The sequence below is a fragment of the Blennius ocellaris genome, assembly GCF_963422515.1.
Source record: "Blennius ocellaris genome assembly, chromosome: 4".
In the NCBI taxonomy this organism is placed as follows: domain Eukaryota; kingdom Metazoa; phylum Chordata; class Actinopteri; order Blenniiformes; family Blenniidae; genus Blennius; species Blennius ocellaris.
Genome location: NC_137653.1, coordinates 10813895 through 10864994, shown reverse-complemented (window position 1 = coordinate 10864994; position 51100 = coordinate 10813895). Strand labels below are relative to the sequence as shown.

General features: G+C 39.0%; 1 protein-coding gene across 2 annotated transcripts; it reads left to right on the top strand.

Annotated features, from left to right (window-relative positions):
* Positions 1 to 262: 262 nt before the first annotated feature.
* Positions 263 to 50826, top strand: col2a1b (collagen, type II, alpha 1b). Of its 2 annotated transcripts, XM_080495190.1 has the most exons (54): positions 263 to 595; positions 3937 to 4146; positions 5356 to 5372; positions 5813 to 5845; positions 6947 to 6979; positions 7474 to 7527; positions 9065 to 9166; positions 9797 to 9874; positions 11707 to 11751; positions 13570 to 13623; positions 15200 to 15253; positions 16274 to 16327; positions 17618 to 17671; positions 17756 to 17809; positions 18024 to 18068; positions 18153 to 18206; positions 18569 to 18613; positions 18783 to 18836; positions 21035 to 21133; positions 21240 to 21284; positions 21549 to 21647; positions 21758 to 21811; positions 22036 to 22143; positions 22454 to 22507; positions 23799 to 23897; positions 25665 to 25718; positions 26894 to 26992; positions 27486 to 27539; positions 28203 to 28256; positions 28698 to 28751; positions 30905 to 30958; positions 31718 to 31762; positions 31842 to 31940; positions 34041 to 34148; positions 34272 to 34325; positions 34655 to 34708; positions 34918 to 34971; positions 35214 to 35267; positions 37078 to 37185; positions 37537 to 37590; positions 37688 to 37741; positions 38632 to 38793; positions 40127 to 40234; positions 41616 to 41723; positions 41986 to 42039; positions 42854 to 42961; positions 43673 to 43726; positions 43880 to 43987; positions 44728 to 44781; positions 44899 to 45006; positions 46489 to 46777; positions 47037 to 47224; positions 47944 to 48186; positions 48772 to 50826. In XM_080495190.1, exons 1-54 carry the CDS (start codon positions 505 to 507, stop codon positions 48916 to 48918), a joined length of 4473 nt encoding a protein of 1490 aa, XP_080351316.1. In that variant the 5' UTR covers positions 263 to 504; the 3' UTR covers positions 48919 to 50826. The 2 variants fall into 2 exon arrangements, with proteins under 2 accessions (XP_080351316.1, XP_080351317.1); XM_080495191.1 differs by lacking the exon at positions 3937 to 4146.
* Positions 50827 to 51100: the final 274 nt, after the last annotated feature.

Below are 51100 nucleotides of genomic sequence, written 5' to 3'. Positions count from 1 at the left end.
TGCTTTCTATGAACACAGCGGGGGAGGAAGGAGGGGAGGGCACCAGAACTATGGGAGGAAAAAAGTTCCAGGCTCTTTTGGGTTGAGTTTTGCACGTGGGGAAAGGAGTGGTCTGGGGCTGCAATAATGAAACCTGGGAGACAGAAAGGGAGGGAAACGGGGCTCAGATTTCAGCCTGACAGGGGGGCAAAGGGGGCCGGGCTGATATTTGGGAATATACGAAGATTCATTGAAGGCTGCGGGGACATAAAACTACAGCGTCTGGCCTGGAGCGGTCGGTGCTGAGTGTCTGCTGCAGGTCCGGGTCCTGGCGCTGGATTCCCCCATCGTTTTTTTTTTTTTTCCCCCTTTTTTTTTTCTTTTCTTTTTTTCTTTTTGGGAAGGGTGAATGTCGAATGATCCGGCTTTTTTAACTGGGGATACAAAACACTAAATACTGAGAGAAGCCGCTCCTCGCACCTTTATTTCTGCCTAAAGGCCCCCCTGCATGTCTAATATTTAGACATGTTCAGTTTAATGGATTCCAGGACTGTACTGCTACTTGTAGCAACCCAAGCGTGTCTATTAGCCGTTGTGAGATGTCAGGAAGACGAGCGTAAGTGGCAGTTTCATTTCTCTTCTGAAAAAAGTCTAACTTGGTCATGGAGTGAATAGAGTGAACAATATTTCAAGATGCATTATGATTTTTGTTTTTGTCATTCACATCAAATAACATTTGAATAGTTTTGAGCTCGAGTTGGTGGCTGGGGTGATTTGGTTATCCCATGCAACTTTTACGCACAGAAAGTTTGCGAGATTTGGGATACTTTGTTGCATTAAACAAGCTTTAGAGGTGATAATAGTCGTCGAGATGCACCCTACGGTAAATGATAATCGTTTTGTTGCTGTAAGTTGTGGTGCATTTCATAATAATACAGTTGTAAAGTGCGAAGGAAATCGATGGAGAAGTGCGCGACTTTTACGCAAGATTATGCGCTCCGAGCAGGAGCGTTTCCTTTGCTTGCTAGTGATTTTCTTTCCAGACTAATCTTTTATTTTCATTCTAACTTCAGTTCAGACTCGTGACTATAATTGGAAAATTGCAAATCAAATGGAGGGACTTATCCCAGCAGTAAACTGAGTTCAATACCACGCCTCCCACTTCTTTCTTGAAATTGAACTGCCAGACACCTGTGGGTGCTTTAGGGGACTTGACAGACTCCCGTTTTAACTGCAGATTCATTTAATATGGGGGGAAGGGGGAGAGGGACGTGCAAAAAAGTGAAAGGTGGTCAGGCTCAAGGGCCTTTGGTGAAAAGTGTTAACATTCCTTTGCTGTCAGAGGGCATCCAGGCGAATCCCAGCTTGTTGATGCGGAAAGGTGGACTAATAACTCGAATTTCCATCGAAAAAAAAACACAATTTTAAAATTGTTATCTTGATGTGAACTGCATTAAGGATTGAACCCTGCTTATGTCCATATTCATCCCTAAAAGTGAAAGGATGATTATTTCTCAGTTCTCGGTGTGAAAATATTCATTATTATTGATTTTATGTATTCACAGGAGACATTTGAGAAAGGTGTGCCAGCAGATTTGGGGCCAGAAATAATGTTCCATATGATTTCAGGGTTTCCATCTGCTTAAAAGATTACCCATAAGCTGTGACAGTCCAGCCCCCACAAAAAAGCCAGCGCCAGGGTGCCAGAGAGAGGTGATTGGAAAATTATAAGACAGAGACTTTATTATTGTCGCTTTTAGAGGCACAGTTTTCACACTCTGCAATGAGTCAAGCATACCAACATTTAGAAGCAAAGAAAAGGTGTATTTTTCCAGAATAAAGAAAAAAAAATGGGAAATAGTCAAAGCAAATGCAAGTCTCAGGTTACCTTGTCAGAGATCTAGGTCTATAGATATATAGCAAGCTCTTCTTTTCTAAAGAAGTGAAATGGTAAAGAGGTCTGCCTGTGACCTAAGTACACCTGGATTGGTGACCTGGAGTCACTCACTGAGAAGATGGATCAGGTCTGTTTATTTCTTTAGCAGCTGACTGAAGGTTCATGAGGGCCAAAGGGTCAAAAAGCTTATCATACACCAATATAGTTACTTTGCCAACAAACTGTGAAAATAATGGCGACTTAAGAGTCTGAAAGTACACCTGGGTTCACTTTACAATTTTCATTGTTCATTTTCCTCCTCTGGAAAACAGTATGGCTGCCAACACACAGTAGAGAAAGCCACCAGATTATCCTCACAGACCAAAAAAAAACCCCAAAACTTTCTGTCAGTTCTCCAACATATAGAGGAGCACTTGTCCCACAGTATCCAATATCAGAAAGATCTTTCATATTTGAGCCAGTGAAAGGACAGGTGCAGGGCTTTGGTAGTGCACAGAATAGCCTGTAAAACGAAATGTCAAAACTGCGAGGCATGTGAATGAAAACTGGCCATTTTCTCTTCTCAGACGTGTTTGAACTGGCATCTGACACAGCTATGGCTTCCAGATGGGGGTTTAAAATGTGCCCCGTGTTTATACAAGGCAGTAGTTTGTGAATTGGCCACTCTGTCCCGTTCCAGAAAGGCCGCATTCATTGCCGCTAAGGTCCGTTAGGTTACCTAGACTTAAGCTGCACGCAAAGGTAAATATAGCTACTGTACTTGCCCCCTGTGCTCTCACCCTTTCAGCAACCTACACCCTGAGGCCTTTCTGTCTGTACGTCAAAAACCCCTCCGCATAGGTTCAGTGACTCCAGTCAGTCTTTCTTTCACCACGTGTTTGATCCTGTGCTCACAGCTGAGTTAGCTGTCAGACTGAAAATGAACCTATTCATTGTAAACACCCTATATCTCGTGTTTGATATCCTGAGTGGTGTAATTCAGAGCAGGTACAGTAGCTGTATTCAAACTCGCTTGGCCTCCCTCACGTCTCCTTGCACACTCTTGGCTGGGCTGTGGTTCGTTGAAAGAGAAATACAAACATTTCAATTTTCTGAATGCCCCATCTGTCTTCTTTGCACTAAATTAGGGTGTCTCCCGCAATGTAAACTGGCCCTATATTTATCTTGTAGAGGAATTCAGGCGGAGGGTCTCCAGGTCCTATGAAGTTATTGGAGGTTTCCTGCAGGTTTTTTCTCAGATTGAACTGTAATCCTGTGAGGTTACGCTGCCACCGCGTGGCGTCTTTGTGGCATTGCATTTAATGTTGTGTAATTGTTTGTATTCAACAATTAAAGAGTCATCCACTATTCTGATAAGTATGAAGAGGGAATTAAGAAAAAGTCTATCCAAATTGATATGTTCTCCTACAAAGGCCTTTAAAATGTGAGAATTTGAAGGTTTATATTTTTGAATCTATATTTTGAAACTCATGCTTTTGAGCCATTAAATGAGCTTTTATTTAATCAAACATTCAGCTGTAAAACAAGTCAATTAAAAAGTGTTTTGCAGTTTCTTTAATAATATCCTTTTTTTTGTCATAAAACCAGATTCACCTTATTCACCACTGAAATACCTGAGAAGTATATCTTGGTATGTGAAAACTGTTCATAAGGAAAAATTAGTAATAGTAAATAAGATGTTTACATTTGTAATCACCTTTAAAGAGGGTTCACCGGATTTTCAACTTAAGGGTCGCTCTTAGTTAATGCAGTGAAGCCAACCAAACAAATGATTTAATGAATTCAGTTTGCATTATACAAAAAAAGTGTTTTCTTTACGTTCACTTTATTTTTGTATTTGCACTTTAAAGTACCTGAATATACTCAGATGACCTGTTTTCCAGCTGATTTGTTTCATATCTCAAAGGCATGATTTGCATTGTGTTGAATACTTTGTTGTTGTTGAATGTTTTGCATTTCAATGACTGATGTTCACATCTGATGCATAATTTTCCTTTTTCCCCTTTCACTGTCTACCTCTCTGGACTTCTGTGTGTCTCTTGCTATGTCCTGACACACAGAGGAGGATGCTTTTAGCTGTGTACAGGATGGACAGCGGTATAGTGATAAGGACGTATGGAAACCAGAGCCCTGTCGCATCTGTGTGTGTGACACTGGAACCGTCCTGTGTGACGAAATTGTCTGCGAGGAGCTAAAAGACTGCCCCAAACCTGAAATCCCATTTGGAGAGTGTTGCCCCATCTGCGCTGCTGACCAGTCTCCACCCATTGGTTGTAATTTATTTATATCACACTTCTCATAAATAAATTACTGTACACAATCATACAGTTTACTTTGGGGAGAAAAGAAAGCATCACACAGACCATTTGGTATTAATCAAAGGTTGCCCAGCTGCTGTTTAACCTCTGTCACTTTAACGTAATCAACAGGCTTTTTTTTTGTTATTATTACTGCGCCAACCTTTGATTTCAATACAGTTTTCTATCCCCAAAGTAAACAGATGATGAGAAATAACAATAACAGTGGCACATCTGTCAGGATTTCAGCGAAATGCTACCTCGCCATCATTTTTCCATAGCCGGCTCACCTTGGCCCCATCTTGTTTGAATACTCTCTCCTTCCCTGAGAATCATGAAAACATATGGGAGTCATTAAGGAAATACCTCAGCGAAGCAGACGCGGCTTCACATTTCTACTCTATATCCTCTCTGTGGATTTCTGCAGCTCTGATGGCAGGGAAAGAGTGTGACACTCTGCTGAGAGCTCAGACTTTTTGAAGGAGCCATTCACCACATTTTAAAGTGGCATTAGTTCCTGATAAACACAGACTCCAAAATCCAAACAGTGTTGGTGCAGCCCTGAAAAAATACACAGTCGAGGAGCATGGGTGAAATCAGATGTGTCACTGTTTGTAATGCATGCTTGTATATTCTAATCATAATGCTTTTAATGTACTTACTTTCTACTTAGGGACATAATGCCGTGCTTAGTAGGAAATATGTGAAACACATGAGCAATTTAAAGTCATTAACCACTGAAAAAAAAAAGATAATTAGATCATTCATATTGTTCTCTCACCATTACTTGAGAGGTCATCATAGAGGATTGTAAATAAGTAGCAATTTATGTGCAGTTCTTTAAAATTCATCACGGTTAAGTTATAATGCATTGTTTATAATACTTTGTGCCGACTACTCCAATTTCTTTGCTCGTAGCTGCTTTGCTTTTGCTTCCTTACTTTAAGATGGAGTGTCAGCCAACACAATGGGCTCTTCATATTACCAAGACTATGACTTGGTGGTGGTCTTTACTCTAGTTTCATTTAACGGAATACAAGAGGTCTCCAGAACAAACTTACGGTCTCGGTTTCTGAGAAATGTTGCGTAACCCACCTGGATGTTTGTTTTTTTCTTCTGTAGTTTGTTCATTCATTAACTGTGATCTGTTTTCCCTTCATAAACTCTTCAATCACACAACAGGAGCACCTGGAGCAAAGGTGAGAAACTGTAGGATTATCGAATGCGTTTTGTGTATGTTTGAGAGAGAGAGAGAGAGAGAGAGATGCACACAATCAATGGAGAGTTTTTAATAAACAGATTGTTGCTTTTAATCAGCCTGCTGGTTTAGTTACCATCCTTTGCTTCGTTCAATTTTCTTGTGTTTTAAAATGTGCCTTTGAATGACAATTTTTGATATCAGAATGTGTTGCTAATTATTTTCCTTAAATGTCTAGCGATGCTTTAGGGAATATGGACTTTCAGCGTTTTGCTGGTAATAATATCCTGATAAAGCTTTACATTTTCCGTATGAAGTGCTCATGAACATGGTCTCTTCTCACAAACTCAGTTTAAATTAAACCCCAGAATAAGTAAAGGTTTGATAATCTGTACTTCATATCTAATACTCTGTTTTTGTGTTTCATCTTTGTTTTGTCAGGGTCAGAAAGGTGAACCCGGAGACATTACTGATGTGAGTAGGCACCAACAGTGAAAAGCATTTCAATGTTTTGTTTACGTTACCTCAGGCTTTTTTGTTAAAACCAGTTTGAAATCCCACTCTCATGTTTAAAATGATAAAACTGTGAATTGTTGTTAATAACTGGTGGAGGGTCAGGCTTCTGGGTCATTTATGGATGCAAACCTACCATAATGTAATACGATATTTAATATGACCTGCTCCTAAAAGAAATAATTTTCCAGAGCTTTCTGTGACTGTTATTTTACAGTAACCTAGTAAATAAGTTGATATTTACTGTTGAGGAATTATGTGCAAACAGATTGTATTGTTTGGCATTTATTTTTCCACTGTTTCATGGATTTTATGGACACTTTATATATTTATATTTTGCTGTATTTTATATCATTCTGTCTTAAACACAAAAAATACAAAGTGAAATGATGTTAAATATGAGTGAACAGTACATTAACTATGAAAGAAGATGTGAAAGAAAATGATGGGTACTTCCAAGCTATTTTATATAAGAGTAAATTACATGAGTAATTGTACTCATGGCTATTGTCCAAGACTGCTGTTACAGTAGCATATTATTCTTGGATCTGGGCATGTGTAAAAGCAGCTTTAGCATTTATAACTCAGTCTTATAAAGTAGTTTAAGAATATACGTAAAGTTTCAATAGGCCCCGTTCACAAAAGAAAGACGGATTGAGAAAGAAGAAGAGGAGGAGGAGGGAGGCCTGTTAATCCACTCGTCAGGAAGACAGCCAAGTGCAATAAGGGCTCCATATAGTCCTCCATAAAGATTCTCAGAGAGAGAGAGAGCCCCCATCTGCTGGTGCTGCAGTGCCACACCTGGAAATGTTTTGCCCCTCAGAGCGAATTCATGGTAGGAAATAGGAAGGCATTGTTTATTGTAAGTTTCTTATAATGTTTTGCCCGAAGAGATTAGTAATTAACAAGTCTGCCGTTATGGGAGGAAGATAATGCTTACCCAAAGCTCTCGTGTGTAAATACATCTGGTACATGTCAGCCTGAGTGGTCCACCTCGAGATTACAGATAACATTAAATACATTGAGAAGTGAACTCTTGTGTTTCTTCCTTTTCTTGCACAGGTTGTAGGACCAAGAGGACCAGCTGGCCCCATGGTAGGCACTTATTGTTATACGCTGATCAAGAATGAATACACAACACACAGACCCACATATTGCTAGTAGAAATCTATAAGATCGTTAAGTGTAACAACATTTGCAGACTATATGTAAAGACCCACCAATTTTAAATGAAGGCCATTGACAATTGCATCTTGTAATGTGAAAAAATGGTTATGAAATCCAGGTTTCAACGACTAGTTGGTGTGAGACTAAACTTGCAGCATGATAGTTGGTGGGCTGGCATGGGGGTCATCCCCTGACACTGTTGAAAACACCCTGCTGTATATATTCAGACTGCATGATGTCTGTTTTTATTGCACAGTGGAAAAAGCAGACGACCCATATAGGTATTTAATTTAATTGCCAGTTACTGTGACAGGAAATGGAAAGTGACACAACAGCAGCAGAGTTCAAAACCGCTCCAGCTGTTTCTGTACGGAGATAACGCCTGAAGTTACTGACTACTTCACTGTCTACTGTTCACCCAGGGCCCATCAGGAGAGCAAGGACCCCGCGGATCAAGAGGAGACAAGGGAGAAAAGGTCAGTTAAACCCCAAGTTAAAATGTGGGCGGGGGAGGAATCAATCTGCTTTTTGTGATTTTTCTCACACTAAACCTGAATAAAGTATGGCACTCAGCTCCCTTCAGAAGCACAGTATATCCTATTGAGTGTTACTGCTTCTTAGAGGGTGGGCAGGGGGGATCTGTCATAGCTCGCAGGTTTACAGAATGGCATCCTTTCATCGTGCAGCTCAGCCTAACTAGTCATGTGTCGTTTCCATTTGGGTGTGTGGTCTGGGTTGTTTAACAGATGTGAGGTTGTAGGAGACTTGTAGTGTGAACCTCTGCTTCTCTCAGTCGACCACTGTGGGAACTCAGCACCGTTTTTGGCAACTTTGATCATCTCATTAATGCAACAACACTTTAATGTGATAATGACTGCAGGCAAAGAGTTGAATATAAGGTGCCTTGATTGTTGGCGAGCAGAGGCTCAACAGCATTTTAAGTTTTTGTTCGGCAATTTTTTTTTTGGTTTGGGATTCCTTTGCAGGGTAATTTGTCACTACATGCACAGAGGTATGCCAGACTGTGTGATAAATCATCAGCCTGCACTGCAGCTTGCAGATTTCATATCGTCAATGATGTATTTACAAAGGGTTTTTCTTTAACATTTACATTTTCACATCTGTTGTTATGTGCAATTAGTGTGAAATATTCCTGCCGTGAATCGTTCTTTGATGCAAGCAGGTGTTGGATGGTCGAGTTGTCTCATGCAGACTGTTGGTGGCATTTGGAGCGAGTTCAATTGAGCTTCAGGCTTCTGTCAACAGTATCCATCTAATGTTGCGGAGTATCACTTGCTATCATCTGTATAATGATTTATCCAAAGAAATGTTGGCACGCGGGCCTGAAACAAATAAACTCTTTTGCTGAGAATATTAAGAATATTTTTACAGCGTATTTTGAACTGACTCAACAATGAAATTACAACAAAAAGCAAAGAATGTGTGGTTTGGGATCACACACAACACGGATGCAAAACAATGCATAAGTATACATTAAATGCACTTAATTGAGTAAAACAGAAGCAGTTAGTACCTGATTAATCAGCTCATCAATTAAAAATAATCTTGTTTGAGTTTGTAATTTATTTAATGTATCATTGCATTGATGGAAAAGTTTGATCATTGTTAGGGCCACAAAAACTGAACTAAACAATGACAACAATGATAGACATGGAAAAATGGGAAATATGGCTACAAATTTGAAGTTAAATTGAAATGTTTGCAGTTCAAACTTGAAATACCTGTTGCAAAGAATTTGGACTGGGGCCAGTATTTGCCGTTGTCTGTCACAAATCAGTCATGAAACAGAAAAATGATCTAGTTCGGAATAATAGTATATATGATTTATTCAGATACTTCAATGAATACTACTTTCTGAATTATTATTAAGAAACATTGTAATTACCAAAATTGAATGTGATCAGCCACTTGGTACAAACTTTTTCAAATGAAAAAAAAAAAAAGTACAACTTTCAAATTATGAAAACTTTATACTTTATTCATCTATTTCAGGGAAGCCCTGGTCCCCGTGGCAGAGATGGTGAGCCTGGTACCCCCGGAAACCCCGGCCCCCCTGGACCTCCAGGACCTAATGGACCCCCTGGCCTTGGTGGAGTAAGTATCCCCCGATGAGCCGGAGTGGTGTGTTTGCATTCACTGCAGGCGTCAGAGCTGACTGATAGAACACTGATACGAGGCCAGAAATGGGTTCACTGGCTGGAATAAGCTGAGAGGGGGATAAAAACACAGCCAAGAAAGACCCCAGGAGCACAAAAGAGGTGGGAAACAGCCTGCCATGGGAGGAGGCAGACAGACAACAGTGGGTGGATGCAGACAGAAAGAATAGATCGAATGCCACTCATTCTTTGTAGGAGAAAAGGAGCGAGCAGAGAATGAGCTTTTTGAGGGGGGGGTGGGCAATAAGAAGTCTTTGTGAAAAGTGTTCACATGCCCTCTGTTTGCAACAGGATTCACATAATCTGCTCAGCTACTGCAAATCTCCGAAATGCTGAACATAATCTGTCTAAATGTCACAGTGTCTTCGAAACTCCAGTACAATAAAAACATTCAACTTTTAAGATAACTACAATTTTTTCCTACCATCAACTGTTTAACATGTGGTGGAATTTGATGCATATCGTTCTCATTTTTTATTGTCAGTGTAACCTTGTGATTCCTCTCACAGATGCATTTTTTGATGACTGTAAAAGTCGATGAAGCCATGCTGTCTTTTGCATTTTACAGAACTTTGCTGCTCAGATGGCCGGTGGTTTCGACGAGAAGTCTGGCGGAGCACAGATGGGTGTGATGCAAGGACCAATGGTGAGCACGAGATGACAGGACCTGGTGCCATTTAAAAGTGCTCTATTACGGATGGCAATGGAGACGTGGTTGTCTTTATACCTCATCAGGGGAGGAGAGTCCCTCGTAGGATTTTATCCCATCCAAGATTTGAAGGAACAGTGAAGACTGGTGATTCAAGGCCAGCAATGCAAATACATCAAAATGATTTGCAGTGTTTTGTTACGGTTTTGGGATAGAAGTGAACTTTTATTGGTGGCAGACAGGACAGACGCTCCAAAATTCTGTCATGATGGAACTCAAATACCTCTCATAGAGTACCGAGGGGTGATTTTATAAGCTGAGGAAACAGCCATTGATTATCATTACATTTCAAACTTGTGAAAAACCACAGTAGCCACTGGTTAATTTGCATGGCAGCCTGCTTACGATGGAGTACGAGGCAGTTACACTGGGAGCTATTTTGGTTCAGAGAGCCACAGTTTGGCAGCGCTGCAGCAGAGCAGAGCACTGAGACTCCAGGAGGGAGCGGATGGTGGTGGGGCAGGCAGGGAGGGGGGCAACTGAAGTCGATCATATCCTCTCAGTCGGGAACCATCTGTGTGGCTTCACTTCGGCTGACTGTCCCGCCACGTGTGTGAGCGCGCAGCACAATACTGGGTCAGCCCACGTTTACTTTGGCGCTTTCCAGTTTGACGAAGGAGGAAAGTGAACCAATGTTAAATCACAAGTCAAGTATGTAACTCCTCCCACATTTCATCAGTACCCCCACTCATATTCAGCACCTGTATACCAAACACTAACAACAGTCTCACTGACATATGTGTCTACATACATACATGCACGTCCCATAAACACACACTCTATATAGGATATAGAGCCCCATTGATATGTTCCTTCCCTCACTGTGGTAAAGGCTTCCCACACCGACTGAAAGGTGACTTGTATTCATTTCTGAGGACCACTGTGCTGCGCTGCGACATTTCCCTTGGATACGATCCCTGATTTTGGAAGGAGGGTCTGTCAAAACGAGACTGAAAGGAATACATATTTCATCCAGGAGAACAGCTGTCACAAGTTAACATAAATCAAGATGACGCTTTCTGCAAGAAAACGTCAGAATTATGAAAATATGATTGAAACCAGGTGTCTGCAGTTTCATCCTTTTTGTATTCGTCATGTGTGTGTGTGACAAAGAGAAGAAAAAAGCACATTTGGCTTGCTGCTTAAGCACAATGTGATTTTCTCTTGTAGAGCGCTGATGCATGAAGTTTGAGTAGAAATCACTTTGGCTCCTGATTACAGCCAGAAGCTCCTGCACAGCCGATTAAGATCGAGTCAGACTGAGTTTAGGGAAGAAATTTCTTCTAAAGTCGAATCTCCTAAAGTCGGGGATGAATAACTTCTCTTTGAGCAAACACGTCACCACAATGTTGTCGCTTTAGGAAGTCATGTAGAGTTTAATCTCCTCTTTCAAAAAGTACAACACTACAGCTGATGACCTTTGAACCACAGAAACACACAGCGGGTGGGAGACGTAGCTCGGAGAAGAAGAAAATGGTGATGAAAAGAGGTGGAACGAGAAGCTCTGAATGCCACTGAAGAATTTTTGTTCAAGATTTATGCTTTTGACAAGTGGAGCTGTTGAGTGTTGAGTAGCTCTGGGGCAATGCAGGTGATAAGTTATATTTTTGCTTCTGACTTAAATCCAGTAGGAGCAAATGTTTAAGACTAAAAATACAGAACTGGTCAAATTAAAATATACTCTTTGTGTGATTTAAACAGTGCTTATTGATGAAGGATATAACAACCTGTCATTTTAATGTTTGTCCATTTTTGTTCTCCCCCCTCAGGGCCCTATGGGACCAAGAGGACCACCTGGCCCCTCTGGATCACCTGTAAGTACCTCCTGCCCTCCCAAAACAACCATCGAGGTGCACCTGTAAGCCAAATCCTGTGTTCGGTCACAGACAGGATACTTGGGCTTAATCTCTTAATTGCAATGTGCTGTGGGCAGTGTACTTATGCCACCATTTCAACTTCCTCCAGTGTATTTAATGACAATACTGACCTTAAAATGGCAGTCAACTTTTCAGAGTCTAGAGGTGAATACCAGCGGCTGTTAGATATCAGCCCTCTTATAAGTCTGAGCTGTTTTCCAGAGGAAGGATACTCACAGAGGCTGATTTTTGTCTCCCCAGCAGCAGGCTCCAGGGCTTTTTCCTCTGCTACAACCCAGACACGTTGCAGAGCACCTGTCATTTTACCCTTCACAATAACTATTTGGACTCACTCTCCCGCATACAAATAAGCTCCACCTGTTATCATTTTAGCTTCTTCTACAAGCTTCTTTTCAGTTCAGGACACACATACAGCTGTTTGATCTCAGCTGAGCTTAAATGAATTATACCATGATTCTATAAATCCTATATACCAGTGGGCCCCAAACTTTTTGCGCCACTGACCGATTTAATGTCAGACAATAGTTTCATGGACCGGCCTTAAGGTGTGGCAGGTAAATACAACAAAGTAAAATGATATGACCAACACAAAAACTGTGGTATTGTGTAAATATAATAAGAAACGTGAATCCACTGTGTACTTGTAAGTCGTTCTACTTACTTTTATGTTATTCTTCTGTCTCCTCACTGGACTTTTTCCCCTTTGCAAAGAAACTTTCCAAAGATGACTTTTTTACTCATTTACTCACTGAATCCAGCTGAGAAATAACTGTTACTTTTATTGAAGAGTTGTTGTTAATTACTTTTTTTGGTTGTCTTTTGCAAGTTCATCTTACAAACCAACTTACCGGGCAGTTTTGTCTATTTGACACCTGCTCAGAGTAAAATTACTGTATTTTAATGTTGTGTAACTCAGCTAGATACTTTTAACACGCTGAGTACACAAGTAAAGATACATGTGTTTTGACTTTAAATTGCTTTTCGATAGAATTCAGGAGCAGGATACAAATTCTAAGACTGGACTTATGAGGATGTTTTGGAGATATTTTGAGCTACAAGAGTGTCTCACGAGAATTGTTTCATGCACTTCTTTTCCTGGAGGTGTTTATCTGCTCCAGATTGCAATTCATCTAACTGTTCAATTTAAAATATACAGATAAGAAAACATACATGATGTGATTGGCTGTCTTTAAACTTTCACAATAACTTAGCTAATCTTGTTATTATTTGACATTCTGTCAGTACATTTGGTCTATAAAATATCAGGATATTGATCACAAAAATCTAAATCTCACTTTTTTTCTCCAGCCAACCAGGGCAAGGCACATATAATGTTGTTGCACCATTTAGACACAAACAATTTGGAGTGCATTTCAAGAGTTTAAAATGCATTAAAATGAAGGAACACTAAAATAAATTCATGTTAATAAAAAGCAAGGTGTTAAGATATGACAGGAATTGCCTTTAAATAGTAAATAGATTAAAAAAGGTATAGAAGTAAAGTAAAGAATTCATAGGCTGCAGTAAATTGTCATGTTTCCTGTATTATATGTTTACTTTGAGGAAAACTAACCCAACAAAAATACACATTTAAGAAACAGAAGCCAGAAATTGTTTGGAGATGTAACTAAAATACACTATCTGATATTATGAATAGATTTTATTTGTGTCTTTTCTTTTAAGATTAGACACCATTTTTTCTATTTTCTAAAAGATTGGTCTCATCAGATTACCTCTCTTCTTTTGACATTTTAGGGCCCGCAAGGTTTCCAAGGCAACCCAGGAGAGGCTGGAGAGCCCGGACAATCTGTAAGTATCTCATAGTGTAGAGTACACCCCGAGCTACAACGCTACATGCTTTATTTTCACTATGTGGTCACTTTTATTTTTGAATGCTTTCCACCTCCCTTCTACCCTCTTTTCTTTACTTCTCATGGCATTTTAACTTCCTTTTCAGTGGCCCACAAAATGGCTTTTTAAATTTTGAAATTATTGGCGGTAATGCAATTTTATGGTTGCAAACTGCAGTTAAACCCAAAAAGAAGAAGAATTTGAAATCACTTCATAAGACAAAAAAGTCCAAACGAAAATCAACAGCATGATTTAGAATCAGGAGAAAATCATGAACCAAAACAAAAGTAATACAGCGATGTTCTAACTAAGAATGTTCAAAGTCTCACAATACACAGACAGCTTTCTGTATTTATACTGCAGTTCATTGCCACCCTCTATTCCCTATATGATTATTTCTTTTCAGAATCCTCTATCATAATCCTCCAAAAACATTAATATTCAATATCTATTTTATTCTGCTATAATTTCTGTAAAGTACATTAATGATTTTGCCTAACTTACAACCTCCAGTGTCTCTTCACCTTTGAAGATAGTCCTCAGATATCTCATGACCCTGAAATACACCCTCTCAGTGAGATGATTGTCTTCCCCTCCCATCGGTTTTTATTTTCCGTTCTTATGCTCTTTGCTCGCAAAATCTTCAAGCTGCCTAGTTGTCCTTGTCCTCGCTCTACTCTCAGTCGGGAGCTTCCCTGCTGCTGCATTAATCTGCTCATGTGGAATTCAAATAGGCTGACCGAACGTCTCTGAGATGCCCCCTGCTTTTAAAATGTGCCAGCACATCATTATGTGTGATTAAAATCAAGCTTCTTTACACAAATTAACCTGACACTTGGAAAGGGGTCACAGTGTTGCTCAAGCTTGGAGTCTTGAGATCATTTAAGCCTTTGAGATCGCAATGAGTCAGAAATGCTCAAACTGTTATTCCGCATCGTGAGTACAAATTAGTAAGTCGATTAGATAGAAAAGCTCAACTGACACAAGAACATTTTGCAGCTCATATCAAGTGAAGTAAGTAAGAAAGGAAATTAAACTTTGAGATTTTGGATGAGCAACTATTCTACCTGTTCTATGTAAAATATAAAGCCATTAATAAGTAGAGTATCAGTTATTTTCTCTCTAAAAATGACCTTGAATGTGGGTTTAGACTCTGGTTGCAATAGTAAGAGCATCCAGTGTAACAACTAGTCAAGTCTATGGTGCAAATTGCAGTGACCGGATATTTTGACAGGTTGTTTGGTTGTTTTTGTTGGAAAAACTTTTTCAAAAAATGTTTCTGATCTCCAATTCTTCACATTGAATGTAAACATTATTAACTGCTTGTGTCAGTGCAAGTAACTGGAGTCATGTGTTCAAGTGAGCCCGTGTGTCATTTAGCTCCTCTCTATCTAACTGTATGTCTGCACTGATTGCATTGAGAGTGGGAGTTGTCACCATGAATTACAGTCTGAAGTTTGAACTGTCTCATGTGGCCCTCTGTTGGTCGTGAGTAGCAACTGTGTCTTACCTTTGCTTGTGTTCTCTGCTACAGGGCCCCATGGGTCCCCGTGGACCTTCTGGACCTCCTGGAAAACCTGGAGATGATGTAAGTCTCACAGCCGTACCTTGATATTAACGTGAATTTCTCATTTTACAAGTAGAAACGCTCAGGCTCAGACTGCGCAGTGTTGGATTAGTGTCCTCTTACAGCATTTTGTCATTTAGACACTAATAGCATCTTATTATAGCCCAACATTCATGTGAAAATTAACAAAAACTGCGTAGATAGAGCTGAGCTGTAGTTGTAATATTTCAGGCTTCAGGAATCATGTCACTGTTGTTATTATTGTCAGGGACAAGCTATTATGTGTTTCCCACTTATGTCAGCATGTGTTCTTTCCTCACTGGACTGTTTTCATAAAATGTCGATATTTTTGTTTTAAGTCTATTTGATTGATTATAATTTCAAGTAAAATGAGAGAACGGAATTGATTCTCACTGGCAGGTGTAGAATTATGAATAAATAAATCTGAAATTTGCACAGATGGGTCTGCTTTATATAGATTTTTACATTTGTAGGGTTATATCAAATTCTGTAATAGCAATTTAAAAAAGTATTTGGAAAAAGCTTTTTTCCCTCAAATCTTTATGTATAGCAAGCAACTTTAAAACCAAATTAAGAACTATTTTTTCACAATTAAAGCCAATACATATGCGTATCTTCACGTTGTGTTATGTCGTTTAGCCACAAAGTGTCTTTTGTTTTCTGTGATCATCATACATGTGCTCATGGAGGAACATTAAAAGCAGATCAACTTCCTGTATTGGCACAGACAATATTTTGTATTGTATTCTGAATATCGGTTCTCATTATACAACTCTTGTGAAAGTAGTTTAATAGTACAGATTCTGATTGCTCACTGGTAGTTGTCAATATGTAAACCCAACTTCAAACCACACGATGGCGCCAGATGTGATGTAACATATTGTGTCCACTAGGAGTCCTTCTTCAATCACACTCAACTCCTTATAAGGCAAACTTTTAGAGTGGAACACAGGTACAAACAGAAAAAAAAAAAGAATCGATTTACCTGTAATTATTTGCTTGTTTGTGATTGTATTTCAGGGTGAGGCTGGAAAACCTGGTAAAGGAGGTGAGCGTGGACCTACTGGACCACAGGTGAGCTATCTATCTATCTATCTATCTATCTATCTATCTATCTATCTATCTATCTATCTATCTATCTATCTATCTATCTATCTATCTATCTATATATCTATCTATCTATCTATCTTTCGATCCATCTATCTATCTACCTTTCTGTCTATATATCACAACTACCACAGTCAATAGCTGCATGCAATTCAAGTTTGCATTTTGTCCCTGTGCATGTGTGGGCTTTCTCCAGTAGATCCAGTTTCCTCCCATCATACAAAAATATGCCTTTGAATTTGAATTGAATTATGCCGATAAATTTAAAATGACCTATGTGTGAATGTGTTTGGACTGAAGTACCTGAGTTGGATAAAAGTGATATAGAAAATGAGTGCATGGATAACATAAAAGTGACAATAAAATAAAAACATAAAGAAATATATACAGTAAAACAACCCTACCTGCCATGTAGAGGCAATCCACTCTGAAGTATTGGGGCTGAAACTGCAAAAACTCAATCACCAAAGTGGCTACAGGTCTATTAAGACCTCGACGGGCAGTGAAGCTCCAGCAGGTCAGTCAGATCATGTGGACTGAACCTATGAAAGATTTTCAAAACAACAAATAAAACTTAAAAATCAATAAACACAACGACGGATTTGATGTGCATTTGCATTATTGTCTTGCATTTTTGAACAGCATGTAAAATCATTACAATATGAAACAGTATGTTATGTTGGACAATAGGTTTGAATTGGAAAAACATTTTTTATTACGTTTATTTGTAAATATGGGATCTGAAATGCACATGTGATTTTGTGAAATGTGTAGCAGAGGAAGAAAACAGCTTGAATTAAAAATTTAAAAACTGCACACAGTTGAAATTACAAGAAAATTTGTATTTTATTTATTAATGTAACTTTAATGGAAATGTGAAATTGAATTGACATATCAATTGTCTGTTGTTTTTTTTTCTTTGTTGGCAGTAATAAAAGATCACTAACCCTGATCTTGAACAGCGAGGTCAGGGTCCTGAAGTCATTCATGATCACTCATGATTTCCTCATAGTGAAGTTTATAGTCTAACCGGTGGTTAACGCATTGCACTTGATCTGTTTATAAAGAACTATTTGATGGACTGGTGATCTGTCCAGGGTGTATTTAAGAATAATATGTATTGCGTTTTTATTTTTGTTGCATGAATGCAGACGTGTTTGCGTGCAGTATTTATCTCTGCAATATTTTGAACTCTTCCCTTGAATGTCTGTCTCTGTCACACTGATGTCCTCCATCTTTTCTCCTGCTGCATCATAGGGAGCTCGTGGATTCCCAGGAACTCCTGGTCTGCCGGGCATCAAAGGACACAGAGTAAGTTTGTCTTATCTTAACAATTTACAGATAAACCAGAAGGGGCGTTTGATACTGTGATTCCTAACTGCTCTCTTTATGTAGGGTTACCCAGGTCTTGATGGAACAAAGGGAGAAACTGGAGCTGTTGGTTCAAAGGTAGGAGGCAGCAGCAAGATGCAGTGATGCACTCGACTGCTGGCGTATGTCCCCCTTTTTAGTTTTGAATATAAGCCAAAAATTGATTTCACAATCAAGGATATGCTTTCATTGACATATAATTATTGATATGTGATGAGTAAACCATTCAACAGATAGCATCAGAAAAAGTATGTTTTTACATTTATACTAACAAATGACTCATCCCCTATAGGGTGAGGCTGGTGCTTCTGGAGAGAACGGTGCTCCTGGCCCCATGGTGTGTACTCCTGGACGTCAGAACCACAACACACACTTTAACATGCTTCATGTTAAAGACATCTGCTGTGTTTTCCTTGTGTAGGGACCTCGTGGTTTGCCTGGTGAGAGAGGACGTCCTGGACCCAGCGGAGCTGCTGTAGGTGTTATTAATCATTGTACTTCTTTTGTTGTTGTCAAATTTGTTTATAGTAATAGCTCTTTGTAAGGAACTACACGAGTCAGTGAACATCAGTAAGATGTTTGTACATAGGAGAGACGACTCTCTTCATTATATGGCTCAGTTAAGTCTAAATGAGGCAATAGAGACACAAAATAAATATGTAATTCAGGACTGACTGAGGTCAACATCCTCGGTATTCATTTCTGAGAAATTGTTGAGTTTCTTTGAGTGTACTGCTGTGCCAATTGGCTGGTTGTACAAATGACTAGATCAATTTCATAATAGCGCGTCTGTTTTCTCCTGCTATGCGCTCGTAATGCATCGCTCTTTCTCTTCAGGGAGCTCGTGGAAATGATGGCTTGTCTGGTCCTGCTGGTCCTCCTGTAAGTATCTGTCATTGAATGAGCTTTCATTTCTGTCAATTGCATTCACATATTAATTCATACTTTATTCTCACAAAATGCTTTTTGCAGTGCGACTCAGTGAGTCTCCACACCTGGATGTGTTATTGATGAATAGCAGAACTGACACACTGTGTTTTCTTCTCTGCAGGGTCCCGTTGGTCCTGCTGGAGCTCCAGGTTTCCCTGGCTCTCCTGGTACAAAGGTAAATCACAAATTCACCCAAGTAGTGTTTGACTTTGTCTTCATCTTAAACTTCAATCCTTTATTGTGTTTATTTTGCATTTCTGCTTGGCTTTGTCTGCCTCTCAGACATCGATGTGTAGCATAAATTCAGTTATGCTGATATATTCCATAATATCCCCTCCCCCCATAAATAGATTGTTTGCTTGTGGTTGTACAAAGACATTTTGAATCAAATCAAAACATTCATTTGTGAGGAAACGGCTGCACTCAGCTCAGTGAGGATTTTGAAGGGACAAGATGAAACGCTTTAGTGAAATTGGAGAAAGCTGTGCTGCATTGAAAAGTGCTTTAAGATTCCATCTGTGTGGAAAATTGGGGGAGGAGGGGGTTTAAAAATGCTATTCTCTGTCTCGCTCCCTTTTACTGTCTTTCTCTCTCTCTCTCTCTCTCTTACTCTCTCTGCTTTGCGTCTGATTTATTCCTTCTGCATGGCAGACAGACTCAGCTTTGTGCTTCAGACTCCTGTGCTGGAGGTTTGCTTTCTTCTTCAAGCTCTTTGATAGGTTAGGAAGTCTCCAGGGAATTACATATGGAGTTTCTCTTCACTAAATCCCGGAGTTTCCGATGGTGTAGTGAAGAGACGCTCAGCTCAAGATGTGGGGTGGGGAAGTGGTTATTTATGCATCTTATCAAGAAATACATGGCATAGGTAAATGTTTGTCTGGAGGAGAGTGTGAACACTCAGTGGGAATGTTATCAGTGAATGCCCCATGCTGAGAGAAGGTAAATCCCAGAGCATTCATGTCACACAAAATGCTTTTGGTTTGTCTCTTATTTGGGTTTCGGTCTTAAGAGCACAGCTTTGCACAGTTAAAAGGACCCAAGACCAATGCAATAAAAAGAAAAAAAAACACAGCTACTTGAACCATAGCTGAATAAACAACGCTCCTTTTACTGAACAAACAGGGATGTTTTCCTCTGTGTCTGGACTGTTTCTGCTCTATTTTAAATTGAACTATCCTTTCAAAAATGCTGAGAATTTTTCCCTAACTTAAAAAAAACAACAAAAAAACTGGCAGCTGTTTCACCCTCTGTCTAATTTTCACCCCATTTCAGAGCCGATAAAATTATATTGTTGTCAATAAACTCACCAAGATGATAAAGCATCACTCTGCAATATTCCATAAATATTTTTCCACAAGCTCTATTATGTCACAATAAAGACTAGAATGCTGCAGCTACAGCTGAGGAATTCCATTCAGCAGCACAAGGCTGCATACCACCGGCATGGTAAAACTCTCTGGTTTGTCTCCACGGGGGGAGGAGGAGGAGGAGGAGGAGGAGGAGAGGGAGGAGGAGGAGGAGGAATTTGACCTCAGTTCATCTCAACAGAAGCGAATGTCCATTAAGCACACTCACAATGATTTTGGGAAAACTGGTTGCCTTGAAAATGCCAGTAATGAAAACGTAATATACAACACTTAATATAGAAATACCAAATTAATGCAACTTAAAGCCTTCAAATATCAGAAATCAGCACAATTTCATGCTTTGAACCACATAGGGTGTCTACAACATTTATATCATGAATTATTACAGTTGAGAGAAACCTGCAGCTGCTGGTCAAGTTAAGTATCAACCTTGAGTCTGTTGTCATTTGAAGAAGGAGCAGCTGAATAGACTCTTACACGTTACAGTTTAGAGCTCAGCCACATTGAGATGGTCTGGATATGTGCTGAGGAGAGATAGTGTGAATATTGGCAAAGATGACAATCAACAATCATTTTTTGGTGGATTGACTGATATGGGAAGAGAACTGTTGCAACGTCCTACAAATCAGCAGCAGTACCAACACACTCAGGAATATGACTGATAACATTACGTAGATTTTTTTTTTTTTTAATTTAGCATTAATGTTACATCATAGGGGAAACCATCACCATTGTAATTTATATGCAAACAACCACAAAATAAAATACCACCAAAAATATATCCTATGCATTTTTGCATGTTTTGACATCCTAAAATAAGCCAGTCGTAGTAGTGGTATATTTAACTTTGGGTTAATATAAGCCGACCTCACAAAAACACAATAGAAGACTTTTTGTACCTTTTTTTTAACTTACCAATAGAGAAAACACAGTGGTTATTCACACAGCATCCATGCTCTTTATCCATACTGATTTTTGGGCTCGTCTGCTTGTGTTTGGTGATCAGGGAGAAGCTGGACCGACTGGTGCTCGTGGACCGGAGGGTGCTCAGGGACCCCGAGGAGAGTCTGGTACTCCTGGATCATCTGGGCCTTCTGGAGCTTCTGTAAGAGATGTTACACATATCATATGCACAAAAAAAAATGTAAATAAGAGAAGCAATAACGGAATCCAGGCCACAAGTGATTGTCTTGTCTGTTTTTCTTATCCAGGGCAATCCTGGAACTGACGGCATCCCTGGTGCTAAAGGATCAGCTGTAAGTGATTGTGACCTGTGAATCAAAATATTCTGTAAACTAGTTTTTTTGTTGCACAGAAAAACTTGAGATAAAACCTGATATCTGATGATATTATGGAAAAGTTCCCATTTCAAGATAAATATCTAGAATTTATATTTCCATAAACTGAAGCTCGAGCAAGTGGCCCTAATTCTACTAGAGTGTACTGGACAGTCCTCGGTGGAGAAAAACACTCCTGATTTCAATGGATGATTATCGATTTCTTTCCTTCTCTGTGTATAGGGTGCTCCTGGTATCGCTGGTGCTCCTGGCTTCCCCGGACCTCGAGGACCTCCTGGGCCTCAGGGGGCCACTGGACCGCTCGGACCTAAGGGAACATCTGTATGTTCATAAAACAAAACAATTCCATGATTTATTTAGTTCACTCCCCATTCGCTGTTAATCATTCCTGCTTATATCATCTGTCTTACTGAATATCCATGACTGTTTAGGGAGATCCAGGTATTCCAGGATTCAAGGGAGAGTCTGGACCCAAAGGAGAAATTGTGAGTGTTTTATTATTTGTTTGTTTTTATTTGTCCTTGCATTACCACCACTGATGCAATAACGTGTAAAAAAAAAAAGTCCATTCATAACTGGTGCATCAGCAGATTTTGTTTACATAGATAAAGTCATCTGAAAATGTGTCACTTACATGAATTTTTATGTGTAAAGACAACAAATATCTGTTTTACGTACTTACATCATCTATAATATTTGTGCGACCCAGGGACCAGCTGGCCTTCAGGGACCAAATGGCCCACTAGGAGAAGAAGGCAAGAGAGGACCCAGGGGTGAGGCTGGGGCTGCTGGACCGCTTGGACCTCCAGGAGAGAGAGTAAGTACCACAAGTCATTAAAAAAACTTTTTTTTTTCTCAATGTTAAACCGTGAAATCTGTGCAGCAACATTATGAAAATGCTATTACATAACAAGAGGCTCTAAATTTGTGAATTTGCTGTTGGTTCTAATGATCTTACAATAACGTTCTTACCTCATATCAGTATCTATTTGTGCAACAATTAGACTCACAAGTGATTTGAAAATTGGAGTGGTGCAAGAGACTCTGTTTGAAGACCAAAATGATATTCGGTCCTAAATGTTTTTTTTAAATGCAAGTATAACTCAGATTTTGTGTTTTATCTTCAGGGCACCCCAGGTAACCGTGGTTTCCCCGGTCAGGATGGTCTGGCTGGTCCCAAGGTGAGTGTTTTCCAATCATCCTGAAACTCCAAATAAAAGTTTACATTTGTGGTCTAAAAGAGATAATGAGGTGTGGTACTTTTAAATTACTCATATATGGTCAAGAAGTGCTAAGGAGATTGCAGCTAATCACTCACATGTAAAACTGACCAATTAAAATGTTCATTCTATTTTAGATCATTCAGTAAAACTGCCATTTGATACTGTTCACGTTAAGTTTGTTTTCATTTTGTCAGAGTTATAAAAATTACATGTTCGGAATGCCAAATTACAACGTTGTAATATTCCAGTCAAATTCTGCTTTTTCAGTTCAATATATCTCACAATCAACCATGAAATTAGGATAGTTTGCCGTCATCACAGCTAAAAAGAGAAAAGGTGTTCTACTATGTATTGAACTGCCTACCAGAAATGTAATATATAATAATATTATGTTATTTTACAGTCTCTGCATTTGTCACATCAACAATAGGATGTACATTATATTGCTATATTTTATTGTACTTGTGGGGGTTTTTCTTAAATGGAAATATGTATATCTTATATAGAAAATGTCCCAGTAATGTATTTAATTTTCCTCTCAAATATGGGAAGAGAAACTTCTACTGCTCTAACTTCAGCCAGTCTCTGTGAATAGACAGAGCATTAGCATTTGAAAGCAAGTTGAAATGAATGTGACTGCACTGTGATGAAGACAGCCATGAAATAAAAGGAACAGAGACATTAAGATCATTTTGGTAATTTCTCTGAGTATTTTATGGACTCATCCAGTTAATACCCCGGAAATGATAATATCTTGCATCATTAACTTGTAATGATGCTCAGATCAAGTTGAATTACCCAAAGTGGCTGAAAGATTTTAAAATGAAGAGGTTCATTATGCATGTAATACGTTTTCCATGTTTTCAACTTCACATTGAGCTCTGATGATCACCTTACTAACAACTTTGTTAAAGATTATTATCATTAGTAGTAGTAGAGGTATTTTTTTTAGGATGATCAGGCGTGTGTAAGTCTATCTTATGGCCACGAGGTGGCAGCATGGCTCACTTACCCATCACATGGCTGACCTACATGCCCCATATCACCCCAGCCAATATCTCATTTAACATTATCTTACCATGGACACTTTCATTTATAGCGAAATGAGTCTGTCAGGATTTAATCTCCTCATCTCCAGCAGGTCAATGCAGCTCTTTGGCTCTATTAAAAGATTGAATTCATTTCCTCTGGAGTTTCTGATGTGTGTCACCTCGGTAGTAATTGACCTGATTCCTGCTTTCCACCCCAGGGAGCCCCAGGTGAGCGTGGACCCTCTGGAGCCAGTGGTCCCAAGGGGGCCAACGGTGACCCTGGACGTCCCGGAGAGTCTGGTCTGCCCGGTGCTAGAGTGAGTATTATCTTCTTCAGGTGAAGGATTTGGTTAAAACAAAAGTTATATTCGAGACATATAGTAGTGTACCACTCCTGCTCTTTCAGTGCAAAGTTTCTCTAAGAATTTCCACAGTACAAACACTGATATCATTCACTCTTTAGGCTATTACATGGTAACCAACTACGGCATGTTTCTATTCTTATTTAACAAATAAGCTACAAATTTAACAAATTAGCTACAAATCCTAATGCTATATATTTGCACTGTTTGTAAAAATCACATAGCTTCAAAATGTAAACATTTAATTAGCTTTCATTAAAATATCTGCCATTTCACCCTTGAGACATTTTTTATTTGGCATGAGGAGAATTTTAGGAGCTAATAATAGAAATATTAATGAGACAATTTCATTCACTTTAAACTGTAGAAAAAGACAAAAAAAACAAACAGTCTGCATTCAATCAGCAGAGAAAACAATGTTGTGGATTTTAATCACCGTCAACCTACTGAAACACTGAACTCTGCACTTCTCTCCATGTAGCTAATAGCATTATTACGCGAGTCAGAGTGATTTAACTCAAGAAGGAAATTAGAAAAAAGGTTGATGTTGTTTCAGTGCAACCAAAGACAATAATTATGCTCAACATTGTTTTTCCTCCTCGTCTCAATTCACTGCCTGCATTAAACAGCAAAGCTTCATCTGAATCTCCAAACTTGAAGTTAATCATAGCGTCAATTCCCCTGATCAATGCTACAATCAACTCGATCTGGTCATTTTTCCTTCATGTTTAACAGCCACTCCATCACATTATTTGTAGCTTAGTTTTTTTAATTGAAGTGCAATGCATCTTCAATGGACTACTACATCACTCAGTAGCAAAGCCGACCACAGTGGAATAGAATCGATGAAGAGCACAAAAGAAAATATCATTAAATTGCAATTCACCTGCAACACAATTGTAAAAACACTGTTCGATTATTGATAAAGAAAACTAAATGTGTTGACAAATACACATTTTGAAGTGTGGATTTATTTGTTTTTATTTGCTGTTTTTTTTGTTTAATACATCAATACACTGGTTGCACAACTCAACTCTTAGTTTCTTCTCGGAAAGCACCACACTATTTGTGTGATTATCAGACGTTTAAAACAGAATTGCCACAAATTGTCCTAATTCGAATAAATTCTCTTTATAATAACAATTATGGAATCGTTATTAAATTACTACTTTTATTTTGGAAGAAATGTGAAAAAATAAGGAGTTACTAAATGTATTTTCTTGGCCAAAAAAGTCTTAAAGCTCTGAGAGCCACAGATATTTAGATATATGTATCTATTGAGTATCTGAACGTTCCCCCAGTGTGTTTCTGTTAAACAGTCGTTCAAATGTTAAAGTCCTTCATTTATTTGAGTTGATTCAACAGGCTCATATTTTAAATGGACAGTATTCATTATTTCACCCGGAGTAATTTAATTAGCGAGCCATAGCATGAAGTGGTTGTCATGGTTTGATTGTCGTCACTCCTGAAGAAATATGAATATGTCGTAAATGGAGCTCATTAGCAGCGGTAACCTTCAACGCTCCCTTATTCATGTTTCGGTTCTTCGTCATCCCCATCAAGAGGTGCTGAACTGCATGCGGGGCCAATCACACGTGTAAATTCAGTTTCCCACCGTGCCATATCCTTATCCTCAATACTCCCACCTTTCATCAACACATGGCTGTGAAAAAGGTGCCCGATGACTCATCTGGGTTTTTTTCTCATCTTCTTCTCTGACAGGGCCTGACTGGACGCCCTGGTGATGCTGGTCCTCAAGGCAAAGTTGGACCCTCAGTGAGTGCAAGGTTTTTTTCATGATATAATAAATAATGTTGTTATTTTGTGTTTGAAAATGATCCAAAATATCCCACTCAGTGTGAACCTGTATTTGTTGGGGTTTTTTTGTTTCTTATTTTTTTATGTCACATGTGGTACAACACAGGAAAAAGCTTGTAATTTTATCAAATGTTGCTCTCATCACATAATGACTCATAAGTGGTTTCATCAAATTGAATTGCGGGAGATTTATCCACCCATTATCCGGCAGACTCACATGGCCGCTTGCTTTAACAGCCACATTTGGTTCAGAGCACAGAGGCTCAGTCAACGTCATGGGGAGGGGGGGCATGTTATAGAAAACCACCTTGTTTTCAAGATTACATCCAAACTGTCCGAATATTGTACTGCAGCATGTGGATTTACACTTGTGACAATACAATGACATGAAACAAACCCGCATGACCATGTTTTGAATGTAACTATGAAAACACCAATTTGGGAAAAATCTAAAAAGTTACTGCAATTATTGAGTTAAATCAATCAAAAATCAATCAGTTCATGAATCTATCAAATAATCCTCAATCATTCATACAATCAATCACGTTTAATCAAGTGATAATCATGTTTGATTTTTCAAGTCAAGTAAAATGGCACTGAATTAAGAAATATTTGTTATGTGAGATTTGAGCCGAGTTCCCCCACACACAAGCTCAATACTTAACCTGATGTGCGAACATGGGAGGCAAAATTTAAAAAATAAAATAAATAACTGTAGCTTTTATTGATTAAGAGCCACGCTGAAGCAGTACGCAGGTTTAAGCAGATTAAGCAGCTGCCTCAGATTTGGGCAGTCTGACTGACATCTGGCACACGGACAGACTGAATATGACAGGGATTATTTGAGTTGAAAAGACAGAACATTTCCTGGCTTTCCTACTTTATTAACCCTCTGTGATTCATTAATTTACTGTTTGTTTAGAAACAGGTTGAGACAAAAACCTCTCAGTCAATTGTATGTGTTAAATTTGCAACACAGCGAAATGTATTTGCCCCTTCTTCCTGAATATTGTCACCCACTTCTGACCCATTTATCCCCAACCTGTATCAATTATGAATTATTCCTCTATTAATACTTATGTTGGGTAATTGGATTTGTGTCTGTAACTGTTTCCTGGACTTTGCTTTAACAGGGAGCTGCTGGTGAGGACGGTCGCCCCGGACAACCTGGACCACAGGGGGCCCGTGGACAGCCTGGCGTTATGGGATTCCCTGGACCCAAAGGAGCAACTGTAAGTACACATATTTCAGAAAAGCTGATGTGGCAGGTTTCTCAGTATTATACATTGAAGTATAGTATAGTATAGTATAGTATAGTATAGGTACTGCACATGTCGATACATGTCTTAGAAAAGACTGTGTATCCAAATTAATTCCATTCCTACTCTTCAACATATTATGTTGAACAGTGTGTGTATATATATATATATATATATATATATATATATATATATATATATATATATATATATATATATATATATATATATATATATATATATATATATATATTTGTCCAGGCTAGACCCTTCCTGGGTGAAAAACACAATGCTGCTTTTTCAGCAACACCTAAAGTGCAGCATATCAGTTTTATCCCACTTGATGTGCGCCACCACATGAACTCGATGTTCTCTCAAAATAGATGGCGCATGGATCAGATCAGCTGTGGCATTTTGTCTTAAGTGCTGCATTTTCATCCAGTTGTTGTTTTTTTTCTTTTTTTAGGGTGAACCTGGAAAGTCTGGTGAAAAAGGACTGCTTGGAGCTCCGGGTCTGAGAGTGAGTTTACCTTGAGTGCACAAACCATCCTACAATGACCTTTGAATACTCTGTACAATACACTTTTAGACTTTTTATGCAATGCGCACACTTTTTTTAAATGTTTGAAAAGTTATCTATTCACTATTTGACTGCTATTTGCAAGACACTGTGCACACATGCTCATGCAAATGCATTGAATAAGCATACAGATTCATAATATATAAATATCTGTGTAACCACAAATGTGATAGCTGCTCGTTATATTATTGAATATATTAATGTTAACCATTTTTTATTTTACTGTTTGTTGTCACATCTGATGAGATTATTGGCAAACTATTATTGCGAAAGTAACTCAATTATCTTATTACACTATCAGCTTACATATTACAGTTGAAATGGCCAAAATGATTATATTATAGGCCATTATTATATTATTCCTTGTTACATCCTGTTTTGGAGTATGCACCATTTAGAAAACAGATAAACAAAGCAATATAGTGATTTTCATTATGTATCAGAGAATAACTTTAGAAGCTTTATGTTTTGTACTGTGATCTGCTTTCACGTCAGGAGGATGTTTAGGAGCTCTCAGATGTCTGCTTAGTTAATAGGATCACCTTTGGCCTAACTGATATCTATCTATGTGCCCCCCTCCACTCTGCTGTCTCCTCTCCTCAGGGTCTGCCTGGCAAAGATGGAGAAACCGGTGCAGCTGGACCCCCAGGCCCTGCAGTAAGTATCTCTATCTACCGCCTATCCTACTTTATATTGCTTCAACACTGATATTATCGTCCTCTTTGCTCAGTCTACACTTAGAAGCAACCTTCAGTATCTCCATTTCCCAGACTGTCTCTACGATTGCTCTGTCTGGGGGGGAGAAAGAAAAAAAAAAAAAGAAAAAAAGCTCCTCGACACAATGTCTGGACATCAAAAGATGACAATATTAACTCATGAACTCCCAGCTTTATTGGAAGGTTTCCTATCAAAGTGTGACAGAGCGATGTTTGGATGTCAACGTGTAAGAATTTAGATCTGTTATCAGCACTGAAACAAAAGAACAAAAATGTAATGATGTTTTTATTTCTATATCATAACCACAAATTGAGAATTTGGTTGTATTCTTTTTTTTAATGGACTAGGACTTTGATTTTAAATGGTGAATTATCCGTTTAGGGTTCTGCTGGAGAGAGAGGAGAGCAAGGACAGCCAGGTCCCTCAGGCTTCCAGGTAAGTCTGTCTGATCAAAGCTTTACCTCGTCTGACATATTGAAGCCCGGGTGGAATTTTTTTCTTGATTCACCATGAAGCCACTACTATTACAATGCAAGACCAGAAATTGTTCAAATCACACAGTCTATCAATGGCGTTTTCATCAGTGACACTGACTGTAGAAATATGGAAGACATCTGAAATCCACATTAGAGTGAATCAGATCTGATATTTCTTTGTGAGGCCCACTGCTGGAAGATTACAGTTGAAGGTCAAAACACTGCAGGGGAAAAAGGTAAAGAAAAAAGCAAGTATATGTACATAATATAGTGTATCAATTATGCAATAAAGAATAATATACACAATATGAAATGATATACATACGCAATATAATGGACTCATTACTGAACTTTAAAATATTCCTCAAAACCCACCTGTTCAAACTTGCTTTTCCCCAAACTATTATTTTCATTGTTATTATTTACAATTTCTTGTTTTTGCTATTTAAAGTGTCTTTGATTGTATAAAAAAAGCACTCTATAAGTTTGATGTGCTATTATTAATATGATTAATTATACTATTATTTATAAATACCAAATAAAGATAGTGCAGATAAAATGAACCATATTGAATAAAGTACACACATTCTACAATATAACTTTCAATATAAGATAGTATGTGCATATCATACAATAATGAATGTACAATATAGTCTAACTCCAGTATGATTTGATATATGAGCCTCATAGAACCGCTCTGGCATTACAGCTGCAGTCATTGCCACAAACACATCGCACCTAAAGGTTGTACTTTAAATGTTGCAACTGTATTTAGGAGGATGGGGAAAATATTGCATTTCTACCCAGTGAACAGCTTCCAGCTTCAAATTAATTCGAACTGAAGTGGCATTATTTCTATTGCTGTACTATGAAATTATGAACGCACTCATCAGACATAATGAAAACACACAAGACACATAATGTATGTACATCAAAGCAACAAATGTAGTGCATACGTCAGCATATGAAGATCTTTTTATTCTATTTTTACTGACAATGTCATTAGGGAAGATGACACTTGGTGATGGGGTAAGATGGTAATTAGTGAGAGATGATAGATTTTTAACAAATAATATGTTTACTGCAGCAATAATTGTATAAAAGTTGTGACTGATCTTGACCAAATTCCCTGATAACAATCAGTAGTAGAAGTTAAGAGAATATCCTCTAATAAATGTCTGTGTTTTCATGACAGGTAAACCTTCTGAGCTATCCTAACCAAATACCCAGACTGATGATCATCAAAAAACTACCAGAAAGCAGAGGAATTAAGTTGCAATAACCAAATGCAGACAGATCAGGGCACACTTTTACTGGATGTTATTCAGAGATCTAAATAAATCAAAGTTGTGAACATGTTCAGTAAAATGTGAGACTTTTAAATTGGAACAAATTTGAACTCTTAGTTGAGAAATGACACGCTTGAGTAAGTAATACTCAATATCTTGTGAGATCTCATTGATAGATATTACAAATTGAATTTGAACTTTTCCTTTCTTTAGTCACCACTGGCTATGTACACGTCTCATAATCATAAATTATAGAACATTTTTGACATCAAGGAAAAAATTATGTAGGGAAATCAAAGCTTTGCACTAATACATAATTAATTTTGGCCCCGGGCCTTCTTATACAGAACTATCCAAACACAAACAAGATTCACCAGCGTGCCACACATTTGTAAGCTTAATAAATTAAATAAATTAAGCAGTGATAATATACAAACACATTGTGAGACATTGAAAGTTAAGGTTATCTTGGGAAAAGGGGAAGAAGCACTTACCCATTGTTCATCTTTTGACAATTATATAGCCATAAAATTTATATGAATCCAGTCGATCTGGTAGTACAAGTGTTAAATATATGTATTCAGAGCTCAACAGTTACCTTACGAGTTGCTTAAGCTCAGATGAATGTGGTGCTGCAATAACTCATGGATAATTTTATTGGACAAATATAAATTTAACTGCATAGACGATGTGTTAGAAATATAAAACACAAAGTGTGACTGTTGCAAGCAGCCAAGCAGTAAAATCTTTCGCTTTCAACTCTCTGCCCTCAATAATTAACAGCACTAATTGTTGTCGTTTTTCCTTTTTTTCTTCTTTGCAGGGTCTGCCTGGACCTCCTGGCCCCCCTGGTGAGGGAGGCAAGCCTGGAGACCAGGTAGGTGCACCTTCCAATGATATGTAGTACATAAGGTCACATAATACATTAATTCACAACCTGGAAAAGAAACGTCTGCGAATATAAAGAAAGTCATTATCTAAATTGCCTTACAGTGTCCCATAAAGAGGTTGAAGCCAAATTAAAGCTTCAATGATTAGTTATTTTTATCAAATAGTTAATCAACAGAAAATTAATTTCCAGATATTTTAATAACGATACATTTGCTTTGAGTTTTTGAAATGAATCACTGGCTTTTTTTTTTATTAAAGAAGTGAATATATTTGATGTTGGACCTTCGATATGTCTGAAGCAAAGTGTTATTTGATATTTTTCATTACACGATGACATTTGAGGAAACAATTTTCAGAAGATTACTCGATAGAAAGAAAATTAGATACAGCCCTATTTTTCACCTACCTGACATTTTCTGTGTTTTTCTTGTTAACATTTTTTTTTCTCCTAAAATGGGCTGAAGATTGAGCCCTGAGGAAACTGAGACTACTGTGTATTAATAGTACTTTTCAGTTAAACTGTTTCTATTTATTTATTTGCATGCAGGAAAAACTGCAATTATGATATTAAAGTGAATGAAACACTGGCAATATAACAACCTCACCCAGACAAGAAACAACAGCTTAAGTTATTTCAAGAATAAAAGAAGAGGAAGCTCTGAGCAAACGGGATGATCACACAATTTTTACCTTGAATTAACTTGCTTTTCTGTCTGTTAACACATTTTGCTTCCTCTAATTCAAGGGTGTTCCTGGAGAGGCTGGAGCTGCCGGTGTCACTGGACCCAGAGTAAGTTCACAGCCCTAATTGCACTTCGTTGCTCCTTATTATCAGACAAGCTGCTGATTGTCTCTGTGTCACTGTGCAGGGTGAGCGAGGTTTCCCCGGAGAGAGAGGCGCCGCTGGTCCTCAGGGTCTGCAGGGACCGAGAGGTCTGCCAGGGACTCCTGGAACCGACGGACCCAAGGTGAGTCTAGTTACCCAGAGAAAGAGACAGATTTTCACCCTATTAAATGTTGCTCCCTGAGCTGCAGCTGCACCACTCGCAAAAACTAGTTCCTTTGGCGCTCTTGCCAGATTTCTAATATTGTTATCACACGCAGCTGTAGAACTACAGCAATCTGTACATACGATTGAATAATAATGGCCTGAGGCGTGTGTGAGTGCAGCTGGGCACAGTCTGTGTTTTACAGCAAAGAGTGTCCATAAGAGTGCGTAAACTCCCCACTTGAGTAGTTTATTTAGTAGATACAAGCTTGTGTGATAAAACTTTCATCAGTTTTATTGTTGCTGTTTTATGATGATGAATTACTGGTCAGGTCCCTCATTGGCTTAAGACAGCACGTTTTAAATTAATCATAATATTGGAAAAACTGCCTCATTTCCTCTTCTTTCCTTTGTAGAATATTTTTCTTTAAATTGCAAATGGGGTTATAAGTTGCTTGGTAATTAAATGCATCTCAACTTGCTATGCTATTTAGAGCATGTCTCCCAAATGGAATCCACTAGATTCCCTAGTAGGTTACTAAGTTGGACTCTCTCTCATGGGCATCAAAGTGTCGGTCACCCACATATCAGCATCCTGCAAACTCTTGCTGGAGACATAGGGGCCTTCCTTGGCGACAAATGCAACATCTTAGCAGCCAAGCAGCTAGTTGAAGATAGAAAAACTCGAAAATGTCTCCTATCTACCCTGCAAAGAAACCAAGAAGGACCTTGACAAGTACAAGTACAGGTGCATGCCAAACATATGAAGCATATCTATGCATGAAGTGAAGCAGTTTTAAGGATTTCATAAACTGTCAGAGAGAGAGGTTATACATTTTTCACATTCGTACAAGTAGGAGCTCAGTCTATTTTTGTTGAGCCACATTCTCACTATCGCAGTCATTTGGCACGACTGAAGAAAAAAGGGCTCAGAGCGACTGCAATTCTCACTTTTGGTTTGTTATCTGGTCAGATTTTAATCCCAGTTCATAGGTTTTCTTCCCTTAAGGTCAGACGGGAGTGGATAGAAAAGCTGAGGATTATAGAGCTGACAGGACTGTTATGGGAGGAGGAGGAGGAGGAGGAGGAGCAGGAGGAGGAGGAGGAGGAGGAGGAGGGCCAGGCTGACAGATTATAGATGCTTTCTGAGGAAGATGTAGAGTCGTTTCTGTTCATCTGCCCCCCTTGACTTAGAATGTAGTTTCGGAGCATTCAGAGCAAAAATAACATCTGCAATATAAAGTAATGTCCACAGGTGAGCAGCGGAGTTTGTGTTTGTATGTCTGTTGCAGAAATCACTGCTGATAAATCTTTTGAAAAAAGAAGAAATAATAATTTTGGAATCAGTCTACATTTGCTTTGTCCAGTATTTTGAAATACATTTTCTCCTCTTTGAAGTCAGCAATAAAGATAGTTCAAAAGATTAAAAAAAAGCCTCATCAATTATCATCAGTTATTTTATTAACTAAATTAACTAAAGTCAAGCCAGCAAAACAGTTTCAATATGATGCTACTTTTCTTATTTAATTACCTTCAGGAGAACTTGTTGTAATGGCAGTTGCATGGACAATATACATAAACCTTAAAGTCGATCCTATTGAAAGCACGTCATGTAAACACTTTATATTTTATTAGATTCTCTGTGTGATTGAATGCATGAATCCAATCCATCAGATTTTTATCCTACCATCCGTGACGTTACATGTAAAAAAAAAACAGAGGTGGCATGATATTCTTGATGTAGTTAAATCACTCTGATAACTTTATTCACTTTTCATTTAAATGGGAGAATCGTATTTCCCAATTGAAATTAATTCAGCCAGATTCACAATCAAATTTTGTTCTCGGTGTAGACAGTGAAACATATAAAAGAAATCAAAGTCAAATTAATAGAATAGATGGGTAGAATAGACAATTATGGCACCAGCAGACTTGGTTTCACTTTGTTTCTGGTTTCTGGTCAGCATGCAAAGAACCACAACAGAAACAAGTGTTGCAGTATAGGGCGACACCCTGAGGTAACCTGCTTTGTGTCTGTATCCTATCTCATCCTTGCTCTTTTAATTCTGACCCATGACAGGGAGCAATTGGACCTGCTGGTACTGGCGGAGCCCAGGGACCCCCTGGCCTGCAGGGTATGCCCGGAGAGCGAGGAGCCGCTGGCATTCCTGGACCCAAAGGAGACAGAGTGAGTCATCACTGCAAAAATATATCAGAAATCTAATTGTAATACGTTTAAAAATGTCATTTTTTTGGTTGTGGTTTTTCCTGATAACACTGTTTTGGGTTTTGTTTTTTTTCATCTCCTCAGGGCGACCTTGGAGAAAAAGGACCTGAAGGTGCTCCTGGCAAAGATGGCGCAAGAGTAAGTGATTGTAACCTGATTTTGGTTTCCATGAATGATGATAATACAGCATCACAGTTGTGCAGTGGTTAGTATTGTCGCGTCACAGTGAGAGAGTTGCTGGTTTGAACCTCCTGGACTTTCTCTATGGAGTTCGTACATTCTGCCCAGTCTGTGAGAAGAACCCATCCCGCCTGGGTCCCACCCTTCGCCCTGTGTTGGTGGGGAGCGGCTCCAGTGTCACTGGCTATAAAAAAGAGGAGGACAGATGAATGGATGTTTGCGACATGCTGAAGTCAAGCAGTAATCCTCCTTTTCAAAAGTTTGAGTCTCATGTTTTTCTATCTCAGGGTCTCACTGGTCCTATTGGTCCTCCTGGCCCTGGTGGTCCCAATGGTGAGAAGGTGAGTCACATTTTCAACAAATATTTTCACAATTAGATTTTTTTAAATTTACTTATCATTTATTATAGTAAGACTTTTTATTAAGTGTAGATTTACCCTTAATATTTCAATGTGGCATTGGCATGGGTATGTTCTCCACCGAGTGCCCATCAATCTATGCAAGTCTGAAGTAGCTGCTGATGGCTTGATGCGCTTATGTTTTGTTGTAGGGTGAATCTGGTCCTGCTGGCCCCTCTGGAGCTCCTGGTACCCGTGGTGCTCCTGTAAGTATGACTTATCTTTGTAAAAAAAAAAAAAAAAAATATATATATATATATATATATACAATTAATGCAATTACAACATTGTCACTTTGTAGCCCAAAAAAGTTGATCAAATTGTTATTTACTTTCTCTCTTTGTTATATTTCCATGTTAATTTCTCAGAGGGTTTCTTCGAATGTTTGTTTTTTTTCTTCCTACAAACAAACATTTTGAAAGACCTTAAGTGAGCTTTTGTGTTTCAGGGTGACCGTGGAGAGACTGGACCTCCGGGACCTGCTGGTTTTGCTGGACCCCCTGTAAGTTGAAAACTTGAACTGAACAACTCAACCTGTACACACTGAAATTAAGCATTCTGGCTGTGTTAAAAACATGTTTATGCTAACATTTGGCCCAGATGAAACCCCAACACCATCAAAACCAAGTTACTTCACAGTCAATCAGAAGGAATTGACTGTGGCTATTAATTGGTGGCTTGTTATGTTGGCCAATAGAATTCATTGTACGTACATGAAATTAAAACGCATTAAACTTTTATTGTCATAAACACTCAGTACAGTATTTCCCAAAATGCACCCTTGAGAAAAGAGGAACTGGAATCATTTAACAAAAGAAAAAAGAAAAAGCTTCTTCTCCATAAAAAATGTGGAAAAACGTTGAATCAAATATTGCTTATTCTCTATATTTAGAAATAAAGATGTATGTGTAATATCAATATTGAACTTTAAAGTGACAGAAATATGTCTGTAATAATAAATTCTCAAATCTGCAAAAATGAACCTTAAGCTGCATTGCGTTTTATGCCTCAAGCTTTTGCCTTGGCTTAACTCGACTTTGTGTATGCTGAAAAAAAAAAAAGAGAGATTGTTGTTCACACTCTCATAATGTTTACAGTCATTCATTCATTCCCAAAGACTTCAGAAAAACATCACAAACAATTATTTTTGGAACAGCCTCCTTTCCTTTCCCTTCCTTTCACTGATATATTTGTAACAACACTGTGTATCTTCGTTAGCCAGCACCACAATTAATTACTGAATTTGTGTCAGGGTGAATAACACAGCAAGGAGTCCAAATCATTTTCGGATCATGGCTCAAAGACTAAGAAAACAAATTGTCCCTGCAAAGACTGAAAGCTGAAACAGACGCTGCATCAAACAGGGTGTTAAAGCCCTCGTGATCCCAAACAGGATTTGTGTGTGAAAAAAAATGTAAAGTCATGTTGTTGATTGTATTTCTTCAAGATCAGAAATAACTTGATGCTGCTATAAAGCGAGACGGTGAAACTCAATCAATTGTTGAAAGAGGTGACGATTACACATTGACGGAGGTGGCTATTAACAAAGTATCTGTAGTTTGTTACTTTATGTTTTTTAAGTATATTTATTTGAGGATCAATTTGCCTTAAGGACTATTTTACTTTCACCTCCTACATTTGAACAGAAATAGCCTTACTTTATCCAGTTACTTTAAATCTGGTGGGATGCTGGTTGTTTTGAAAAACAAAGTTCTTCTAAAATTAAAGTTTCTTTCATTATTTTAATTCAAATTGGCAATTCAAAACTATCATACCAGATTAATCATGCTCTATTGTTGTCATTTATAAGGATTAACTGATGTACTCGTGAGACACAATAGTTATAGTGTGTCCATTTGAATAAATGCATGTGCATAGGACTGTAATATTAAATTGCAGATCCAATGATAAAGAAATCCCTAATATTTTTCTTTTTTTATTTATTTTAACCTTTATGTTGTTATACTGTATACCTTCCATAAGGGTCACCGAAGCCATTTGTCTTAATGCAATTATAGTACAAATATTTGTAATTGTAATTTGCAATTGTAATCTAAGAGAGTGACAGAGTTTAGTAACAGTAGTTGTACTTATTATATAATATATCTTATCATCTATTCTACCTATGTACTTTGGCTGAGTAAAACAGTGACAAGTAAACACACACTATATTTCATAAAAATGACGCCATGTCTCTTCAACAAAATCAATATTCCTGCCATTAGAGTCACATCAATTTTCCATTTTTACGAACAATCACGTCCAGAAAATCGACATTTATGCTTTACTGACCAATGTTTTCTCTCTGTTAGGGAGCTGACGGTCAGCCTGGCACTAAGGGAGAGCAGGGAGAGTCTGGACAGAAGGGAGACGCTGGTGCCCCTGGACCCCAAGGACCATCCGGTGCCCCAGGACCTTCAGTGAGTGTCGCTATGATCATTCACAGTGTGCCTGCAACCATGCAACTCCTTTTTGGCTTCATCTAAAGCCAGAATAATGAGACCTCATGATATACTGCAACCTCACACTGCCAAACACCGTCTAACAGTCACAGTCCCTGATTCTCAAAACAGGAAATATTGTCACAACGCAATATGATACGGACAAATCAGCAAAAACTTCCTCCTGGTTTGCTCTCTGTTGCAAGTAACTGCTGTCCTTGTCAGAAATTGTGCCACAGGAGGCAGATTATATACAACCTGAGGCAAACATCCTTGTATTGAACATAGCACATGGTGTCAATCAGTAACATGCATTATTGTCTGTTTTAGGGTCCGACAGGTGTTTTCGGGCCTAAAGGTGCTCGTGGTGCACAGGGACCTTCTGTAAGTCCCCTTGTCCAATTCTTCGAAACGATCACTTAAGTTTGCCTGAACATAAATAATGAGGCATGATTTCCTCGAATTATTATTTCTCCTTTAGGGTGCAACTGGATTCCCTGGCGCTGCAGGCCGAGTCGGACCCCCCGGTCCCAATGTGAGTCCTGATGACATGGTCCTGCAGCATGCATCCATGCAAACTGTCAAAATACACAGATGCAAAAGAAAAACTATATTAAATAACATTGTATAGGTCATTTGGCAGCCAGTTCTGGTTGTATCCTGCTTTCACCCAGTTGATGCTCAGTTGAACAAAGTGGCGGATGGAGATGGGAGGATGGATGGATAATTTCTAGGACTATTAGATACCTTTTTATTCATTTGTCTAATTATTTGTAATATTTTGGGTACTTTTTTATAGATATTTAGATTAGATATCTGGGTGTGAAATGTGAATAAGATATATGTCATTTGGGTCTGTTCTATGCTTTACACTATATTTTATTTCTATTTGTAGCAGATTTGAATGTTTTACAATGCTTTGAAAGTAATGAAATATCCTCATATAACCCTTGTGGGTGATACATATCAATGGAAGTTATATAAAAGGGTTGAAACTGATTTGTGCAGAGGAAGGACAATAGAGATTTTTATTTTCGTATGAAAGAATGAAGTGTAGCCAAGCAGATAGAAAAGTGTTCCTGTTTCTAAGCACCACCTGACTTGTTGTGGACTTTTAATTTGTAGCAGTGAAGCACGTAGTTGTGGTGGTTTCGCACCTTCAAGCTTCCAAAATAATATGTCTGGGAACAGAAGGAGCTTATTTATAATATTGTTACAGACTTGTGAAAGGAAGCGCAACATATTGTGAGAAACCAGTCTGATCCTGTGAGACAGCTTGTGGATACAGTGCGTGTTATCAGAAGTTTTTCAAAGCGATACAATAATTTATATTTATATTAATATTCCAATAACTGACGGAAATTCACTCTGCATCAGGGTACTTGTATTCAAAGTATGACATGTCATCCTTTTCACATTTCTCAGGGTAATCCTGGACCTGCCGGTCCTGCTGGCCCTCCTGGTAAAGATGGACCTAAGGGTGTGAGGGGAGACGGCGGACCCCCGGGCAGACAAGGTGATGCTGGACTACGAGGCCCCGCTGGAGCTTCCGGAGAGAAAGGAGACGCCGGAGAGGATGGTCCACCTGTGAGTTTTTCATTCCTTAATCATTGTCCTCCCCCATCTCACACTCAAGACACTGGCTTTTACATAATCAGTAACATCTTGACCTTGCACTGCTCAGAAAGCCACTCGAGATGCCCCGGCACCCACATGCGCAATATTTCGCCACTCGAGAAAGCCACTCTGGAGAGACGAAAATGATTAAATGTGGTTGTTTTCTACATTTCCGTCGACTTTTTGTGCAGCTCTGTCAGCTCAAAAGAGCCAATTTCATCAGTAATGGACACACTCTCTCCATTAATACATAGAGCTGTCAGTGTCCATCACCCACTGTAATAGCAGACCACGATACATGACAGCACGGGGCAGCACAGTCCTGTGACGGACTGATGACAGCACCCTGAGCTTTTACCTTGCCTACACACACACACACACACACACACACACACACACACACACACACACACACACACACACACACACACACACACACACACACACACACACACACACACACACACTATAAAGGCATGACAAGCTCTGTCAAGATAATAATATGCAGCACCACATATGACGGCCTCCTCAGACGCCAAGACAGTTGCTCAGTCGGGACCCGTCATTCAAATAGATTTCACGTATGAAATCTTGAACCTCACATCCAAGTCTGTCCTCCATGCGTTGTGCCTCGGGTGTCGCTAGGAGTCAGGTGTTGGTTGTGAACATGTGGCAGAGCCGGCTGTGATGTGCGGTGATGAAATAAACCAGAGGCGTGATTGAGAAGCTGATGTTGAAATTACCAACCCAGATGCAAGCAAAGGAGAGAAGACAAAAACCGCAGGTCTCTGCAAGGCAAAAAGCAATATCGGAGAACAGGAGATGGAACAAGCCGTTACTCGAATGCAACACTTCTTTGATTTGTTTTGTATTGCATTGTATTGAGCATTTGTCAACACTGCTGATGACTGAAAGGAGTCTTTTTCAGTTTCACTGAGCGCCTCACAGCAACAACAAACCAGCAGAATAAGCACCATTGGCTGAGAAGAAGTTCAAATTTGTTCAGTTGTATGCAGGGTTTTTTTTTTATTTTAATGGACTCTAGCTATTTTTGGTTTGGGTGATGCTCCATGACTGGAATTAACATGCACATCTGTAAATGAATCAAAAACAAACTGGTGTCAGTTTGTTGTTTATCACAACATTTATTCTCAAAGTATTACAGGAAACACTTTACTCTGTTCATGTCTATTTTACCTGATAAAATTGGTTCCTCCCTAATGACTGAAAAATAAATATGAGTCAAATAACACTACTTTTGCGGTATGTTAAATGTAGTTCTGGCATTTGTCTTACCCCTCAGGGTCCTCTCGGCCCTTCAGGCCCTGCAGGATTGGCTGGTCAGCGTGGAATCGTTGGTCTGCCTGGACAACGTGGTGAGAGAGGCTTCCCCGGCCTGCCTGGACCTTCTGTAAGTATTCACCTTTCAGGCGTTTACAGCCAGGTTGTTTATATGTATATGTCACACGATTAGTAAAATATGCACAGTAATATTTCAAAAATTATTCTTTTTCTTTCTTTCTTTCTTATTCTTACTTTATTTTTTTATTACATACAGTATTCAGATCACCATTCAATAAGTAAACTACTTGTCAGCAGCAGCCAGAAGCATTTCCCAAATGCATTGCAGAAAGGTTGTTTAATTACTTTATGGTTGCAAAACTGCTATAAAATGAGTTGTGTGTTGTTATTCAGCATGAGGTGTTTCTGTTTTACTGCTGCTGGTGAGATTGTCTATTAGCTTTGAACAACAAAGGAAGCTGTTTACCCCATAAATATTCATGATTCTGCCTGAAGAACAGAATTTTTTATGTTCTCAACTCAGTACAAGAGAAAGTGTAAAACCTGCACAACACCTCAGAACTGTTGTCGTACAGCTGTGGTCTAATTGGATCATACACAAACCACATTGCACATGAGCAGGAGCTTTTCCTCATTGATGTGCAGCATGACATGTGACAAGGAGCCTCCCCAGGTTACAGCTCCCACTATTTGATATGTGACATGTGCCATGTCTCCGACTTACAACATCTCAGTGGGTATGTCCTCACCATTAAATATTTATCAGTACACATTAGAGGGATGCCAAGAAATGAACAGCAATGCCCAACTCAACCATATTTTGAGCACAGAAACAGTCAAACTGTTTCCTATCCTTCTACAAAACTGTATTCTACTCTATAAAGTACTGCATTTGTAACATATGTGTGATCAGATGTTTTTCACCTGGTTGCTTTTGAGAAATGTGTTGTTTATCATGTATGTTTGAAGCCGACTTTTTTTTGTTTTGTACAGCTAGTCACCAAAAGCTCCTTGGAAGGGAAACGACAATAATGTTTCTGATAAACGAAATGATTCATGTCACATATAGCATATAAATGACACGCTGGACCATGCGGCTCTATCGGACTGGAAATAATAGTTTCTATTTGTTTTGTCTCATTTGATATTACTACTGCAACAGCACATCATCAGTATTGTAAAATGAGTTCATCTCAAATGAACCTGTGAACACACATCATACAGTGTCATATTTGTATTTGGTGAATGTCTTTTTAGAACCGTGTCACGGTCCAGTCTTGTAACATCTCATTTACAGAGATTTGAGTCCATATCTGGTCTCTGAAGCTTTCGCCAGGTAATCACAGGATTAGCTGTGTTTCTGGTCACTGATCAAGGATGTCTTTATTATCCCAAAGGAGAACTTGCACACTCAGCAGTCACCACACAAACATCAGAGAAACAAGAATGCGTGTTGTCATCACCCGTATCATCTTTTCCCCTCCCCTCAGGGCGAGCCCGGTAAGCAGGGAGCTCCTGGTGGCAGTGGAGATAGAGGACCCCCTGGACCTGTAGGACCACCTGGACTCACAGGACCTGGAGGAGAGCCTGGCAGAGAGGTCAGACCTCCTCCCCCATACACCATATGTGTGTGTTCGGATTCACGTTTGCGACATTGTGCAGAGCTTATAAGCCACCCCAGCTCCCATTAAAATGCACCGCCATCTACATCATATGGATCCGCATTGTGTTTGCGCCATATCATTATCGTGTTTTGTTGAAGCGGGGAGTTCATTATACAGCTGATCTATATTCAGGAGGACATCTGCCATGGCGGAGGTGGAAACTATTAACACTGGATGTTGTCATGCCATCTGACAGGGAAACCCTGGATCTGACGGTCCTCCTGGCAGAGACGGTGCCACTGGAATCAAGGTGAGAAAGATGTTTGCATGCTGCTCTAAATGTGGAATATTTGATCAGTTCTGTTAAAATCCCTCAATAGTTAGATTTATTTCCAAAATACTGAATGATTATTTAAAAAAAAAAATTAAGTACTGTTAATTTATTGATATGAATAAATTATTGTTATGTCCCTGATGGTAATGTTGATTCAGGTACTATGAATGTGATGTAAATTTGTAGTACATCACATTTCTAGTAGTTAAATCAAAGCTACCATCCGAGGTTATAACAATAAATATGATGTACATTTTATACACTGTGCTGGAACCTTCTGGAAAATATAATACATGCAAACAAGGATGTAATGATTTTTTTTTTAACAAGCACTATAATATTCATTTATCTTTTTTGAGTCCGCTGCCATTTTTTTTCTCAGCTTTTAGTTGTTCATGGGACTGCACAGCGGTGTAGTGGTTAGCACTCCCGCCTCACAGTGAGAACATCCCTGGTTGAAGTCTGGATGTGGAGGTCTTTCAGAGGAGTTCTCCCAATTTTTATTGCGTCATTGCTGTTCCACCTACAGTCTAAAAACTTGCATTTGAGATCAATTAGTGGTGTTAAATGGCCTGTAAGTTGGGATGAATGTGTTTGGATTTGATGGACTGGATTCCCATGGCATAACATTTCCTCCATCGTCAGCTGGGATCAGCTGGGATCAGCTGGGATCAGCTCCAGACCTCTATCACCCTTAGTTGAATAAGTTCTTAGTTATAAAACTTCGGTCCTATATTCACATTATCTGTATATCTTTCCTGTATTCACTTTTTCACCTTCTATCCTGCAGGGTGATCGTGGTAACACTGGCCCTGCTGGTGCCCCTGGTGCTCCTGGCGCTCCTGGTGCTTCTGGCCCTGTTGGTCCCACCGGCAAACAAGGAGACAGAGGAGAGCCTGTGAGTAATGTTAACACATTTAATACTATCAGTTAACTAATATAAGACTCGAGTGAAGTCACATTTATTCCTAAAACACACTTAAAAAAACATTACTACACCCACAGTGGAATGAAATATGAGTAAAGTATGGCTCACAAAAAATATGTAGCTTAATATCCAAGATAATACTGGATTATGGGAATATTATATAAAAGGCATGATGGAATTATGAACCTCAAAACCTCAAGCAAAAAGTTGGCAAAAACCATGAGAATAAACTCAGAGTTAATATCAAGTGACATTTATAGATGACCTGCTGTTAAAGAGTCAAGTTTGTTTGGCATCATGACATTTATATAAATTGGGTTTTTTACCATTTACAAATTAGCTTATTATCTGCTAATAAGTATGGAGGATGATGTCTCAAGTGTTTCGTCCTTGACTGACCTGAGTGTTTAAGAAAAAAAAGTTCACTCTATAATTGCTTTTCATATCATGTAACATTTATTCCGTGTGTTATGTCACAGTATGTTAGTGAAAGCAGTTGACTATTGTGGGAAGGTTTGGTCTTTCAATCCAATTCCAAACATTTCTGTTTACAATGATGTAAAATGGGCCTTTTCCTCTCAAGTAGCTTTAATCACCGAGATACAAACTGGTGCGTTAACAGACAGATTGGTGCACAAATCTCCCTGTGAAATAAGGACTGCTGTGTCTTTGATTTTCCAGGGTGCACAAGGACCTTCTGGACCTTCAGGACCTGCTGGAGCCAGAGGAATGCCTGTGAGTGTCCGCTGACCATGAACACACTGCACAATTCTATATGATCTGCACATAGAAAAGTGAACACAAATCTCGTTTAGCTGTAGCAATCAAGTGAAATCCAGCCTACGATGTCACACATTAATTCAAGTTTTCCTCAAATGTGGTTTTCAGGGACCACAAGGACCCCGTGGTGACAAGGGTGAGGCTGGCGAGGGTGGTGAGCGAGGACAGAAGGGACACAGAGGTTTCACCGGTCTGCAGGGTCTCCCCGGACCTCCTGTAAGCATTCAAACTGCATAAATATGTTTGTAATGTTTTACTGTTTATTGTGAGCCTGAATCTAAATAACACATTGAAATCTATAACAGCAGTGATTAATAAAGTATAGGTAATCTTTTAGTGCATGTACAGTCAGTTTTGTGCCGATCTGCGAGATGTTTGATAGTATATTTATGATGTAATGTCTTTATTAACTTAACTTACAGATCACTTATTAGCATGTTTGAAAAGGAGAGCAGAGAAATGTTTGCTGGCATTGTGCTGAGAGGCATGTATTCATCTGTTCCCCCACCAGTTTTTTGGTGCTCAAGACTTTCTTCACTTCCTCGTGCTGTTTTGCACTTAACAATAACTACATCATATATTTTGTGTGTGTGTGTGTTGTTTTTTTTTCAATTTGTCGTATAACTGGATAACTTTCTCCACCTACACGTCAAACTATGAGATAACATTTCATTTTGTGGTTGTGGGCGAGTACTTGGCTCTGATTTCCCATTGTTAGTACAATAACACATGCAAAACCATAATTTCTTCATTCTTGTATGTGTCACTATCATTTTACCTGCAAATGCCTAAAAACTGAAAATGCAATCTATGTGAATGAGTACGTGAATACACATTGTTATTTGACATCTTTCTAAATCAAGCCCTTTTTGTGGTAAATTGATTCTTGCTTACCTGTAGAATACTTTTCCCTCATTATGATTCTTCCAGTGCTGACTTGAGATTCACTTTTTTAGGGTCAATCTGGAGACCAGGGAGCTACTGGACCTGCAGGACCTTCTGGACAGCGCGTGAGTCCAAACCTGCCATACAAAACCCAACCTCAAGAAAGCATTGCGAAAATATTTGGATTCTAAAATGCATCGTGCCTTATCTTTGAAGCTGACACTCTCTGTTTGTGTATGCAGGGACCACCTGGACCCGTTGGCCCTGCTGGAAAGGACGGCTCGAATGGTCTGCCAGGGCCTATTGGACCTCCTGGACCTCGTGGGCGCTCTGGAGAGAGCGGTCCTTCTGTGAGTATCTTTCAAAAATTTGTTTCGTGTGAAGATACTCTCAAAATGAATGAAGATGCTCTGCATAATGTGAAAAACCTCTCATCTGTATTACATTCTCATAAGCAATATCATCTTCACAAATGTAAAACAGGCTCTGGATCGGAAAGAGATGCATCCTGAAAGTCCTTGAAAGAGACGAAGCCTGACTGAGCAAAACATAACAAATCGCATCTTAAGCATCCGCTCGCAGTTTTACTGTTCCTGGATATAAAGTGGATATATTTGTTTGAAAATGAGAAACACTCGATGTGCTCCGGCGCTTTTTCATTCCATTATTTCATACGTCATGTGAATTCCAAGTGCATTTCCTTTTAGGAAGTAACACTCGAACAAATAGCAACAGCAGAACATGATGCAAAGCTAATATGTGAGCAGGAAAAAGGTTTTTAAAATATCATGTTTAAAAATACTAAATGGTAAAAAATAACATTATTTGAGATTTTGCAACTTGGGATGACACAGTTTAGATCTTCAAACAATAAACATTCATTGGACTTTAAAAAGAAGTACAGTTTGGAAATACTTTTGACATTGAAAAAATGATGGTTAAATGGAAGAATCATCCATTTTAAAACTTTTATGGACTGTCAAAGTTACTGAAATGCTGTTTTAGGTCATATATATAAAGTAAAGCCAAGTATATAGTATAAAACTCACCAAGATCATCCAATTTAAGAATTCATAGTTTAGAAAATTACTTTCATATGGTGCATTTGTTGTTCCAACAATATATCATATTGTTCCCTAAAAGAAATCGTAACAATCGCCCAGTCAGTGATTGCTATTGTTATCTGCTATTATTAGTTTGTCAAAAAAGCAGAAGTTACCAAATCTGTCAGTTGCCCAATAAAGAGTTAAATAAATGTATTCTCAATGTTATTTTTGCTGCGAGGGCCAATTATCAATTATTAATATATTCAAACACGAGACAACTCAAAGGGCTTTGAATACATTAAAATGAAACTTTAAGGGACCAGAATTCATTACAAAGAAAGCTAAAAGCAAGATAAATGTTATAAAACATCACTGAAATTGCATTTGAAAAACAGAAGTACACATGAGAAACAAGCAAAAGTTTCATACATGGCCTGATATTAACTGGCATTTATTTATAATTCCCTGTGATAAATAAGTGTCTGCGAGAGAGAGAGATTGTTAAAATCTAAAATAGTCAAATTAACCGTAGAACCCTGAAGAGCACACAATAGTTTAAAGAAAATGTTTTGTAAAATTTCTCTATCCTTTTATTCCATCATGTCCCCAGTGTGGTTCTTTTATTAACACATAAACTGTGCTCAAACAATAAGTTGATAAAGTTGTACTTTTTTTTTAACTGGTTTGTATTTCTCTTGTTTGTCAAAAGATGGAAGAATAATCCACAAGTAACAGTGATTTCGTGAGTTACAAACCGTATTTTCGAAACCCTCTGTTTTCTTTCAGGGTCCTCCTGGAAACGCCGGACCCCCTGGTCCTCCAGGTCCCCCCGGCCCCGGCATCGATATGTCTGCCTTCGCTGGTCTGGGTCAGACTGAGAAGTCCCCTGATCCTCTCAGGTACATGAGGGCTGACCAGGCCGCCGGAAATCTCCGTCAACACGACGCCGAGGTCGACGCCACGCTCAAATCTCTCAACAACCAGATTGAGAACATCCGCAGCCCGGAGGGCTCCAAGAAGAACCCCGCTCGCACATGCCGGGACCTGAAGCTGTGCCACCCTGACTGGAAGAGCGGTGAGTGACGCCTGGAGGAATTGGTCAAATTGGGGTGAAATGGTAAAGCACACAGCTGCGATGTCAGCTCTGTTGTTTTTAAAGTCAAGATTTGAGTTCAACGTGGTGTAGTCTGGGACGGCGAGCTGCTGTAATCTCTGAGGGAAACAGAAGCATGTTGCAAATATCGCTCAATTATTAATGACAAGCAGCTTTTTAGTGAGAGACGAGGGAAGATGCAAGGGAAATCTTTCAATGTGTTTCTTCTTTCTGTTTGTAGGAGAGTACTGGATTGATCCCAATCAGGGCTGTACAGTCGATGCTATCAAGGTCTTCTGCAACATGGAGACCGGCGAGTCCTGCGTCCAACCGAAACCCACCAGCATCCCTCGCAAGAACTGGTGGTCCAGCAAGAGCAAAGACCGCAAACATGTCTGGTTCGGAGAAACTATGAATGGAGGATTCCACGTGAGTTGCACCATTGAGTGATCTTCCTATGTTCCCTCAAGTGTTGAAACAATAGAAAGACTTGGGACATTACCGATTCTTTGTTTCTTTTGTTGAGCTGTATTTTCAAGAGGAAATGCCGATGGCACATCCATATTTGTACATAAATGGTAATAAGATGAGGAAAATGTACAATACAATACAATTTATCATCCATAGCTGCTTATATAGAAAATATTTAACACAACCAAATACTTGTTTTTGGTTGTGTCTCTGGGCGACGTCTCTGGACGAAATATATGGACGTCTCTGGACGACGTGCATATATTTTATATGAGGTAGTGTAAAACAGCTTATGGCCAAATGTTGAGCGGGTGATCCAATTTTCTATTAGCTTATGGGTCACGCTGGCATGATGACCTGCATCATACAATCGCTGTCGAGAACAAACAACCCTGCTCACACACACCCTATAAAAACACCAATAAACCGTGTAGCCCTGAGGAGTATTTATGAATAGATGAATGGTCTAACATGCCTCATGCAATGTCATATTCTTATACAAACCAAATCACATGTCCATATATCCCAAATTAAATGATTATTAAAACATAATAACACCCAAAAACTCAACTTCACTCTTATTAAGACATGCCTCACCATTGCAGATAATTGAAAAGCAACAATCGGCCTTAAACTGTTATTGTGTTCTTCTCTTCTTCACCTCCGATCTAATACAGTTCAGCTATGGTGACGACAGCCTGGCACCCAACACTGCGTCCATTCAGATGACCTTCCTGAGACTTCTGTCCACCGAGGCCTCCCAGAGCCTCACCTACCACTGTAAGAACAGCGTGGCCTACATGGACGCCTCAACGGGCAACCTGAAGAAGGCCGTGCTGCTGCAGGGCTCCAACGACGTGGAGATCAGAGCCGAGGGCAACAGCCGCTTCACTTACAGCGTGATGGAAGACGGCTGCACGGTAAGGCTGCGAGAACGTGACCAGACACAGCATGGAATAGATTAAACCGACATTGAAAGAAAGACCTGACTGCTCACGGCATGATGTTAAGCATTTCCTTTTAGGCCTTCAATTTCAGCAGCATTATAAGTTTAATGGCTGCTGCTCTGCACGGATATCATAAGCTTGATAAATTTCACCACACAGCGTCAGTTGTATTTTTTTTGTGATCAATTTTTTTCTATTGTTTTTGTTACATGAAACAATTTTACAGCCAATAAGGATTTCACAACACGGCATCACTCTTGTGACATATATTTTTCTACTGCTTTTCCACTGGTTGCCTATAGCTGGAGGTCGTAACAGTTTCCTAAAACCAAGTCATTCAACAGTGGTCCATGAACCCGTCTCAGTGAATGGCATATATGAAGTCACGACAAGACATTTCACCACAGTTGCTCTTCTTTCATCTAGGACAGGCCAAGATTAGTGTGTATTTATACTCGAGTCTCATAAGTTCACGTACCGAATTAATCTGATCGAGTGCCCATTTTGGAGAAATAATAGGTCATTCCACAAACTGTATGCTCTCCTCTCTCCGCACAGAAACACACGGGACACTGGGGCAAGACAGTGATCGAGTACAGATCGCAGAAGACCTCCCGTCTGCCCATCGTGGACATTGCCCCCATGGATATTGGCGGAGCAGATCAGGAGTTTGGGGTGGATGTCGGGTCAGTCTGCTTCTTGTAAAGCAGGAGGGACTGCAGAGGAGAGAAAGAAACCAAGTGGCAATTTGAAATAAATAAGTAAAAGAAAGAGGAGTACGGAGGAGAGAGAAAGAAAGAAAAGAAAAAATCAAGACACTTTTTTTTTTTTTAATGGGACTTTTTTTTCTAAGTAAAAAGTGCTTTTTTTTTCCAAGTCGAACTCCGTAGGATATCTGCACTGAATGGCACCAGCAACTGTCATTTGTGATTCACCCAGCTAGGCTCTCCAGTCAGCTTGCCGCCCCTCACCCCTTCTTACTCCCCCCAACTACGGACGCTGCATTCCCCACGTCTCCCCACGTCTCCCCTTTGTTGTCAGCAGTCTTACCCATTTATCCATGACCAAGAAGGAGGAAGTACGAGGAGAGCCCAGGAGCACACCAGGGAGCAAGAGTCAAGTGTCGGCGTTATTTATTTATTGTTTAGGTTTGGGTCCCAGGTGTGGTAAGACTGTTGCTCAGTAGAAAAACAGCCCACTTAAACATATTTAATAAAAAGAAGAAAAAAAAAACTCTATCCACCTAGTTTTTCTCTTACTTCCTCCTTTTTTTTTTTTTAAATCACCCCATCACTCATGTAAGTCATCCACTAACTAATACATATCTTTGAAACCAAAAAAATCTCTGTGAATAAAGTGCAGGTGTTCTTATTTCTACCACCACAGTGTGTATCAAAAATTACTGTGTATTATAATAAAGTCAATGGTGCTATTGTTGTAAAACTGTTTGTTTTTCTTAAACAACCAGATATTCACATGTAGTTACGTCTCTATATGTATATATATATATATGTATGTGTCTATACATATATATATATACAGCTTTTCTAAGATTTATGTTTCTACTTTGGCCAACAGTCCCAAAAACAAATTTCCCAAGAGTTTTTTTTTTCTTTTTTTAATTCAATTTATTTACGACCAACTTAAAAACAAATGTATTTCAATTTTTAATTTGTTTTGGGTTTTTTTTTTTTTTAACTACCTCACCCCCCCCCCCCCCCCCTCCCAAAAAAAAGCTTTGTCCCCTTTGAATCTTTGTTGACAGACCAAAATATTTTAGAGAAATATCCAATCCTGCCCCAGTTACTGTCATTGCAGACTTTTCTCGACCCCCCCCCCCCCACCACCACCACCACCCCGCTGTCTACCCCCCTTCATACAACTAGCACCCTCTGCATAAGTAAACACACTCTCACACAACAACACACACACGCACACAGATTCAGGGTGTGTTTGATTTCAACACCCCAGTTCCACAGCCAGAGCAGAGGGTTTGTTTGTGTGAGGTTGTGTATATTTCTTTATTATTAATAATAGAATTATTATTAATAATAACATCCTTATTATAATTATGACTTGTTTTTGTTACGATTTAATTAATGTAAATTGGAAATAAAAGACAAAAACCAAGTAACAGGCTGAAGTATCTTTTTATTTATATTCTTTTTTTATGGGTTCTCCCCCATATTGAGACACTCGGGGCATTGTTTTGTTGTTTTTTTTGTTTAGTTTTTTTTTAAAGTCACACCTAGATATTTGACTGTGCCCTGCTCCCTCTTTACATTTAGCCTCAGACTTCAATGAAAGGCAGTGCAGAGATAGACAGATGGCTGGATGTGGGGCCAAATATGACAAATATGTTGAAGCAGGAGGTGCCAGTTCAGATTGTGTATCTATATGTATAAAATAGTTTTCTGATGATTTCCTTTACTTTTATTGCATGGTAAATTAGAAATGAGAAACGCTACTGGCCATGATCAGCTGACTCTGTAAATTGATGTCCTTCTGTACTGATATTGCTTTGATTATTCTTCCTTGCCTTTTTCAACCTAAAGCAGCAATAAAATGTAGAAGCACTTCTATGCAAAAAGTAAAGCAAAGTTTCTCTCTTTACGTCTGCCTTTCTTTGCTTGAAATGCTTTTTTGTTTTTTGGGTGACATGTTCAATATTTAATGTACTGGCTTCCGGTCTATGACTTGATCCACGTTTGAGTAATTTTGGAAAAACAAACAAAAGGGGGAAACAAATGACTTGAACAGACATACATCACCAATAAAAGCTACACACAGAAAATAAACTAAACTTCATAGTGAGGATATGCTTGCTTATTGGGTCTTCAGTTCCTAAATAGCTTCAATCGCCCCCAAAAAAGCTTGAGATCATATT

Coding starts and splice junctions, on each gene's coding strand:
- col2a1b (XM_080495190.1), top strand. CDS start 505: ATGTTCAGTTTAATGGATTCCAGGACTGTACTGCTACTTGTAGCAACC. Junction 22,144..22,453: donor TTGGACCTCCAGGAGAGAGA/GTAAGTACCACA, acceptor TTTTATCTTCAG/GGCACCCCAGGTAACCGTGG. Junction 26,993..27,485: donor CTGGACCCAAAGGAGCAACT/GTAAGTACACAT, acceptor TTCTTTTTTTAG/GGTGAACCTGGAAAGTCTGG.